The sequence below is a fragment of the Nicotiana tabacum genome, chromosome 6, assembly GCF_000715075.1.
Source record: "Nicotiana tabacum cultivar K326 chromosome 6, ASM71507v2, whole genome shotgun sequence".
NCBI lineage: Eukaryota > Viridiplantae > Streptophyta > Magnoliopsida > Solanales > Solanaceae > Nicotiana > Nicotiana tabacum.
The window spans coordinates 193723117-193795205 of NC_134085.1; the positions used below are offsets into that span (position 1 = coordinate 193723117).

The 72089-nt window shown below is 40.5% G+C and overlaps 1 protein-coding gene and 1 non-coding gene across 4 annotated transcripts; both read right to left on the minus strand.

The window, feature by feature from the left end:
• Positions 1-4014: 4014 nt before the first annotated feature.
• On the minus strand, positions 4015-27439 carry LOC107811717 (protein NRT1/ PTR FAMILY 1.1-like). Of its 3 annotated transcripts, XM_075256290.1 has the most exons (4): positions 27309-27439; positions 27024-27212; positions 26709-26926; positions 4015-4342 (listed from the first exon to the last, which is right to left on the minus strand). In XM_075256290.1, exons 2-4 carry the CDS (start codon positions 27184-27186, stop codon positions 4304-4306), a joined length of 420 nt encoding a protein of 139 aa, XP_075112391.1. In that variant the 5' UTR covers positions 27187-27212; positions 27309-27439; the 3' UTR covers positions 4015-4303. The 3 variants fall into 3 exon arrangements, with proteins under 3 accessions (XP_075112391.1, XP_075112390.1, XP_075112392.1); XM_075256289.1 differs by having other exon boundaries at positions 27024-27408; XM_075256291.1 differs by lacking the exon at positions 4015-4342 and adding an exon at positions 11336-11702 and having other exon boundaries at positions 27024-27410.
• LOC142182406 (small nucleolar RNA R71) lies at positions 14337-14443 on the minus strand. The gene has a single exon (XR_012711241.1). It is a non-coding gene; the product is annotated as a small nucleolar RNA R71 (small nucleolar RNA).
• Positions 27440-72089: the final 44650 nt, after the last annotated feature.

The following is a 72089-nucleotide window of genomic DNA, read 5'->3' on the forward strand; positions in this document are numbered from 1 at the left end:
GATTTCTCCAAACCATCTTGCCATTCCCTGATTTCACTTTTTAACCTTTTTATCAGCTGCTCGTCTGATCGACGCCTTGGATGCTTATCTGCATCCACCCTTATCTGTTTGATCTGGGCTCTGAGCATTTCGTTTTCCTGAATTAACCTGTTCCGCTCTCCCAGATTGGTAGCAGCTTGCACGTTGTGCTCATATTTCAAGCCTTCTACTTGTTGCTTTAACCTGCTGATTTCGGCGCAATAGCCTCTTTCCTTTGCTAACCAATCCCACTGCCTTTGCGATGATTCGGTGAAATTCCGGATGTGGAGTATCTTAGCCGGCCTTTCATGCTCAAATTCCCTTCTATACCATGCAAGGTAACCTGGCGCTGTCTCTCCTTTGGCTCGATCCCGCACGCAAGTATCTGATTTCAAATATTGACACTCACTCCAGATTTGGCGAATCTTTGCTTCTGGGAATTGTCCGTTAGGACTTATCTCAATTGCTTGAGTGCTAAGATCTTCCTCATGAGGTACTGTCTGGCATCTTCTGAACTGTCTCAAAACTCGGCAGGGTGCGTAAGGTTGAATGCTCTTAAGCCCCATCAGTAAGAAATAAGTTTTAGCTGCCGACATATATAGGATCTCATCAACAGGCAACCATCCTAGCGTCCATTGTATTTGGCTGGCAGTAAGAGCTTGAAAGAACGAGGTCCATGCCAGGACTCCTTTGGGCAAACTGATCTCTTTGGTTCTCGTGTAAGATTCTTCTATGCAAGTCTTTTCCGGGGAACCATGGCTCAAAATCTCGGAATGATGGCAGAGGTGCTCGGTCATCCATATCTGTAGGAGCAAGTTACAACCTTCGAAGAAATTTGCCCCAGCTTTACAAGCTGTAAGAGCTCGAAAGATGTCAGATACCACTATAGGCGCGAGAGTACTGTCACTTTGCGTGAGTAAAGTGCTGACGACCCCGGATATCTTCAAATCAATGTTTCCGTCTTTCCTTGGAAATACCAGAAGGCCCAGGAACATCATCATGAATGCTACCCGTCTGTGCTTGTCCCACTTCTGACGAACTCCTTTGCTGCACAGTTTGTTGATTGGATTATTGAATCCCCTCATGACCGTACCTATCATATATGAAGCATGGAGTACAAAATCCGGCTGCCAGATCCGGGTTGTGGATTGTTCTAGGTATCTTCAATGAATCTAGGAACCTATGTACCGTGACAACTCTTGGGGCGACCAAGTATTTTTGCCTCAAGGGAAGTTCAGTATTCCTGATGTATCCGGCCATTTCTTCCAAAGTCGGGGTGAGTTCAAAATCAGAGAAATGGAAAACATTGTGCGCCGGGTCCCAATAGGTAACCAAAGCTCTTATGATATCTCCCCGAGGCTGGATTTCCAACAAACCCACAAGACCTTTCAGATATTTCTTGACCTCATTTTGTCCTTCAGCACCTAGATCATTCCACCATAGCTGTAACTTGACAGGGATTTTGGTCATTATTGAAAAATGTTCATTTTGCATCGTGCTCATCCTGCACATTTATTAAGGTGATTTCAACAAAAATGACTTTGACTCAAAAATATTTTACAAAGGGGATCAAGTTTTGAACACGGCTTTTAAACACTTTGAGGACGAAGATTTTAAGGCCGTGTGGGTCAACTGGACAAAAATACTAAACAAGACCCAAAGGTGGCTGTTTATGCAAAGTCAGCCTTCCGGCGTCCCTTTTTCGGAAACATTCGGCTATTTATGACAAAACAACATCACCTGACTTATTTATGACTCTTTTAAAAATTGACACATATTCTTTTTTTTTTCTTTTTTTTCTTTTATTTATTTATTGATTTTGGCTATTTTAGCGAAATGGGGTTGAACCCGACGAGGGTTGCCTACGTATCTCACATCCGGTGAGAATCAAACGGGCGTAGTTCTGGAATTTCGTAAATAGAAAAAATCAAATAAACCTAGAAATCAAGAATACGTATTTTATTATATTTTTTCTTTTGCAAAGAGATAAAGACTAAAGAAAATATTAATTTTTTTTTAGGAAATATTTGGACTATTAGTCTGAATTTATAAAAGGGGTACTACGAAAGAGACAACATTTTTTTTTGAATTATGAATTTCCGTTTTTTTTTACTTTTAAATAAATACCTTCTCTTTTTTTTTTTTGATTTTGGAAGTGATAAAAAAAAAGAAAAATTTTTATATTTTTTTTTAATAACTCAAACTAAGAAGACAAATTTTGTTTTTATTCTCTTTTTTTTTAGAAAAATTCCGGCGAGGTTTCGACACTACTTGGACATTGGTTTTATTTTTCCAAAATAAGTAATTATCTCTCTACGCTGCTATTTTTCTTTTTTTAGAAACCGGTCAGCATGCGGAACTGAAGCAAATAAATGCGCAAAACAGGTAGGAATGCAGCAGGATGGTCTTCTCATTTCAGGTTGCCTGTCCTAGACGGACCCAACCCCTGTGTTGAGCCCCCTAAGTAAAATGCAACATGATGCAAATAAACGTTCCTACTAGGGATCCGGCATGAAGTTTACGTTATACTAGGTTTATAACCTGGGTATTTGTTCTAGACTGTGTACCCGAGCGGACAACTCGAGTCGAGGAGGGGGCTACGTACCGGGGACCCGCGAGATCGTCCGGCTTTGTAACTTGTCCGACCTCTTTCTTATTTCAGGTATTGACACTAACAAAATAGGGATTCTCGACCAGCGAGCTTCTCCCCGGAGGTAAGAAGAGAAGGGTTTCGGCACAGTTTATATACAGTTCAGATAATATCAAAGCGGTAAAAGACAACATTTAGCATGTTATGCAAAAACATGTAATAAAGATCAGATAATAAAGCCAAATATAACAATTATTCTAAGCTCGAATTCTTGAACCCTGAACCAGTGGTTCTGGGTAAATCGTCCCCAGCAGAGTCGCCAGAGCTGTCACACCTCCTTTTTGCGCGCCCGCCCCGAAGGATAAATGCGCGAGGGGAGTTTTTCCAATTTAAGTGACAATATTCGAAATGAGATTATTTATTTAATTCAGAGTCGCCACTTGGGAAAGGATTGGCTTTTGGTGTCCCAAGTCACCGGTTTATCTTGAATCCCAAATCGAGGAAATTTTTGACTTTTCCAAATGAAGTCTGCGAACCAGAAATTCTAAGTAAGGAATTCTGTTGACCCGAGGGAAGGTGTTAGGCACCCTCGAATCCCGTGGTTCTAGCACGGTCGCTTAAATTGTTATAATGGCTAAATATCTGATTTAAATACATGTTATGACTTACGTGCTTTTATTAAGTTTAAACCGCTTTTATCATTATCACTTATTTTTATAGAATTGCAACGTCGTGAAAATGCATCTCGAACCACGTCACAATCAATGCGCCCGTGATCGTCAACACATTTTGACTTCGTTGAGATTTGGATTTAAGTCACATCAATGTGCACCCGAATTTAAGAATATGATTTAATTAAGCCGCGCCTAAAGAGTCTAACACGTTATTATTTTTTGAGAAGGCCATGAGATTCACTAAACGTCCTAGCCTGAATTCTAAATATTATGATTAGTTGTTGAGGGCCCCGCAATTTGCATTTTTTATTTAGCGAGGCTCGTTTCATTATTTTAGAAGAGGATATCCTAAAGTGACTACATTTCTATTATTTTGTTTCCAGAAATAGAAGAAAGAAAGATGTATGCTAATCGAAGTATATGCTTTGGCCTAAACCGGACTCCTATCAATTTCTGATTAATTACTTATAAAGTGAAAAGACGTCATACCTTACGAAAATGCTTTGGTTGAACAAAGAAATTACATATGAGATTGATGAAATGCAATACTTAATCCGACAACATCCTTAAGTCGAATCTAAATCAAATTGCTTAAACAGGATTAATAGAGTTCCTTATTAAAAGATGTTACTGATGATGTTCAAAACTAGTCCTATAAATTGCCTAAAGAAATCGAAACTGGATGATTCAAAACTGTATTATATTTGGCTAGATTTAACAGCCATTTGCCCCTACCTATTCAAACATGCTAAAAGAATGAGTTTAAGTTTAACAATTGTATAAATAGTGTCACATTCCATGGATCGTATTTACATCCTGTATGCTAACTAAACGAATCAAATACCGCAGTTTCAGATTAACATAAACTTTACTTAAGTACAAACTTACCAATGTATTCTCTATTAGCTATAAACTAAAATTTACACAACTTAACAACATTTATGAAGAGGCAGTCAGTAAATAACAGGTGATTGTAACTCCTTCAAATCTTTCTATTCATGCTTTTCAATGTTACAATCAGCTACACCAATGTGAGACTCGAGATGTGTACCTGGAAATACTGAAAATGCAAAGGAGAAGAGGAAGAAGACAGGGAAATCAGTAGCAGCAAGAAATGGAATTAGCAGTAGCAGCAGGACACAGAATAGCAGCAGCAACAGGAAATAGAATAGCAGCAGCAACAACTCACGAAACAATTGGAGTGGGATCAAGACCCCAACTAGACCAAGTTCCCGAGTAAAACAACAACAACCAAGCAGACTCAGTTGGGATTTGAGAGGAATCAGTGTTTCACAAACAGGTCAAGATTTAGTGAAATCAAAACAGCAAATCAAAAATTGTAATTTCTAATTCTGCCTGTCTGTGTTATCAAAGAGAATTCTTTTCCAGTTTTCTGTCTTTCAGAACTTAGTTCTCCAAAATGTCCAGTTCCCTCTCTCTGATGGAAGTTCTTCCTTTTATAAGCCTAAGGTCTGCCCTTTAACAGCCTGTTCATCAATCAACCAAACACCCTCCCATGTGCTCTCTTTTTTTTTCCAGTTTCCACTCAAACTTTTAAGTATATAAACCCCCATGATATTCCCTGGCAGACTTACCTTTTAAGTGAGGATTAATATTTCTAAACTAAAGCAGGATATGGGCAGCAGAGTATAATCTGACAGCATATGCTGTCAAACTATTTTAAATGTAACAAAGGCCTTTATGCACATGTTGTGCACAAGTGCACATGCCCTCCAATTCTGATTGTAACTAAACAAAACCAATCCTTTTATATTTCTGATTCAGTTTAACAACTATAAGTAGCTAAATTCAATTCCTAACTGATTCATACTTTGATTCAAACAAAGTTGCAGCAGGCAACAGGTTCAATTGTTAACATTTGAACTACTGAAATTCATTGACGACATTTGTCGACTCGACTATATTAGTTATAACACATACAACCAAAATCAGACATTTAACAGTATAGGACACATGATTCGAATTGTATTGACTAAGCAGAATTGTACCCGAGGAATCAGTTAATCAGTTCAATTTTGAAATTCAACCAATTGCACAACAAATACATACATACACATTATCAGAACAAGTAGAAGAATAAACTCAATCAAACAACAAAGGTTCAGGCAAGGTGGACAGGACACAGTTGATAAAACTCAAAACACAGATTTCACGAAACATGAACAACCTTTAGAACAATCACATGGACTAAAACAAATAAAGAAAAGAAAGCAAAACTCACTTTAAAATCCGAAAAATCAAAAGACCCTAGCTTGGACTCGAACAGACCTTTCTTAAGGCTGAACGGACTTTAATCGAAGTGTTTCTCAGATGAGAAACACTTCGATTAAGGTCCATTAGACCTTAATCTCTTCGGCTTGAACAAGACACGGACCATCGACGAGGAACCCTATGGTTCCAAAAATCAGATCTGGGATTCATGCTTCCCTGGTCAGATTCGGACCAAACCAAGCACGGTTTGGTCACGAGGGGGGTCTGGGGAGTGTCTGGTGTGAAACTGGGGTCAAACGGTGTAAGTCAGGTTCCGACTCGAATCTTCAAATGAAGATTCGAGAAGGTGGGAAGGGATTCGAGCTAGGTGGTTAACAGATCCAAGTTCAGGATGGCAAGGGGGTTCTATGGTGTTAAGGGGAAGGTCATCGACGTTCATGCTGCCGGGTTTCTGGTGAAGGGAGATGGGGGCGGATAGGGTTTGAAGGGGAATGGTCTGTGAAGACGAAGGCCGGGGTATTGGATAAGGGGGGCAGGGTATGGTTGGAAGATTATATATGGGATGGGTGGGTTGATCTCGGCCGTTGGATGAGGTAAGATGGAAGGCCCAGATCTTTCATCTGATGGGGAAACGGTGTCGTTTCATCCTAAAGGGGTTTGGGTCGGTCCGGGTGGAAACGGGTCGGGTTCCTCAGTGGGTTATGGGGAATTGATCTTGGTCGTTGATCAATTTGAGATCAACGGCCCAGATCAGACTGGATTAACACGGCGTCGTTTGGACGCTCTGGGTGTTAGCTGGTGTGGACCGGGTTTCACAGGGGTTTTGGGCTGAGTTTGTTTGGGCCAATTTGTTTAAAATTGGCCCAAGTCCGAAAAGATTTTTTTTTTCTTCTTTATTTTAAAAACAAAACCTAAGTAAATCAAATTAAAATTAAATAAACACTTAATACAATTATTTGCACACACCTTAAAATATTTTAAAACAGGTAAAATCAAGCAAAAACAAAATCACGGACAAAGATGCCTATTTATGATTTTCTATTTAACAACCGGATTACGGTTCAAATTATGCATGACACATACATTTTTTGTATTTTGTTTTAATAAAATAAAATGGGCAAAAAATCATAAATAATTAACAAAGTGCCATGTAAAAATCCAAAAATTGTACAGCAGGACCAATTGTTATTATTTTTTATTTCTTTTGGAGCGATTGTCGCGCGAAACAAAAATCACGTGCTCACAGCTGCCCCTCTTTGTTCGGAAACACGAAGAGTTTTCGTGCAAAGATAAAGTGAGCGTGTATGAGCGATTTTTGCCTATGGACTACTCCGTGTGAAGCATGTTTTTGATAGATCTGACCGAATCTTGCTTCAAAGATTTCCTACATATCCTGGGCTAAACAGGAATCAGGTCAATGTAGTTCGGGAAAATTTTGGTAGCTGGGACTACCATGGGATTGCAATGCTTGCTGTTACTGCTGTTGCTGTTGTCACTGCTGCATCACTGACCGCCTTATTACAACCAAAGGAAAATTGGAACTGAACTAACTACTTATATGCATGTCAACTGCGAGTTACAAGATTCCTATCTATGATTCTTTTGCGACTTGATCTTGGGTCTTAGCTGATTGTGCTTGGAGACTTTGATCCGAATCTTGATGCTTGCGAGTTGCGGCGACTTGTTCAATCTTTGGGATACTGAGTAAAATGCGACTGGCAGAGTTCAGGACCTTAGTCAAATGTTGGAGTCGATCCGCCTTCCATTCACTCTGATATCTCGGGATATCTTCTTTTTGTCTTTTTCTTCTTTGATTCTGAGTTGAGACTCATCTCGTGGGTCATTTCGATCCGTGTACCTCATAACTCTTAAGGATGCTTCCCAACGACTTCTCTTAGGCTGCTGCATGAATTGACTATGGGTCCGAACAACAAAGGCTATATCTAGTCTGGTTAATGTCAAGTACAACAGTTTCCCAATAAGTCTCTGATATTTCCCTTTGTTTTCCAATGCATCATCATCTTGCACCCCTGTAATGTCATCTAGTTCTTTGTTAGTAAACTTCTGGTTGTATTCAAGTGGAGTCCAAGTAGTCTTTGCAGCACTCAATCCCAATTCACCAATTAACGCTAAGGCATATTTCTTCTGGTTCATCAGAATACCTTTGGTGGATCTACTGAATTCAATTCCTGGAAAGTATTTTAACTCTCCAAGATCCTCATTTTGAATGTTTTGTTCAGCTGTTCCTTAGTGGCTTCTATCAGCTTCAGACTATTCCTAGTTATCAGCATGTCATCCACATAAACCAGAATGACAACAATGTTGTTATCCTGTTTCTGAGTAAACAAGGAATGATCCAGACTGCTTTGAGTAAACCCCTGAGCCATTAAAGCTTCAGTCAACTTGACATTCCATTGCCTTCTTGCTTGCTTCAATCCATAAAAGGGATTTGACAAGCCTACATACAAGATGCTCCCTCTTGCTTGCAAAGCCCTCAGGTAATTGCATATATATTTCATCATGAAGATCCCCTAGTAAAAAAAGCATTGTACACATCCATCTGATGGATGTGACAACCTTCTGCTGCAGCGATAGAAACCACTGATCTCACAGTTGCTATTTTAACCACTGGTGAGAATGTTTTAGTGTAATCAAGACCTTCCTGTGGGTTGTAGCCTCTGGCAACCAATTGTGCTTTAAATCTCTCTATATCACCATTGGCTTTATACTTCACCTTTGAATACCATTTGCAACCAATGGGAATCTTTCCTTTAGGTAATGGTACTAATTCCTATGTTTTGTTCTCCTCCAAGGCTGAAATTTCAGTCTTCATAGACTCTACCCATCTGGGGTCTGCAAAAGCTTCTTTGAAGGATCTTGGTTCAGCTACAGAAGTAAGGGTAGTGAGGAAATATTTGTAGGCAGGACTGGTGTTAGTATAGTTAGCTGAATTCTGAATAGGATATGATATATGTGAAGCACAATTTGTAACTGGTGTGACAAAATCCTTTAAGCAACCCGAAGTCTTTTTTGTTCGAACTGACTTTCTTAATTCTACTAACTCAGTCGATGGCATGGCATCTGAAAAGAAAATTTCCTCATGTGCAGATTCACTCACAGGTAAATCTTCCATTACTGCTTCTGTATCTGGTTCAGGAACAGGTGGAATATCTGTAGTGGTAGGTATATCTGCTTCATGATCAACTCCAGCTGATTGAACTGGTGAAGTAACATTCTCCAATTGATAAATCTCTAGATCATCTATAACAGCTTCTCCTTCTATGTTATCCATAGCAGGATCAGACAATATAGGACAATTCAAACCACCATCAGAAAACAGTGGTAAAGGTCGACATTTCTTGAACTTGAAGGGAAATAGAGTTTCTCTAAAGCTAACATCTCGGTTGATGAAGAAGGTGTGAGAAGCTAAATCATACAAGACATATCCTTTAGTAAATTCTGAATATCCCAGCATGATAGCTGCAATTCCTCTAGCAACAAATTTATCATGGTTGTTCAGCTTCTTTGCAAAACATAAGCACCCTATTATCGTCAGATGCTGCAGATTAGGTCTCATTTTGTGAAAAACTTCATAAGGTGACTTCCCTTGTAATGCAACAGATGGCATTCTGTTTATCAAGTAAACTGCTGCTATGACATAATGCCCCCAAAATTTTAAGGGAATTGCTCCCTGGCTATCTCCAGAATATGTTTGTGCTTTCTTTCAGCCACCCCATTTTGCTGCGGGGTGTGCATACAAGTTCTTTGATATATGATTCCCAAAATCTGAAAGATTTGAGAACAATTTGCATTAACAAACTCTCCACTATTGTCTGATCTAATCATTTTCACAGATTTCCCAAATTGTGTTTGTATCATTTTGAAGTTCCTTAAAATCATAACTATATCTATCTATACTATATTAAAAGTACGAAGGCCCTTAGTAAAATGTCGTTCGCCTTTTTTACCCTTTAAAAATAGAGCTCACACTAAGACAAAATAGTCATTTTATTATTTTTTCTAAAATTTAGGAATCTAAAATCAACTAAAATTATTGTTATTAATTATTTCCTTATATAAACAATGTAAAAAATTCTAATATTTAGGACTTTAAAAAAATATAATTTAGTACTTACATAGGTGTGCAAGCGTTTACATATTTAAGGAAAATTACTAACGAAGCATTAAAATACTAAACTTCTTTTTGAAAACTTTGAGCAAATAAAATTTATTTCCTTAAGACTATAAGAACATAATATAGTTACGTAATATTTGACAAGTCAGTATATTATTTTATTCTATTTGATCTATTAAAGCAAATGCACAACTTATATATCGAAGTTATGTAAAGGCATTAGAATACCTTTGCAAAATATAATTATTTTCTTTATTAAGTTAGCTAAATTGGATCAATAGTCTTTATTGGGCTTTTATTTTATAACTCATCACATAGTTTAATAATTTTTGTGCAATTTTTTCAAATTATATATTTGTTAATATAAAAAACACGCACTAGATAAAATAGTCATTTAATTCTTTCCCTAATATTTAGGACCTAGAAATTCATTAATATTTGGTTATTATATCTTTCTTTATTTAAACTAGATACCTAAAATTTAGGACTCTAAAATCAATTAAAAATTTACCTTAAATAAATATTTAAAAAGTCAATTTGGAACAGTAGTACAAAATCTAGAGATGCTCGTCTGAAGTCGGTTATACATGGCAAGTGACAAATGACATCCTAATGGTACTCAATATTCACGGTAAACAAAATATTTTTTTAACATCAATAATTATTTTTTTTTGTTGAAGAATTTACTTTATTTAGTATTTGCAATAAATTACATTAATGTATTTTAATTATGTGGTAAATAGTGTGAGACTAAATTGAAAACTACTAAATATATAGGAAAATAATGTTTCGGTTTTTATTTTATCTTCTTCAATCAATCTAGACTATTATAAAAGCTCGAAACTTTAACGCGAAATTGATCAAATTTTTTTCATTTAAAAATAAATTTTATATTTGACAAAATTATTGTTTAATTAATATTTTTTAATAGTTAGGACGTTGAAATTAACTAAAACTTTGACTATTAAATATTTTACTTATTTGAACTATATAGGAGCTCCTAATATTTAGAAATGTCATCCCAGTAAGATTACTTAAATAAATTGAGTAAGTCCATTTTTCACAAGAAGTCATAATTTTCGGATTTGTTATTTCACCCCGAACAATAATATTATAGGTGACATTAGAAGTGTTCTACTTTAAGATACCAAGAGACTAAAATTTAAAACAAATTGCACAAAAATCATACTCAGAAACTCACGATTATTTTCAGATTACTAAAATTTTAAAGATTTAAGGTTGATAATGTTAGAAATATTAGCTATTTCAAGCTATTCTCTTTTAAGAAAATATTAATAAAATATTTTTCAAAAGTGTTGTCATAGAGTTTCGTAGTTTCTCATGGTGTTGATACGTGGCTACTGATATTATCCATCACTATTGAGCTAAAGGAAGTAACAATGTTTATTAGCATGTATAATCCCTTTATCATCATAATGATCGAATTTTTATAGAAAAGATGGCGTGAGAACCCAAATCTAACGAAAGTCCAAAGATCAACATTTATCTCTTTTTTTTCTTCAGCGGTATATATATATGTATATGTGTGTGTATGTGTGTAATTTTTATAAAATTTACATTCATTGATATGAGATACACGCGCAACGCGCGTACTCTTAAACTAGTCATTTTTAAACTTGAGCAGATACAACCAAGTAATTCTAGAATGATCATCTACGATTGTTAGAAAAAAATTATTCCCATTGTAAGTTTTGACACTGTAGGGCCCCATACATCAATATGTAACAAGTGAAAAACTTCAGAAGCTCTACTTGTATTAGTACTGAATGACAATCTAACATGTCTTGCTAATGGATAGATTATACAATTTTCAATTGTTTTTCTACACTGTTCTTGAGATAGTCCCAACATTTGTTTTATTGCTCCAACTGATGCATGCCCCAACCTTCTATGCCAAAGATCAATATCTACCTTCTCCTTCACTGCAGCCAAGCCTTTATTTTCAACAGTGGTCCTTTTAGTATAAATCTGAGGAAACAGATAGAGATCACCTCTTTCTCTACCAATCCCCCTGACCTTCACTGTAAAGGTCCTGGAACATGCAAAAATTTGGAAAGAAGGTGAATGAGCATTGTAATGCTTTTGTGAGCTTAGAAACAGACAACAAATTGTACTTGAAGTCTGGTACATATAGAACATTGTCTAAAGTGTCTATGCCATTGAAGCTACATGAACCAATGTGTGTTACAGCAATTGTTCCTCCATTTTTAGGTTTGAGATCATATGGTTTGTAGCTCCTAAGTCAACAATCCAATCTTTCTTCTGTGAATCTACTAAAAAAACATTATCATTACCTGCCATATTTGTTGAGATTTCATCAATACCTGCCATGTTGGCTGATAATTCACCAGTGTTGTCCTGTTTGACCAGCTTCAGAATCTGAGAGTACTGTTTAGGGGTGAAATAAGGGCCTAGCAATTGTTCTGCACCACTGTCATTACCATGGTTTTGTCTTCCCTCCTTTGCATCATGTTTTCTACCATCTCCAGCATAGACATTATGAGCTGCAATGATATTCTGCTTCTTCTTATGCTTGAAATCAGCTGGGTACCCTATGAGTTTGTAACAACCTTCGCGAGTGTGACCTTTTAGTTTGTAGTAGTCACAACACACATTATAGTTCTTCTTAGGCTTCTGAGCAAAACCTCCCTTTGCCATCATAAGTGCTTGATAATAGGCTAGATTTATGTAATTTGGCGACTGTTTATGCCCCAGCTTGACTATGTTTGACTGTTGTAGGATAGTTAAGTGATGGTAAATTAGCTCTAATTATGAATTTCATGTTTTGCAGGAGCGAATTACGCGTGTGAGGACTTAGAACTGTAATTGGAGCTAGATTGAAGCAAGGGAAGCCCCTCGAAACTGAGTATGTGGAAAGAAGAGAGAAAGAAGGGCTGAAATGAGGACCCAGACTAGCGCGACCGCGCTAGCCCAGGAATTTGAGGCAGAATGGTAGGCCATATGCGCAGTCATTAGCGCGCCCACTAGCGCGACCGCGCTAGTCCAACTCCGAAAAAATGAATTTCAGGGGTAAACTTGGAAGTTTGGGGGCAATTCCACAAAACCTAAAAGAGGTCCAGCTCGCCTAAAAGAGGATTATCAAGATTTGGATAGCTGATTTCAAGGAAGGAGAAACAAGAGGCAAGGAGGACACTTCAACATATAGTTCTTCATTTCTCCCTTTTGTATTTTACCATTTGTGATGAATTTGGCTATTGTTATGATGAACACTAATACGAGTAGCTAAATATTTAGTCCAAGGTTTTGATGGACCCTATTGAAGGATGAACTTCTTGTTATATTAATATAGGTTGCTTGGTTTAATCTCTATTTGTGTCAACTACGTTCTTGTTGTAGTTAATTGATAGGATCCTCAATTAGTTGTGCCTATTTAGTATGCGTAACTCAGGAGAGAGTACATATTTAGGTAATTGTTAAACAACACCACTCCCAGAGTATATGAGGGATCAATAACCGAGGGTTTAAAGGCGGGATTAGGGATAAAGAAGCCTTGGGTGCAATCTAAAGTGAGCTGTAATAAACAAAGCCAGCTAGCGTAACTCGGGAGAGTGCGTCTAGTAAATTGTCGTGATTACTCGAGAGAGATTTACGGTAATAAGAGTGCTCATGATTGATAGAGGCTGTTAGGGGAATCTATGTGAAACATAACCGGAAGGGATTCCATCAATAGGGGAAATCATAACCTTAGATCCTTCTCTTAATTGTTTACAACTTAATCATAGTTAGTCTTTATTTACTTAATTGCAGTCTTTCATAGTTAGTAAAAATATCCTCAATTGTTATTCAAAATGTTTGGGAAGTTGATTACGTAGAATTAAGTGAGTCTGACAAGAGTAATTGATAGGTTAATTCCTTGTGGGTTCTACTCTAGGCGAAATACTCAGATTATATTTGCAACATCCGTTTGTCCTTTTTAATAAGACGTAGTTGGGCGTGATCAAATTTTGGCGTCGTTGTTGGGGAATTTAACGGTGATATCAATTACAATTGAAAGAAGTACAAAAATTCTTAGTGTAGTCAGTTTTCTCTATATCCAATCTATACATTGATATTTTAGCGTTTGTTGACTTGGTTGTACAGGTGCATGCCTAGAAACTTATCGAGAACTAGTGAAGTATTTGAAGCATTATCAAATCCCGAGAAAGTTTTCAAGGCCTTGAATCGGGCCAATCGGAAAAACAAACAACAACAAACAACTGAACAATTCGAACTAGACATGGGGGATCACGTAGTAAGCCCATCTGCACCAGTAGCGCCAGTGGCACCTCTTGTGCCAGAGGCTGCGCTATATGACTGGGCACAACCCACAGTAGAGAACTTGGCCACAACGATTTTAGTCACGCAGATACAGGCTGAATAGTTTCAAATCACGAACAATATGCTGCACTTGTTGCAAAATAAGGGACTATTTTTGGGGTCACAAATCGAAGATCCTCAATAGTACTTGAAGAACTTCCTGTTAATATACAAAACTCAAAGGCATCCAAACGTAACTCAGAAAGCAATCAAGCTGTTATTGTTTCCATTCTCAATGACATGAGCTGCCCAGACCTAGCTAAACTCACTCCCCATTAATTTCATAACAACTTGGGAGGAGTTAGTCAAGCAGTTTCTTAACAAGTTTTATCCACCCAACAAGACTACTCAACAAATTGATGAAATTTTGAGTTTCAAACAGAGACTAATGGAGACACTCCAAGAAACATGGGAACGATTCAAAGGAATGTTGGTTATATGTCCGCACCACGGTATGATCAGATGTTGGGGCAATGGTTCTACATGGGTTTGGCAGATGACGTGAAGGGTAATGTTGATGCTTCAGCTGGTGGAACATTTTTGAGTAAAACACGGAGAGAAAGCCAGAGTCTACTTGATAAGATGGCACAAAATTCGGGGTGGACAACCAGGAATGCACCTATCACGCCAGTAGTTTACTCAGTGCCCTTAGATCCATCCAACACTCTTGCTGAAAACATGGCCACATTAATGACACATATGAGCATACTCACCAAAAGGGTGGAAGAGTCAGGGCAGAAGCAACAGGTACACATTGTAGATACTACTAATGGAGGCTTATGCACATCTTGCATTAGTCAGCCAATTGGTAACTAGTGGAATGCAGAAAGTGATCATCATCACTACTATGAGGACATGAATTATGTGTCTAATTATGGAGGCCAGCGATAGGGTGGTCAAAATTAGGGCCAACAAAATCTTCCGTGCAGGCCAGTCCAGCCGCAACTCAATAATGAAAACATGGGAGGTATGAGACCTCACAATAATGTGGCACCTTACCAAAGGCCACAGGGATATAATATCAGAATCAATAGCAGGGGTATCATCCTCCTCAGCAGCAGCATGGTGGAAGGCAGGAAGATGGGTTTGCTAGACTCGAGGCAATGATGCAACATGTTATTGGGTCAAATGCAAAAATCAATGAAAGAGTAGATGCACATGAGTCAACAATTAAGAATATTGACGTGTAGATGGGCCAGATTTTGATGTTTTTGAATAGTCGTCCTCATGGGACACTACCTGCAGACAAGCAGATAAATCCAAAAGATCAAGGCCCAAAGCAGCTGATGGCAGTGAGTCTACATTATGGCAGAGAGTTAGACTTGGAGCAAGTGAGGATTCGAGAAAGCAGACAGGCTGAGACACTTGTACCATTGCCTATTGAGTTAGGTAAGTCAACGAGACTAACAAAGGTGACAGTACAACCTGCCCAGGAAGAACATGACACCCAGATTGGGGCTGAGAAAGAAGCTGAGACAGCCCAGGAACGGGTAGTTGAGGTGGTAGCTAACAAAGAAAATATCCACATCATTGGAAAAAAGAGACCCCCCCGCACCATTCCCATAGAGGCTGGCCAAATATAAAAAAGAAGAGCAATACAAGAAATTCATGGAGATGCTGAAACAAATCCAAGTAAACATTCCATTGATTGATGCTTTGAAGGAGATGCCTGGTTATGCAAAAATGATGAAAGACTTGATGTCCCGAAAATTCGATTTCTAATACTTGGCCACGGTGACTTTTACGTAGACCTGTAGTGCAGTGGTGACTAAACCAATTGCTGAGAAGCTATCTGACCCAGGGAGTTTCACAATTCCATGCACCATTGGAAACTTTGCTTTCACCAAAGCACTTTGTAATTTGAGGGCTAGTATAAATCTCATGCCCCTGGCAATCTATAAGAGGTTAGGGATTGGAAGAGCTAGACCCACTTCTATGTTGTTGCAGCTGGCTGATAGGACCGTGAAAAGACCCTATGGTGTCCTGGATGATGTATTGATCCAAGTAAGGAAATTTGTGTTCCCTGTAGATTTTGTGATTCTAGATTGCAAGGTGGATGAAGAAATTCCCATAATTTTGGGAAGGTCGTTTTTAGACACCGGGAAAGCTCTCATTGATTGTGAGACTGGGGAGCTTAAGATAAGGTTGAATGATGAGGAGATAACATTCAATGTGCAGAAATTTATGAGGCGACCAAGTGAATTCGCCAATTGTTCTCTTATTGATGCCGTGGATGTAATCGTAGAGGCTGATGATGAGACGCTAACTATTGAGGACCCCCTTGCTGCATGTCTGGTTAATTTGGATGAGGTGAATGGGGAAGAACTGGCAGAATGGGTATTGGCTTTAGAGGGTAGAGGGTTTTGGGATAGAACTCTGGAATTCGAACCCCTACATTTAGAAAATAGAGAAATTCCTCCAGCCAAGCCATCCATAGAAGAACCACCAAAGCTGGAATTAAAGCCACTGCCTGACCATCTCAGGTAGGAGTTTCTAGGACCTAACTCCATATTACCTGTTATTATCTCAGCTAGTTTGTTAGATGTGCAGGCACAACAACTTTTGCAGGTGCTCAAGGAGTGTAAGACTGCCATTGGGTGGACCATGACAGACATTAAGGGGATCAACCCGGCCTATTGTATGCATAAAATTCTGCTGGAAGAGGGATACAAACCATCCAGGGATCATCAAAGAAGGCTGAACCCCAACATGAAGGAAGTGGTGAAGAAAGAAGTGATAAAGTGGTTGGAAGCGGGAATCATTTTCCCAACCTCTGATAGCAACTGGGTTAGCCCGGTGTAATGTGTGCCTAAGAAGGGTGGCATAACAGTGGTCAAAAACGATAACAATGAGCTGATCTCTACAAGAACCATCACGGGCTAGAGAATTTGCATGGACTACAGAAAATTAAATCTAGATACCCGGAAAGACCACTTCCCACTTCCCTTTATTGATCAGATGCTAGACAAATTGGTAGGGAGGTCTCACTTCTATTTTCTGGATGGGTACTCAGGGTACAATCAACTCTCCATTGTACCAGAGGACAGAGAGAAGACCTCTTTCACTTGCTCGTATGACATTTATGCTTTTCGGAGGATGCCCTTTGGCCTATGCAATGCACCCACCACATTCCAAAGGTGCATGATGGCCATATTCACTGATATGGTAGAAGACATAATGGAGGTATTCATGGATGATTTATCAGTAGTGGGAAACTCATTCGATGAGTGCCTTATAAATCTGACCCGTGTACTGAAACGATGTATCGAAACTAACCTGGTTCTTAATTGGGAGAAATGCCATTTCATGGTACAAGAGGGCATAGTCTTAGGACATCGGGTATCAAGTAAAGGAATCGAGGTGGATCGTGCCAAAGTTGATGTGATAGCAAAGCTACCTCCCCCACTTCAGTCAAGGCAATCAGGAGCTTCCTCCGGCATGCCGGTTTCTACCGGAGATTCATAAGAGACTTCTCAAATATTGCAAACCCTCTCTGTAAGTTGTTAGAAAAAGATCACCCTTTCTTGTTTTTTGATGATTGCAGAGTAGCATTCGAGGAGTTAAAAAAGAGGCTAGTCACATCACCCATCATTATTGCCCCCCACTGGGAGCAACCATTCGAACTTATGTATGACGCTAGTGACAATACAGTGGGGGCAGTGCTGGGACAGCGGAATGACAAGATAATGCACCCGATCTACTATGCTAGTAGAACACTGAGTGGAGCCCAACTAAACTACACTGTGACTGAAAAGGAGATACTGGCTGTGGTGTTTGCATTTGACAAGTTCAGGTCATACGTGATTGGCTCTAAGGTAATAGTATATACTGATCATGCAGCTCTCAGGTATTTGATTGAGAAGGAGTCTAAACCACGCCTGATTCGTTGGGTGCTGTTACTGTAAGGGTTCGACCACGAAATTCGTGATCGTAAGGGCACAGAAAACCAAGTCGATGATCATCTATCACGACTTGAGGGAGCTGAAAACGTAGTTGAGGTTGAGGATATTCTGGAGGCCTTTCCAGATGAGCAACTGCTCGCTATAAGTCTTGAGGAAGTGCCATGGTATGCAGACTTCGCAAATTACTTGGCAAGTGGTATAGTGCCTTATGACCTTTCCTTTGTACAAAAGAAAAAGTTTTTTACGTGACTGCCGCATATATTATTGGGATGAACCTTATCTGTTTCAAAAATGTGTTGACAATATGATCCGGAGGTGTGTCCCCGAGATAGACCAATCTTCAGTTTTGTAGGCATGTCACGCATCGGCTTATGGAGACATTTTGGAGAAGTCAAGAGGGTCGCGAAAGTGCTAGAGGCCGGATTCTATTGGCCAACAGTGTTCAACGATGCTTATCAATGAGTGAAGGGCTGTAATAAATGTCAACAAACTGGGAACATCACCTGTCGCCATGAGATGCCCATGAACCCAATTCAAGAGGTTGAAGTGTTCGATGTTTGGGGGATTGATTTCATGGGCCCCTTTGTCAGCTCCTTTGGCAATAAGTACATACTTGTTGCTGTAGATTACGTGTCCAAGTGGGTGAAAGCTGTAGCACTTCCCACCAATGATGCAAGAGTGGTGGTAAGGTTTTTGAAGAAGAACATATTCACTCGTTTTGGGACCCCAAGAGCTATTATCAGTGACGGAGGCAATCACTTCTGTAATCGAGCTTTTGAAAAGTTGCTGGAAAAGTACGATGTACGCCACAAGGTGGAAACACCATATCATCCTCAGACCAGTGGACAGGTCAAAGTGTCTAATAGAGAGATCAATAGTGTATTGACCAAGACTGTAAATGCCACAAGAACTGATTGGGCGAAAAAGCTAGATGATGCACTCTGGGCCTATAGAACTGCTTTTAAAACATCGATTGTTATGTCACCATATAAGTTGGTGTTCAGGAAGGCTTGCCACTTACCAGTGGAACTTGAAAATAGAGCTTGGTGGGCACTGAAACAGCTGAGTCTAGACATTGAGGCTACGAGCGCAACGAGAATCACAGAACTGCATGAGCTCGACGAGTTCCGATATCTGGCTTTTGAAAGCACAAAGTTGTACAAGGAAATGATGAAGAGGTTGCATGACCAGAATATTGTTGAGCGACATTTCAACCCTGGGGACATGGTATTGCTTTATAACTCAAGATTAAGGCTATTCCCGGGTAAGCTCAAGTCACGATAGTCTCACCCATTTCGAGTGGTCGAAGTATCCCCTTCAGGGGCTGTAGAGATTGCCTCAGATAAAGACTCTCATACATTTATAGTCAATGGGCAGAGATTGAAACTATATGTAGACATGAATGAACCAAAGGAAGCGTCAAAGATCCACCTGACCGAACCTCAGAGGTCGAGCGAGCCTTTTAATGTGCTTGTCTGCGTCGTGCCACGACGTTAAATCAGGCGCTGCATGGGAGGCAACCCATTGATGGTAGTATTTGTAATTTTGAGTTTAGGGAAATACTAACCAATGCAGGTGAGCTTGGGCAAGTGACAAGTCCATCGACATCGGAAAGAACATGTGAAAAATATAAAATAAATCGTTTCTAGGAGCGCGCCCGCGCTAGCGCATATGGGTAAGTATTCTACCTCAGCTCCAACAACTAGCGCGGTCATGCTACAGACCACGCATGTGACTGCGCTAGAAGCACGGCCGTGCTAGAGGCCGTGCATATAGGCAAGTGTTCTGCCTGGACTAGCGCGACCGCGCTCGTACCTCTAGAGACCGCGCTAGTCCAGCGTAACTGACGCATCTTTTTATTAACTTGCAATAAGTTTCTTTTGTTATTTTAGTATATTAGTTAGTCTAAATCCCCCCTCCTATGTAATTCCCAATTCCTCTTCATTCCCAAATCCTCCCAACACTTAACAAAAACAAACGACCCTAAAAATCCTAACCCCCCCTTCTTCAAGAACTCAATCTTCTTCATCTCCCATCTTCTTCAGATTTCCAACCCACCTTCCCCAAACTTCAAGTCACGTTCTCCCCTACTCTTTTTCAATTCTCCTCATATTCTCACTACAGGTATGTTTTCTTTGTGCCATTTTTATTATATATATATATATATATTTTAGATTTCGTTTTCTTTTCTTTTTGTGTTTCTTTTCGCTTCTTAGTAGAAATTTTAGCATATGTTGTAGTGATTGTGGGTGGTAAGGTTGGTGGAGTTGTAGCTTGATGTAGTTTGTGATTTTGGGAACATTGTGGTGGTTGTGGGGTGGTAACATGTTTGAAATGGGGTGTGCGTGCATAATGCCCATAAGGTATTTGTGTAAATGCCTCAGTGAATGTAATTGTGTAATTGTAACCCATTGTGCATGTGAAGTTTGAGTAACCGCATTGCGTCACAATTTTGTTTTGGGCTGTGCTAATGATGTTCCGTTTTCCAAGTACTATGGCTCTACCTAAGAAACGCCGCACCACAGCTACCTGTTTTAGCAGTCAAGCTAGATCGTCCAGGGCGTGCGGGTCAGCGCCTACTCATCCCTTCGATAGTAGCAGGTTTGTATCTACCAAGGCTCAAGACCGCTTTACGGATAAGGCCCCTAAAAAGCTGATCTCAGAAATGGGCATTGATATAGGATCGGTCCAGCTGGGCTGCCCTCATATGTATATAGAGCTGGTGAGGCGAGGGTTACAAACTTTCATCGATGAGCCGGCCGAGGGGAATGTGATGGTCGTCCGAGAGTTTTACGCCAATGTGAAAGAGCATGTCAATGGCGTGGTCACTGTGCGCCGAAAGGCGGTGGATGCCTTTGTTGAGGCTATACGGATGATGTACCAGCTGCCCCCTCCTCTAGATCCTTATGATGACTATTATGAGGGGTATGGTCGATCACACACGTAGTGGGCGAGGTTCTTTGAAACAATTTGTGTACCCGAAAAAGAGATTGTTTGGACGAAGTATGGTCGGAAGTTTCATTCCTCGTCGCTAACCTTTGAAGGGAAGTGCTGGTTGTATCTTACCAACAACCATCTAATCCCGTCCTCCAACACTACGGAGGTGAATGGCCCTCGAGCGACTCTGATTTGGTGCTTCATTAATGGTCACAACTTTGATGTGGCCAAAGTAATTCATGAGGAGATGTTCACCTATTGTCCAATAAAAAGGTATGGGTTCTTTTTTCCTTCGTTGGTTACTAAACTTTGCCGGGCGGCTCGGGTGCCAGAAAATTTGGATGTTGATGGGAGAGTGCCAAAAGACCACAAGTTCCGAGCTGACAAGGTCACTACTGGTAAGGAGCCGATGGCAGCATGTGGTGATGCTAGTGGTGATTCTGATGACTCTGAGGAAGCGGAGGCTGAGCAGGAGGATGCGGAGGCCAAGCCACAAACCCATGAGCAAATTGCAGCAGCTGCAACACAATTTGGGACTACAACACCATCTGGGGCAGCTCAGGTTACCCGGTTCACAGCTTTGGAGCAGGAGGTGGCTGGATTGCGTACCTCGGTCACTGACTTGGGTACCCATGTTGACGCGGCGACTGACAGGCAGGTGAAGTCGGAGAAAACAAATATTGGGCTAGTTGAGAGCTCTGGGTCGTGCTTGCAATTTGAACCTAGACATTGTCTCCGATCAAGAGTGATCTTTCAGGGAAGTTCCTTTACCTCACTGTTTGTTATTTTGTATGCCATGGGGACACGACTTCACTTTGAGTGTGGGGTGAGGGTTACTTCAATGTATATATGTATATGTAACAATTTGACTGATTAGTGTTTCTTCGTTTCTTCTTGATTGTTTTTGGTGTTTTGAGTAATAGTACATTAGGTACGCTTAAGGTAGGTAAGTTAACTTGAAAAAAAAAGAGGAATATGAGGACTCTTCCTGATGACGGATCTTTTAGACAGTCTTCTTGAGGGAAGTAAGTCTAAAGAAAATACCAAAAAGATTTCATATTTTTCTTGTTTTGCTTTAGGTAGTGTAGTAACTCCCCCCTGGTTTTTCTTTGAGCCACGGTTCTTTTCCAAGGGTTTATCTTGAACCAGGTGTAGTTAGTTTTTGTTTATTTTGATTTTAGTTTTTAGTTAGTATTGATGGGCTATGAGCTGAAATAGAAAGAGAAACCCTTGGCGTTGATACACCTAAACACAGTAGACACTAGAGTGTAATGCTTAGTCTCAGTAGTTGATTCTTGCTAAAGTGCCTTAAATTATATGTTTGTAACTGACTTAAATACTTAAAAGAGAGTGTCTAGATAAGCCAATCTGGAGTGAGTCATATGCCATGTGTGTATGAGTTGTACTGTATTCTATGCTTTACATTCGATGCCCAGAACTTGCCCCGTGTGTTTGCAAAGCGAAATAGTAGTTTCATTCAATCCTAGAAGTGATATAGGCATTTCTTTGTTGAGCCAGATATATAAAGTATACCCACCTAAATATAATACATCGTAGTCAACCCCGTTGAGTCTTTAAGCCTGTTTCTTTGGCAACCACATTGCAAACCCTACCCAATTATTTGAATGGACATCTGTTTGAACCCCGTTACCTCTTGTAAGCACTTGAATGGTAGTAAAATATTCAAAAGCTAAAGTGTGGGGTGGTGGTTTAGTTTTTGAGTGGAACCGATGAAATAGAGGAAAGATGCAGTTGTTTGGAAAAGTAAAAGAATAAGCACCACTAAAGAGTAAATGTAATAGTTGATAAGTGGTGATTTGATACAATTGCACCTAATGAAATGAGATGTTATAAATAAAAATCTGGTGGAATGTCTGGACTCTGGTTGACATAAGTAGGTTTTGAAGGTTAATGCGATTGTATTAAAAGTGCTTAGGGAGGTTAGTCACTATATCCAAATATATCCTACAAGTCCCCTAGTCTACATTACAACCAAGTAAAGTCCTAATTGATCTTCGACTGAATGGGCTCGATTAGTAGAGTAGTACACTACGGGCAAGCCTATGGTGCGTCTTTGTGGCATGTGAATGTTCTTTTTGATAGTGAGCGGATTTTCTTCATCGAAGTTCCTAATTGTTCTTAATATTAATATTTGCGGAACTACTCTCTTGTGTGATGTGAGGGCATGTGATTCACGAAGGAAAGGTAAGTCTTGACTGATGTATAGAGTAATTTGAGTAAGTACGAATATTTCACGGCACATGAGAGTCGATTTTTGAGGCAAAGATTGTTCACTACTAGGCGTAACTTTGATGATTTGTTCTTGGTGTGATACGTTAGGGGAAAAGACTTAGCGAAGGGACCTTTGTAGAGTGTGATGGATTGCTCGAGGACAAGCAATGATTTAAGTGTGGGGTGTTGATAATAGGCTAGATTTATGTAATTTGGCGAATGTTTATGCCCCAGCTTGACTAGGTTTAACTGTTGTAGGATAGTTAAATGATGGTAAACTGGCTCTAATTGTGAATTTCATGTTTTGCAGGAGCGAGTTACACGTGTGAGGACTTAGAACTGTAATTGGAGCTAGATTGAAGCAAGGGAAGCCCCTCGAAACTGAGTACATGGGAAGAAGAGAGAAAGAAGGGCTGAAATGAGGACCCAGACTAGTGCGACCGCGCTAGCCCAGGAATTTGAGGCAGAATGGTAGGCCATATGCGCAGTCATTAGCGCGCCCACTAGCGCGACCGCGCTAGTCCAACTCCGGAAAAATGAATTTCAGGGGTAAACTTGGAAGTTTGGGGGCAATTCCACAAAACCTAAAAGAGGTCCAGCTCGCCTAAAGGAGGATTATCAAGATTTGGATAGCTGAGTTCAAGGAAGGAGAAGCAAGAGGCAAGAAGGACACTTCAACATATAGTTCTTTATTTCTCCCTTTTGTATTTTACCATTTGTGATGAATTTGGCTATTGTTATGATGAACACTAATACGAGTAGCTAAATATTTAGTCCAAGGTTTTGATGGACCCTATTGAAGGATGAACTTCTTGTTATGTTAATATAGATTGCTTGGTTTAATCTCTATTTGTGTCAACTGCGTTCTTGTTGTAGTTAATTGATAGGATCCTCAATTAGCTGTGCCTATTTAGTATGCATAACTCAGGAGAGAGTGCATATTTAGGTAATTGTTGAACAACACCACTCCCGAAGTATATGAGGGATCAATAACCGAGGGTTTAAAGGCATGATTAGGGATACCGAAGCCTTGGGTGCAATCTAAAGTGAGCTGTAATAAACAAAGCCAGCTAGCGTAACGTGGGAGAGTGCGTCTAGTAAATTGTCGTAATTACTCAGGAGAGATTTACGATAATAAGAGTGCTCATGATTGATATAGCGATTAGGCGAATCTATGTGAAACATAACCGAAAGGGATTCCATCAATAGGGAAAATCACAACCTTAGATCCTTCTCTTAATTGTTTACAACTTAATCATAGTTAGTCTTTATTTACTTAATTGCAGTCTGTCATAGTTAGTAAAAATATCCTCAATTGTTATTCAAAACGTTTTGGAAGTTGATTACGTAGAATTAAGTGAGTCTGACAAGAGTAATTGATAGGTTAATTCCTTATGGGTTCGACTCTGGGCGAAATACTCAGATTATATTTGCAACGACCGTTTGTCCTTTTTAATAAGGCGTAGTTGGCGTGATCAGTGCTGTAATATCTGCATTATCAGTTGTAGATATAGTGTTTGTCATGTTCCTTTGGCTCTCCCTTTGAGAAATAAGTTGAAATTGAGCTAGTGCCCTGCCTATCAGTGGTAATTTCTCTGTGGATCTGAAATATCCTAGAACAATCCACCTTATCAAAACGCTCCTTCAGATCATCCTATACCGCACTAGCATTTGAGGAATACACCATGCCACTCAATAATTTTGGTGAAACACAGTTCATCAACCAAGACAATACAATCGCATTACAACACTCCCAGAGATCAACGAGATTCGTACTATAATTCTCCCTTTTGCATGTGCCGTCAATGAAACCTAGCTTATTTCAACCTAGGATTGCAATCCTCATTGCCCGACTCCACATGGAGTAATTTTCCGATCCTCTCAATTGCAACGAAATCAATATAGCTCCTGAATTATCATTTGAATTCAGGAAAGTGGATGATTGTGACCTAATTTCTCTAGTTCGGTGTTATCGAGAGTCGCCATTGTTGATCTTCCAAATTAGTTTTGAGAGAACAGAATTGAGGACGATGAGACTACATTAATGGCCGTGTGGCTCTGATACCATGTTAAAATTAGTGGATTGTGTCTGTGTAGTTAGTGAATTAAGATTGAGCATTTATCAATGGAGGTTTGGATACAGAAGAACAGAGACGAGAGAAGAAGACTTAGAGAAGAAGAGGGAAATGAACGCTTAGCTTCTCATTCCACTTGCACATGCTTATATACAATTACAATCTAAAATCCAGCTAAGTGACAGCTGTCATTCCTTAACTAACCTACTAACTCTTTTAGCAATAATTAACCACCTTGCTAACTACCTAGCTAAGTGACAACTGTCATTTCTTAACTAACCTACTAACTCTTTTAGCAATAATTAACCACCTTGCTAACTGCCTAACTACAGTATAACTAACAATTGCAACTATAGTTAGTTAACTCACGTTACTCCTATTTCATCAGTAGGCTCGCAATCTTTTCAGCTACTAATGTGGTACTTTGTTCGCACAATCAATACAATAATTAATAGGAATACTATTTAATTTAGTTCAAAAATGTCATTTGCAGTATTTTGATTCTTTTGGCCTGGGGGTGGTAAAATGTGCAATAAACTAATTCAGAATTGTGCAAGCTTGTCTTTGATTTCCTAGTGCATTTATAGGACGATCCAAAACTAGGGATATTGCATAAGAGATGAAGCTTCTTTAGACAAAAACTAAAATATTTGTAGCAGCAAATAGGATAGTAATGTCAGTAGTTTTCAAAGTAATGTCAGCAGCAAATTGGATCGTCCGACTGTGTATATTATTTTGACAGGATAATTGAATAAGAGACGTACTGCAGTAGTAGTAAGAACCAGTGGCACTTTCTTCAAGAAAATTTAATTTCATTAACTTGGAATGTCTGTGTAACGGACAAACGTTTCGCATATTCGGAAAATTTTAATTAAACACACGGTGTGGTGTCATAAATATACAGATATTTATCAAATGTAATATAGCTCGAAAAAATGACATTGTATAGTCACTAAAGATGAATATATATACATTCTGAATATTATATATAAAAATTATACAAATTTTATACATTTTTCGACTATCAAATATAAATAGTTTATGACGTAGGCTAAAAGTGATAATAGCCCAAATAGCTCTCATCAATTTGACCTCCCAGGCCCGCACTGCCCTCCATTTATCAGGAAAACAAAGCAAAGATTTTCCAATTAAGGCTAAACCAAAAGGAAGGAATAAGGGTCTTAAACGAAGAGATAAACTATTAAAGACAGGCGGATTCAGGATTTGATTTATGGGTTCAGTCTTATAGATTGCCAGCAATGAATTTATTATATTTTAAAATTATAGGTTCATATTTATTACTATAATTTTAGTGTATCTTTACAAATAAATTTTGTGTAACGATTAGAGTATTGGTTTAGTTGAACGTCGTAGTGTATCGTGGGATTCGCCGAACGATGTAACCTAGTAGTCAATGAGGTGTATGAAGAACATTGAGATCTCAGGTTCAAATCTTAGTGGAGACAAAAATATTAGATTATTTCTTCTCATGTGTCGACGCAAATCGAAACATTAATAAATGATATAGTACTAATTCGAAAACATTGATAAATGATAGTAGTAAATGATACTTACCAGTAAACTGAAGATGCAACCGAGGCCAATGGTAACGAAACGACCCAGATATGAATCAGCAACAAAAGCACCAATTAAAGGCAAGAAATTAGTAGCTGCTGACCAGAAAAATAGTAAATTTTGAGCAGTAGTGATCCCCATCCTGTAATCTTTCATGAGATACTTGGTCATATTGGGTAAAAGCCCATAGCTTGCAGTGCTCTCCAATGCCTCATTTGCTGTTAAAAAAAGCCCAAAATTAACTAAATCTATACCCAGAAACAAAGAAGTAAAACAAAAAAAGATGACCAGAATTTGGTTGGAAATGAATAGTACCGATAATAAAAGGCATAGTTATAATGCCACCCTTTTTTCTTCTATTAATTGGAACATTTAAAGAAATATCATGTGGATATTTTTGCTGCTGCTGATGATGATCTTCCATTTTAATAATTGTTTGATGTAAAGGAATCAGCTCTTTCATCTCCCGCTGCTCCATATCTTCCACAATTACTTAAGATTAAGCTGCTGATGAGGAAAGTAATTAAACTCAAAGCAAAAGGAAATTGTGAATTCAAGTGATTGGATATATCTAAAATCAGACAACTGAAGGTTGCATACAGTTACTTTTTTGCAAATACAACAAAAGCCATGACTATCTTCCTTTTCCCTCTCTCTAGTCTCCCTCAATCATATATTTATAGGCATATAAAAGTTACCGATTAGAATAATTTCGCCTTCTGTAGGAGTTTATGGTCCAAAAAAGCAGCTTCTGCCCTCTGTATGTTACGTAGCATTTATTTTGTTTTTTTAACCTCCGGTACCTATACTGTGGTCCTATTAAATTTAGTTTTCCCCATAATATATTGGTAGTGTTTCGTAACAAAGGACGACTTCATATCTAAGATTCAAACTTGAAATCTCTAATTAAAAATGAAGGAGTACTTATCGCTCTATCATAAACCTTGTTGGTGGTACGTTAGAGGTGACAGTGGACTTGAAAACGGAATGATGTGATGTCTTTAATAAATTTAGATTTGCGTCGGAAAGTCTCACATTTAAGAGTAAAACGTTCCTTAATTAAGACAATTTCATATTCAAAATTCAAATCTAAAATCTCTAATTAAGAATGAACGAGTATTAATCATACTATCACAACCTTGGTGAAATGGAAACTCTTTGACTCATGAGCTCAGCTTCCACCCTTAAGTAATCATATTAGAAAATTATATATATATATATATATATATATATATATATATATATATATATATATATATATAAATTCCTTTCTGATATTTTAATCACGAATTGACGGTTTAGAAAGATATTAAAAAACTATTTATTATTTTTTGGGAAACTTATTTTTAATAACTTCATTAGGAGAGTGTTATTTAAGTAAATATTTAAGGAGAAACTAAGAATAATTATACGGATACTTATATAACATCAACATCGTACTCAGTGTTTTAAAAGGCGTTTTCGGGACGAGGCGCATTAAAAATGCCCCGAGGCGATGGTGTGGGACGAAAGTCTCAAGAGGCGTATGCTATGCTCGGGCGTTTGAGGCGCGTTTTTGTACTGAGGCATAAGCTCCAGAGACCTTTTCAAACTAAAACAAAATTTGTTGACTAAGTCCTTCATATAATACCCAAATTCTCAAAAGTCAGCTTGTAATTACTCAAAAATTTTAAAAAGGAACTGAAGTGTATTAAATTTAAAAGTCAAGACCTTTTTATCGATTGAAGCCCTAATTTATGGTCTTTCCCAATTCTTTATCTTATCCGCTAGTTTGCTAATATCTCCCAAAAACAAAGAATATTCAATTTCTTTTTACAAATATAAAGAGAACTCCATTCTCGTTCATAGTAACAAGTTCAAAGTTCAAATTGCAGGTTACTCATCCTTTTTGTTCCTCCATGTAGAAAACTTTATTCTTTTAGACTCAAGTTACTTGTGCTTGTAAGTAATGTATAATAAATTGTTTTGACTAGTTTTTTGTGGGGATGGAGTATGTGTATATATATATTTCACACATTTATAGTTTTCTTTAATTTCTATGCAATTTTACATGTTTATAAATATTTACAGTAATTATATTATTTTATAAAGTATTACTCCCTCTGTTCCAGTTTATGTGAACCTATTTCCATTTTGGTCTGTCCCAAAAACAATGATCGCTTTCTAAATTTGGTAACAATTTAGCTTAAACTTACAATTCTGCCCTTAATGAGAAGCTTTTATAACCACACAAATACTCTGGGGCCTTTTTTGACTTGTTTAGGACCACAAATTCTAAAAGTCTTCATTTTTTCTTAAACTCTGTGCCCAGTCAAACAGGTTCACATAAATTGGAACGGAGAGAGTAAAAATTAAATACCCATGGGGCTTACGCCCCATGCCTCGGGACTTATGCCTTGCTGAGGCATATTATCACGACCTGGATTTTTCACCCTCGGGAGTCGTGATGGCGCCTACTAGTGAGAGCTAGGCAAGCCGACAATTATAAATTTTATTATCCTTTTTCCTTATCTTTTAACAATTTCACTATTTAACATCCGATCAACAGCGAAATAAAAAAATGCGGAAGACGAAATTCAATAATTTAACTAAATACTAGTACGAAATCTAAAATACAACTCCACCCAGATCTGGTGTCACAATGTCACAGACCATCTATGAATACTACAAATAGGGTCTGAACAAAGAAAAATATAAGTCTATCTCTGAAATAAATAAGAACAGAATGGAAAGGATAAAAGGGGACGTTAAGGCCTGCAGACGTCTGGAGGACTACCTTGGGTCTCCGCTGGACTGAAGGTAGCAACCTCGCTATGGTCCAAAAGCTCCAGTACCGGGATCTCCATACAGCGAAGAGTGTAGTATCAGCACAACCGACCCCATGTGCTAGTAAGTGTTGAGCCTAACCTAGGCGAAGTAGTGACGAGGCTAGGACAAGACAACCAAATAAACCTGTGCAGTTAAATCATATACGACAAATAATGATAATAGAAACTAGTTGTTAAAGATGGGAAGGGGGAACATGCTGCGGGGAATATAAGTACTAACAGAATTTCAGTAGAGAAGCACCAAGAACACCATAATTTCATATCAGCAAGAATAAGGAAAACAGTAAAAAGTGCACGGCATCACCCTTAGTGCTTTTACTCTCGTTATTACCATAAGAATCAATATTCACTATTATTCTTTCTTGTTGTGGCATTCAACCCGATCCCAATCATTTAATACTGTTGCGGCGTGCAACCCGATCCCAATCACATAATGATGTTACGGCGTGCAACCCGACCCCACCTGTCTACCCTTATTACTCCTTGTTGCGGCGTGCAACCCGATCCCATATAATATTGTTGCGGGCTGCAACCCGATCCCAATATACAAATCAATACCAATCACAAAAGAATCCCGACAAGGGAACAATAGTATAACGACAATATCCCGACAAGGAAAAAATAATATCATAAGCGATAACATCCCTGTAAGGGAAACAATATCATAAACAATAACATCCTGACAAGGGAATCAACAATATATCTCACCTCGTTTCCACAATCACTTCACGACATAAGTCTCAACTTGAGCCAATGCTCAACAATGGTCAATTACCAAGAATACTTTCATAAGCCTTGTTCAACATTTATAATCATCATATTAAGCATGGACAATACATAACAGATTCACCACAATCATAGTATAAGACTCACAGGCATGCTTGACACCAACGTATAGATACTCGTCACCACACCTATACGTCGTACTCAATGTGAGCACGTGATTTTTGTATTACACGACAATCACTCCAAAAGAAACAAAAAATAGCGATCGGTCTTGCTGTACAATTTTCGGATCTTTCACGTGGCATTTTGTTAATTATCTATGATTTTGTCCATTTTTATTATTATTGAAACAAAATACAAAAATGTGTGTGTCATGTGCAGTTTGAACCGTAACCCGTCTATTAAAGAGAAAAATCATAAATAGGCATCTTTGTCCGTGATTTTTTGTTTTGTTTGATTTTACCTGCTTTAAATATTTTAATATATGTGTGCAAATAATTGTATTAAGTGTTTATTTAATTTTAATTTGATTTACTTAGGTTTTGTTTTAAAATAAAAAAAATAATAATAAGAGAGTGCAGAATTGGGTTGAAAATCAGTATTGGGCTTATTTTCATTTTAATTCGAGGCCCAAACTCAAACCTAAAACCCCATGTGTAACCCGGTCCACACCAGCTGACACCCAGGGCATCCAAACGACGTCGTAGTGACCTAGTCTGATCTAGGCCGTTGATCTCAGATTGATCAACGGCCAAGATCACTTCCCTATTAACCCATGAACAAACCCGATCCATTCCGCTCGGACCGACCCAACCCCCTTAGGTCTAAAACGACACCGTTTCCCGTTAGTTGAAGGATCCTGGCCCTTCAACGTGCCTCATCCAACGGCTGAGATCAATCCACCCATTCCATATATAAGCCTCCTACCATACCCTGCCCCCCTATCCAATACCCCAGCCTTCGTCCTCATCCCTTTCCCCACGAAACCCTAGCCGCCCCTGTATACCTTCACCATGAAAGCCGGCGGCATGGACGCCGGTGACCCCTTCTTAACACCATAGATGCTCCTCACCGTCCTGAACCCAAATCCACCAACTACACATTTCGAATCCCCTCCCACCTTCTCGAATCTTCATTTGAAGATTCGAGTCGGAACCTGACCTACCCCGATCTACCCTAGCTTCGCACCAGACAGTCCCCGAACCTCCTTCGTGACCAAACCATGTTTGGTTTGGTCCGAATCTAACCAGGGAAACACGAATCCCAGATCTGATTTTTTGAACCCTAGGTTTCCTCGTACCTGTTCCGTGCCTGTTTAAACCAAGAGATTAGGGTCTAATCCAAGCTAAACCAAGGGTCTGTTCCGTGCCTGTTTAAACCAAGAGATTAGGGTCTAATCCAAGCTAAACCAAGGGTCTGTTCCGTGCCTGTTTAAACCAAGAGATTAGGGTCTAATCCAAGCTAAACCAAGGGTCTGTTCCGTGCCTGTTTAAACCAAGAGATTAGGTTTAAACCTCGTGCCTGTTCCGTGCCTGTTTAAACCAAGAGATTAGGGTCTAATCCAAGCTAAACCAAGGGTCTGTTCCGTGCCTGTTTAAACCAAGAGATTAGGGTCTAATCCAAGCTAAACCAAGGGTCTGTTCCGTGCCTGTTTAAACCAAGAGATTAGGTTTAAACCTTGTGCCTATTCCGTGCCTGTTTAAACCAAGAGATTAGGGTCTAATGGACTTTAATTGAAGTGTTTCTCCTTTGAGAAACACTTCGATTAAAGCCCGTTCAACCTTGAGAAGGGTCTGTTCAAACACAAGTTGATTTTTCTGTTTCTTCTTTCAAAGTTTTTAAGGTAAGTTTGTTTTCTCTTTGTTATTCAGTACGTGTGTGTTTTAAAGGTCTGTTCGTATGGCCGAATGTTTTGTGTAATTTGTGTTTTGAATTTTACCAACTGTTTTCTCACACCTTGCCTGGACCTCTGTATTTGATCAAGTGCGTCCTTATTCACTGATAATGTGTGTGTATGTGAACTGCATAATTGATTGATTTGAAATTGTTTGAGTAATCAATCCCCAAGTTAACCTCTGTATTGACATGTGCAATCTGACCCCTTGTTGATACTGTTTGATTCTAAACCTTGGCTTTGATTGTACATGTTATGATTAGTATAGTCGAGTCGACATATGTCGTCAATTAGTTTCAATTGTCCGAACAATAACCAATTGACCTGCTTCTGTTAAGCATTGCCTGAATCAATTAGGAACTGAGTTTAGTTACTTATAGTTGTTTAATTTGATTTCAGAAATCTAAGGTTTGGTCTGTAATTGCAATCTGAATTGATGGCATGTGCACTTGTGCACAACATGTGCATAAAGGCCCTTTTTGAATTAAAATAGTTTGACAGCATATGCTGTCAGATTACATTCTGCTGCCCATACTCTGCTTTAGTTTCGGAAATAATAAACCTTACTCAAAAGTAAGTCTGCCAGGGAATATCATGGGGGTGTTTTTTTTAATACTAAGTGGAAACTGAAAAGAAAATAGCACATGGGAGGGGTGTTCTAATTGTCTAACAGGCTGTTAAAGGGCTGAATTTAGGTTTATAAAAGGGAGAACTTCCATCAGTTGAGGGAGGAGAACATAGATAGAGAGAGAGAACTAAGAAGAGGGAGAGCTGAAGTTTTGAGAAAGAGATACACACATACAGAAAGAGAGGGACACACATAGGGAGATAAAACATTGAGAGCTGAGTTCTAAAAAAAACAGAAAACTGGAAAAGAATTCTTTTGATAATACAGACAGACAAAACTAGAGATTGTATTCTTCATTGCTGTCTTGATTTCACTGGTCTTGACCTGTTTGTTCAATACTGATTTCGTCTAAATCCCAACTGAGTCTGTTGGCTGTTTGTTGGTTTACTCTGGGACTTGGTCTAGTTGGGATCTTGATTCTACTCCAATTGTTTCGCTTGTTGCTGCTGCTGCTATTCTATTTTTTGCTGCTGCTGATTTCCCTATCTTCTTCCTCTTCTCCTTTGCATTTTTCAGTATTTCCAGATACACATTTCGAGTCTCACATTGGTGTAGCTGATTGTAACATTGAAAAGCATGAATTGAAAGATCTGAAGGAGTTATAATCATCCGCTGTTTACTGACTGCCTTTTCATAAATGTTGTTAAGTTGTGTAAATTTTAGTTTGTAGTTCAATAGAGAAGTACATTAGTAAGTTTGTATTTGATTGAAGCTTATGCTGATTTTAAATCACAATATGCAATTGATTTAATGGTATATAGGATGTAACTACAATTCATGGAATATGCAACCATTAGTATAGTTGTTAATTCAAACTCGTTCTTCAGCATGTTTCGAATATATAGGTTGGACGATTCCTTTTAATCTCGCAAAAATACAATACAGTTTTTTTAGACTCTTGGGTTGCAATTTCATTAGGCATGTTTAAGATAAGTTTTTTTTACACCATAGTTAGCATCCTTTAATAAGGAATTCCGTTAATCCTGTTTAAGTGAGTTAATTTAGATTTAGCTTAAGGAGTGTTTGGAGTAAGCGTAGCATTTCATCAATCCTGTGTAATTCCTTTTATCAAATTAAAAGCATGTTCCACGAGAGGTTAGGATTAGCTAAGCATGCCATTTAATCAACATATATTTTTCATTCTTTTATTGTTAGAGACGAACATAATAGAAATGTAGTCACTTTAGGGTATCCCTTCTAAAATAGAGACGAGCCTCGACAAACAAAAAATGCACAAGCTGCGGGGCCCTCTAAATGTATATATTAAAATATTTAGAATTCGGGACAGGCCGTTTAGCGAATTTCATGGCCTTCCCCAAAATAATAATGCGTTAAACTCTTTAGGCGCGGCTTAATTAAATTACATTCTTAAACTCGGGTGCACATTGATGTGACCCGAATCCACATCTCAACAGAGTCGAAATGTGTCAACAACTACGGGTGCATTGATTGTGACGTGGTTCGAGATGCATTTTCACGACGTTGCAATTCTATAAAAATAAATGATAATAATAAAAGTGGTCTAAACTTAATAACATGTATTTAAATCAGATATTTAGCCATTATAACAATTTAAGCGACCGTGCTAGAACCACGGGATTCGAGGGTGCCTAACACCTTCCCTCGGGTCAACAGAATTCCTTATTTAGAATTTCTGGTTCGCAGACTTCATTTGGAAAAGTCGAAAATTTCCTCGATTTGGGATTCAAGATAAACCGGTGACTTGGGACACCAAAAGCCAAACCTTTCCCAAGTGGCGACTCTGAATTAAATAAATAATCCCATTTCGAATATTGTCACTTAAATTGGAAAAACTCCCTCGCGCATTTAACCCTTCGGGGCGGGCGCGCAAAAAGGAGGTGTGACAGCTCTGGCGACTCCGCTGGGGATTTGTATTTAACCCAGAACCACTGGTTCAGGGTTCAAGAATTCGAGCTTAGAATAATTGTTATATTTGGCTTTATTATCTGATCTTTATTACATGTTTTGGCATAACGTGCTAAATGTTGTCTTTTACCGCTTTGATATTATCTGAACTGTATATAAACTGTGCCGAAACCTTTCTCTTCTTACCTCCGGGGAGAAGCTCGCTGGTTGAGACTCCCTATTCTGTTAGTGTCAATACCTGAAATAAGAAAGAGGTCGGACAAGTTACAAAGCCGGACGATCTCGCGGGTCCCCGGTACGTAGCCCCCTCCTCGACTCGAGTTGCCCGCTCGGGTACACAGTCTAGAACAAATACCCAGGTTATAAACCTAGTATAACGAAACTTCATGCCGGATCCCTAGTAGGAACGCTTATTTGCATCATGTTGCATTTGACTTAGGAGACTCAACACAGGGGTTGGGTCTGTCTAGGACAGGCAACCTGAAATGAAAAGACCATCCTGCTGCATCCTATTTGTTTTGCGCATTTATTTGCTTCAGTTCCGCATGCTGACCGGTTTCTAAAAAAGGGGAAAAATAGCAGCGTAGGGAAATAATTACTTATTTTGGAAAAATAAAACCAATGTCCAAGTAGTATCAAAACCTCGCCGGAATTTTTCTAAAAAAGGGGATTTGTTTTCTAGTTCGATTTATTAAAAAAAATATAAAATTTTCTTTTTAATCACTTTCAAAAGGGTATTTATTTAAAAAAAATGGAAAATTCATAATTCAAAAAAAAATTTTTAAAAAAAATGGAAAATTCATAATTCAAAAAAAATGTTGTTTCTTTTGTAGTACCTCTTTTTCAGACTAATATTCCAAATATTTCCTTAAAAAAAAATTCTTTGGTCTTTATCTCTTTTCAAAAGAAAATAATGAAAAAATATTCTTGCTTTCTGGGTTCAATTGATTTCCTCTATTCACGATTTGCCGAACTACGCCGGTTTGATCCTCACCGGATGTGAGATACGTAGGCAACCCCCATCGGGTTCAACCCCACCTTTTACTAAAAAAAAACGAACAAATAGTAATAATAATAATAATAAAAATGTGTCAAAATTTTAATTCTGTCACGAATAAATCAGGTGATGTTGTTTTGTCATAAATAGCCGAATGTTCCCGAAAGGGACGCCGGAAGGCTGACTTTGCATAAATAACCACCTTCGGGTCATTTTTTAGGATTTTCATCCAATTGACCCACACAGCCTCAAAATCTTCGTCCCCGAAGTGCTGAAAGGCCGTGTTCGAAACTTGATCATCCTTGTAAAATATTTTGAGTCAAGTTATTTTTGTTAAAGAACACTTTAATAAATGTGCAGGATGAGCACAATGCAAAATGAACATTTTTCAATAATGACCAAAATCCCTGTCAAGTTACGGCTATGGTGGAATGATCTAGGCGCTGAAGGACAAAATGAGGTCAAGAAATATCTGAAAGGTCTCGTGGGTTTGCTGGAAATCCAGCCTCGGGGAGATATCATAAGAGCTTTGGTTACCTACTGGGACCCGGCGCACAATGTTTTCCATTTTTCTGATTTTGACTTTGGAAGAAATGGCTGGGTACATCGGAATTGCTGAACTTCCGTGAAAGCAAAAATACTTGGTCTCCCCAAGAGCTGTCACGGTGCATCGGTTCCTAGATTCACTAAAGATACCCAGAACGGTCCACAACCCGAATTTGGCTGCCGGTTTTTGCACTCCATGCTTCATATATGATAGGTACGGTCATGAAGAGGGATTCAATAATCCAATCAACAAACTGTGCAGCAAAGGTATACGTCAGAAGTGGGACAAACACAGACGGGTAGCCTTCATGATGATGTTCCTGGGCCTTCTGGTATTTCCAAGGAAAGACGGAAACATTGATTTGAAGATATCCGTGGTCGTCAGCACCCTACTCACGCAAAGTGACAGTACTCTCGTGCCTATGGTGGTATCTGACTTCTTCCGAGCTCTCACAGCTTGTAAAGCTGGGGGAAATTTCTTCGAAGGTTGTAACTTGCTCCTACAAATGTGGATGACCGAGCACCTCTGCCATCGTTCCGAGATTTTGAGCCATGGTTCCCCGGAAAAGACTTGCATAGAAGAATTTTACACGAGAACCAAAGAGATCAGTTTGCCCAAAGGAGTCCTGGCATGGACCTCGTTCTTTCAAGCTCTTACTGCCAGCCAAATACAATGGACGCTGGGATGGTTGCCTGTTGATGAGGTCATATATATGCCGGCAGCTAAAACTCATTTCTTACTGATGGGGCTTAAGAGCATTCAACCTTACGCGCCCTGCCGAGTTTTGAGACAGCTCGGAAGATGCCAGACAGTACCTCATGAGGAAGATCTTAGCACTCAAGCAGTCGAGATAAGTCCTAACGGACAGTTTCCAGAAGCAAAAATTCGCCAAATCTGGAGTGAGTGTCAATATTTGAAAGCAGATACTTGCGTGCGGGATCGAGCCAAAGGTTAGACGGCGCGAGGTTACCTTGCATGGTATAGAAGGGAACTTGAGCATGAAAGGCCGGCTAAGAGACCCCACATCCTGAATTTTGCCGAATCGTCGCAAAAGCAGTGGGATTGGCTAGCAAAAGAAAGAGGCTATTGCGCCGAAATCAGCAGGTTGAAGCAACAAGTGGAAAGCCTGAAATATGATCACAACGTGCAAGTTGCTACCAATCTGGGAGAATGGAACAGGTTGATTCAGGAAAACGAAATGCTCAGAACCCAGATCAAACAGATAAGGATGGATGCGGATAAACAGCCAAGGCGTCGATCAGATGAGCAGTTGATAAAAAGGCTAAAAAGCAGGGAATGGAAAGAGGATTTAGAGAAATAGAAAAACGTCATAGCAGAGCTCAGGGCACAGTGGGATACAAGAGCAGATAAGCATCACCGATACTTGAATCAATTGGAAGGCGACCACGAGAAAACTGTTGCTAAAATGAAGAGAAAGATGGCTACACTTGAGATCAAAGCAGCTAATCAGGCCAAGGATTTCCAAATTGAGAGCAGATACTGGTACGACTTGTTGGCCCAGATGAAGTCAGAAGTACGGCAACTGAAGCATCAGCATATACAGGATGCTCAGGTATTCAAGATATGTAGCGATCAGATAAAACGCCTACTGATAGAGAAGAAACAAACTAGAGATAGGATCAAGGCCATTGCCCATGCCATCACCAGACGATGTCTACGATGTGAGAACATGACCAGCATTACCGTCCTCTCGGCAGTGATGAGTTATGTCAAGCAGACCATGCATGAGCTGGAGCAACTTGAGAGGGATCTCGCACCTAGGACCGCGGCGAGGCCGAACGATGCCCCGCGGACACCAATTTTCAAAACCATAATGTACTCATAAGTCAAGTCTGTATCTTAGCATCTTCTGCCTGTTTTTCCCATCAGGATGATTTTTAGTCTATTTTTTGAGTCTAGGTTTATTTTCAAAGTTTGCTCTTTCTTTTGCAAAATGTAGTTTGTAATAGACCGTTTCAACAATAAAAGGTTGTTTCTTTTATGCTCATTTGTGTTTTGAACTACGTAATGATCTGATTCACGTGGTGTCGTGATACGTAGGCAATCCTCATCGGATCCGGTCGCATTTTTACCGCAAAATAAAAACATAAAAAAAAAATTAAAAAAAAACAAAGAGAAGAAAAAAAAATGATAAGAAAAGGGAAGCCTGAAAAGAATGCCGGAATGACGCATGCTTTCGTCGCAAACATGTAGAATTCACTTAACTGTATAGGTGCATCATGCTCAACGTGAGGTTGCCTACCTGTTATTTATTTCGAATTAACCGCTCGTTTGTCGATTGAGTTCTCATCAGGTTTTTGGAAAAGACGATTGGTTTGGTGAAAGTCTGGCCTCGCACTCATACTTCACGAGGTCAAAGAGAGGTGTTCAACTACCTGTTGTTAAGACCGGAAGCAGTACTCACACTTACTTCACCAGGTCAAAAGGAAGTGTGGAAATGTCTTCAGAAATTCCGTTGCAAACAATCCCTGTTTCCGAGGAGAGCTCGATCTCAGCCGTCCTCACACCTGAATCCGCAACTGCGGAAGAAAATAGAATCTTACGACTCCGTATGTTGGAAATGCTGGACGATTGGAATAACGGAAAAGAACCGCCAAGTGTCGTCCCTGGATTCCCTGAGTTATTCTCCAGGTCAAGCGGGACTTCTAATGTCCCCATAAATTATCCCACTACCCCATTCGGGTACCCAACCACTTCAGCCTTCTCTGCTGGATTGCCTTCTGAGCCTCATCCCCAAATGTCAGCCACCGATGCAAGCATGAACATCTTTACTGCACTGCCCTGCCCGATTACGGCACAGCCTGCTACGTACAAGCCAAGCTTTGACTCATCCTCTTTTACATTCCAGGCACCCTCGTTCTCAATGGAACCAACTAGGTTCGCTACCAACACTAATCCTCCACCGCCTCAGTGCGAGCTTGCACCCGGGAAGGATCAGAACCCCAGAATTGCAGAACAGAATGAGATGGCCAAAAGAATGAGAAGCCTTAAACAAAGTTTGAAGAATATGCAAGGTTTGAGCGGACAGAAGAGTGTCTCTTACGCCGACCTATGTATGTTCCCTCACGTACACCTGCCAGTGGGTTTCAAGACCCCAAAGTTTGAGAAATACGATGGGCACGGTGACCCCATTGCACATCTTAAGAAATATTGCAACCAATTGCGGGGAGCCGGCGGAAAAGAAGAACTGATAATGGCATATTTTGGGGAAAGTCTAGTAGGGATAGCCTCGGAATGGTATATGGACCAGGAAATGTCCTGATGGCATATATGGGATGATCTCGCCAGAGATTTTGTGAAACAATTCCAGTATAACATCGACATTGCACCAGACTGAAATTCTCTATCGAATTTGAAGAAGAAACCTTCAGAAAGCTTCAGAGAATACGCTATTAAGTGGCGTGAGCAGGCGTCGAGGGTGAAGCCTCCCATGGATGAGGTAGAAATGGTCACTACTTTTCTCCAGGCTCAAGAGTCTGACTATTTCCAAAACATGATGTCAGCCATGGGAAAGCCGTTTGCAGAAGCAATTAAGATTGGAGAGATGGTGGAAAATGGTCTGAAAACAGGTAGGATTCTGAGTCAAGCAACCATAAGGGCGACCTCCCAAGCCGTCCAAAGCGTGTCCGGGGGAATGGCAAGAGGGAAGAAGAAGGAAGAAACGACCATGGCAGCCTCAGAAGCAAGAGAATATCGTAATCCCAGGCCCCGTTTTCCGGAAAGAACCCCACAACACTACTATCCCCACTCAAATCTGGCATATGCTCATCAACCCTATATGGTCATGAATGCCCAACCTTATGCCCATCCACCGCAACAAGCCAACCGAGGCCAAGCTCCACCTCCCAGAAATCAGCCTCCTTACCGCAACCACTATAACCCACCACCTCCGCAGAATAACTTCCGCCCTCAGGAACCAACTAGAAGGCGGACTTTCACGCCCATCGGTGAGCCATACTCTACTTTGTTCCCGAAGCTAGTCCAGTTGGGTTTCTTGCAACCAATCCCTCAAAAGAGGCAAAATCCGACGTCACCTTCTTACAAAGTTGGAGTCAGATGCGCCTATCATTCAGGGGCCGAGGGACACGATACGAATGACTGTTGGTCGTTGAAAAGAGTGGTCGAGAATTTGATAGAGCAAGGGAAAATAGTGCTAAGGGACGAGGAGGTCCCGAATGTGACTGCTAATCCATTGCCTGCTCACAATAATGGGCCGCTGATCGGAATGATTTGCGAAGACAAAGAGTTCGACCCTGCTTTGAAAGCTATAATCGCCATTTTTGACGCAAGGGAAAAGCCCGAAATAGCACAGAAACCAGGAAAAGGGGAAAAGGCCAATGCTGTAAAGAACGAGCCTGAAAAGAAGGTGGAGAAGAAAGTGGTACCGGTAAAGGATGGAGTTCTTTACATACCACGAGGTCGAGCAGAGAAGACGCAGAACTTCGGGATCAAAAAGGCAAAACCTATGTACGTGCCGAAAGGGGCCTATGTGGTCCGGGGGACGATTCAACCACCTCGGCTGAATGAGCCGGTGGTTATCGGACGCGTGCCACAAAAGCCAATGACAAACCTGTCCACAGTACCATGGAACTATCAGAGGACGTTAGTAACGTACAAAGGTAAAGAAATCACGGGGGAACTCCCGGAAAATATCTTCATTGGAAGGCGTTCAAATACTCAAGAGCTGAACAACGCCACACAAAGGCGCTTCCCACCAAAAAAGCCTGTAAGCGTTGAAGAAGCGGAAGTGTTCTTCCAACAAATGAAAATGCCGGATTACGAAGTGATAGATCAACTGCGCAACTGCCCCGAGCAAGTGTCCATGCTATCGTTGTTGATGAGGTCGGCCGAGCATCAAAAGATCTTACTAATGACCCTGAATGAAGCATACGTGCCAGTTGAAACCTCAGTTGAACAACTAGAGCGGATGACGGAAAGATTCTTCACCATCAACCAAATCTCTTTCAGCAAGAACGATTTACCCCCGGAAGGAGCAGCACACAACAAGGCCTTGCATCTAACAGTTAAATGCAAGGACTACTATGTCAAGCGGGTAATGTTGGATGGGGGATAAGGTGTTGACATTTGCCCGCTCTCCACACTACAAAGAATGGAAATTGGGACCGGAAGAGTCCGACCCAACAATGTCTGCGTAAGGGCTTTCGACGGCATCAAGAGAGATACCATGGGGGAAATAGACTTGTTGTTGGTCATAGGGCCAGTCGAATTTGAAGTAACCTTCCAGGTGCTCGACATGGATACATCCTACAATTTTCTCCTTGGCAGACCTTGGATCCATGCGGCAGGAGCCGTGCCTTCCACTCTTCACCAGATGATGAAGTTCGAGTACGAAGACCGAGAGATCGTGGTCCATGGAGAAGACGAGCATGCTATCTATCGGGACCCATCCATCCCATATCTTGAACCGAGAGAAGGAAGCGAACATACGGTCTATCAAGCTTTCGAGATTGTACTGGTAGAGCAGCACGAAGAGGGAATACTTTGCCCCCAGCCTTTCTTGTCTAACGCCTTGGTTATGGTGGCCAAAGAGATGATCTGGCACGGATTTAGGCCAGGAAAAGGGCTTGGACGAACCCTTCAGGGAATAACAGAACCCATCACCTTGCCAGTCACCAAGAAACCTTTTGGACTAGGTTTCAAACCCACTCCAGGAGACGAAGAGTGGGCAAAGAAAATAAGAAATGAGGGTTGGAATTTGCCTCAACCATTGCCGGATTTGTATGAAACCTTCATCAGGCCAAGATACACCGAAGAAGAGGACGACGAGGTCTTCACGGCTGAGGAAATCGAGGAGATATGTGGGGCAATGAGAGAAATGCTCTACGAGACTCACATGGTTCAACCAGGTGAAGGAACAAGCACTGTTGAGATGCTGTACATGGGGCCGAACGCCAAACTTCGAAACTGGGAGGCCACACCATTCCCGACTAGACGGAAGTCCGGGTAGACCTGTCCTGCCACCTTTCCTGTGTCACAAGTTATCTCCAGGACATAACTGGAACGTTTTCTTCCTTTCAATTGTTGTTTTGAATTCCTAAGTTGTAAACATTGTTGTCTTCCAACTTTCCAAAGAAAATAGAAAAAAAAAATCATCATTGCTTTCCTATTTTGTTTTTTCTTTTTGTTCTGATTTTTGTTATTTTTCCTTTTATCTTTCCTTTCAGTTATAATAATGCGGCTTTAAATATGACATGCTTGCGGACTTCACGCCCAGATCGCAACGAGCTATTTAACTGTGAATTAATGAACCCAGAACCAGAATATGATGAAGAAGAAGCTTTTAGGGAAATAAACCGAGAGTTGGAACATTTTGAGAATAAACCTAAGCCAAATCTGAATGACACCGAACTGGTTAATTTAGGAACTCCTGAAGAAATCCGGGAGACCAAAATAAGCATTCACACGGACAAGAAAACGCGAGATGCGATAATTCAACTTCTTTTTGAATTTAAAGACGTGTTTGCTTGGTCATACGATGACATGCCGGGACTAGGTGTTGATCTAGTGGTTCATAAATTGCCAATTCATCCTGATTGTCCTCCAGTTCAACAAAAGCAACGAAAGTTCAAAACTGAGGTCAGTGACAAGATTAAAGAGGAGATCACCAAACAACTGAAAACGGGAGTGATTCGGGTAGTCCAGTATACGACGTGGTTGGCAAATGTGGTTCCAGTACCGAAAAAGGACGGGAAAACTCGGGTATGTGTAGATTACCGAGATCTGAATAGAGCAAGTCCCAAAGATAATTTCCCACTGCCCAACATCCACATCCTCGTTGATAATTGCGCCAAACACGAAATACAGTCTTTCGTAGATTGTTACGCTGGGTATCATCAGGTATTGATGGATGAAGAGGACGCCGAGAAAACTGCCTTCACCACGCCTTGGGGCACCTACTGTTATCGGGTCATGCCGTTTGGTCTGAAGAATGCCGGGGCTACTTACATGAGGGACATGACTGCCATGTTTCATGACATGATGCATCAGGAAATATAGGTGTACGTGGATGACGTGATAGTCAAGTCCAGGACGCAGGATAATCACATCCAAGATTTGAGGAAGTTCTTCGAGAGACTAAGGAAGTATGACTTGAAGCTGAACCCAGCCAAATGTGCTTTCGGAGTTCCATCGGGCAAACTTTTGGGCTTCATCGTAAGCAGGAGAGGTATCGAACTAGATCTAACTAAGATAAAATCTATCAGAGATCTAGCTCCCCCGAGAACAAAGAAAGACGTGATGAGTTTGTTGGGCAGGTTGAACTACATCAGTCGATTTATTGCCCAGCTGACAAGCACGTGTCAGCCCATATTCAAGCTGTTAAGGAAAGATGCGGCAATCCAATGGACAATTGAGTGTCAAGAAGCCTTTGATAAAGTCAAATAATACCTTTCGAATCCCCCGGTTTTGGTCCCTCCAGAGCCAGGGAGACCACTTTTCTTGTATCTGACAGTCTTGGAAAACTCTTTCGGTTGCGTCCTCGGGCAACACGACATAACTGGAAAGAAGGAGCAAGAAATCTACTACTTGAGCAAGAAATTCACCGGCTACGAGGCCAAATACACTCTGCTAGAAAGGACATGTTGCGCTCTGATGTGGGTTGCTCAAAAGCTGAGACATTATCTCCAAGCCCACACAACTTTTCTCATAAGCAGGCTGGATCCTTTGAAGTATATATTTCAGAAACCGATGCCTACTGGGAGACTGGACAAGTGGCAAATCTTTCTTACCGAATTCGACATAGTCTATGTTACTCGCACAACAATGAAAGCCCAGGCACTAGCAGATCATTTGGCCGAAAATCCGGTCGATGAGGAATACCAGCCATTGAGTACTTACTTTCCCGATGAAGAAGTAAACACCGTAGAAGTGGTCTCGGAGGACGCTCATATTTGGAAGATGTTCTTTGATGGAGCCGTGAATGCCAAAGGTGTAGGGATTGGGGCAATTTTGATTTCGCCTTCTGGTCAGCATTATCCCGCCACAGCTAGACTGCGTTTCTTTTGCACAAAAAATACAGCTGAGTATGAAGCCTGCATCATGGGCATGCATATGGCAATCGATCAGGATGTCGAAGATTTACTGATTATGGGAGATTCCGACCTGATTATCCGGCAAGTTCAAGGCGAATGGGAAACTCGGGATGTCAAACTTATCCCTTACCGACAGCATGTGGAGGACCTCGGCAAGCGCTTTACATCAATACAGTTCAGGTATATCCCGAGGTGTCCCAATGAACTGGCAGACGCACTTGCTACTTTGGCTTCAATGCTACCCTACCCGGGCAATGCCCACGTCGATCCTTTAGAAATCCAAATCAAGGAAAGACACGGTTACTGCAATGTAATCGAGGCGGGATCAAATACGCAGCCTTGGTACCATGACATCAAGAGGTTCTTGAAGACGCAAGAATACCCCGAGCATGCTACTGGAGACCAAAAGAGAACCATTAGGCGGCATGCAAGTGGTTTCTTTCTGAGCGGTGAATTGTTGTATAAAAGGACCCCGGACCTCAACCTACTATGATGCGTCGACGCAGAGGAGGCGAGAAAGATCATGCATGAAGTACACGCAGGTGTGTGCGGACCTCACATGAACGGGTATGTCTTAGCGAAGAAAATTCTTCGAGCAGGTTATTACTGGATGACCATGGAAAAGGACTGTTTTAGCTTCGTTCGGAAGTGTCATCAGTGTCAGGTGCACGGTGATTTGATTCATGCACCTCCCACGGAACTGCATCCTATGTCTGCACCTTGGCCATTTGTCGCCTGGGGCATGGACGTCATTGGACCAATCGAGCCAAAGGCTTCGAATGGACACAGGTTTATACTGGTTGCCATTGACTACTTCACAAAATGGGTGGAGGCTGTCACTCTGAAGTCAGTCACCAAAAAAGCCGTAGTGGATTTTGTACACTCAAATCTTATCTGTCGTTTCGGTATTCCTGCAACTATCATCACAGATAACGCAGCAAACCTGAACAGTCACTTGATGGGAGATGTATGCGAGCAATTCAAGATAGTGCATAGGAATTCCACCCCTTATCGGCCCAAGGCCAATGGCGCAGTGGAAGCGGCAAACAAGAACATCAAGAAGATTCTGAGGAAGACGATCCAGAGTTCCCGACAGTGGCATGAACAGCTACCATTTGCATTATTGGGATATCGCACTACGGTACGCACATCAGTAAGGGCAACCCCTTATCTCTTGGTTTATTAGACTGAAGCTGTGATACCAGTAGAGGTAGAAATTCCTTCTCTTCGAACCATTGTTGAAGCAAAAATCGAAGACAGTGAGTGGGTCAAGACTCGATTGGAGCAGTTGACTTTGATCGATGAAAAGCGAATGGCCGCAGTTTGTCACGGACAGTTGTACCAACGAAAAATGGCCCGTGCTTACAACAAGAAAGTCCGACCCAGGAATTTCGAAGTAGGTCAGCTGGTATTGAGGCGTATTCTGCCACATCACCAGGAAGCAAAAGGGAAGTTTGCTCCAAATTGGAAAGGCCCATACATCATAAGGAAGATATTGCCGAGAGGAGCATTGTATCTAGGTGATATCGAAGGAAATGACCCCGAAACAGCAGTAAATGCGGATGCAGTCAAGAGATATTACGTCTGAATTATACTTCAGTGGTCTTGACACATTTGAAATGACGAAGGTTTTATTCCCCACTACTCCCAAACACTACCAATTCTCTCTACAAGCCATTTGAGCCGGTCACATCTCTTCGGCGACCAATAATAATAATTAAAAAAAAACATTGATTGAGGCCTGAACTTCGTTTGACTTGATTCCGAAAGGATACGTAGGCAGCCTCTCCCTGAGGTTCAGTCACACCAACAATAAAATCCCATTCACCCTAAAATTGAAACTGGGGCACGTCGAGCGGTTTAGAAGTTAGTATCATCTACTTCTCTTCGCCAAACACAAGCCTTCCAGATCAATTACCAAAGGTAACAGAGAACCAAAAACGTCACAAATGGAGACCGATACACTGTAAATGGAGAGAAATAAAACGAGAGAGTCTCGTTGGTGAAAACCTTCGGGCACCACGAGGCAACGGGAGTAGAGAAACCAAAATGAGAGAGCTTGTTTAGTAAAAACTCGCAAAGAGTGCTATCAAGCGATGACAGGAAGAGAAATGAGAGAGGTCAGCCAGCGAAAACCCGCAAAGGGTGCTGTTGGCCGAAGGAATGACTCCACCCCAAGGAGGTCTCGGCAAAGTTCCACCAGTTTGGAATCACAGATCCGTTTTGGTTCGGCAGAAAATGCAAGTTCATTGAAGATCAGGCGTCCAGTCCAAAGAGCATGTCATTTAAAGCCAGCATTATCTTCCTCAGATAAGTCTTTCTCGTCCCGAAAGGGACATTCCTTTCTGAAATTTGTTTTATCTTTTCTTTGTTTTTCTTCAAATCTCTTTCATGTTCAACCCCAAGTTCTAGATATACCGGAAAGGACAGGTGGCAGGTTTGTTTGCACGGAATTCCGTTTCATGAAGGAAAACACCTCGTTTCGTTGCTACGTCTGTCTAAACCTGAAGAATCATGATGTTTGACGGCGTTTCGAAGTAAAGAGGAAAGAGAGAAATTTCCCCAGCAAGTCCGCCTCGGACAAATCCCCACAGGGTCTTCCCTTTGTTAATAAAAATGGGGACACAAATCCCCATCACATCCCCCGGCGAGTCCCTTTGTAAAAATTCCCCAACAAGCTTACCCCAACCAATCCTAGAGAGCCCGCTTTGAAACAAATCCCCAGCATGCCCCGTTGTACAAAAATCCACACAAAGAATCCATTTTGTAAATATTCCCCCACAGAGCTTCCTTTTGTACAAATCCCCACAGAATACCTCCAATAAAATCCTCGTTGAGAATCTCCAAGCAAAACGGGACGAAAAAAAAGAAAAAAAAAGAGAAAAAAAAAGAGCCTTACGAGGCAAGTCATCACAGAATCTGGAAATACAAGCCTGAGCAGTCTAAAGGGTTTCGCCATTTGAATCAAATCAATGGCGGGACTTCGCAACAGAAATAAAGATGCAACAAAGCAACTGGGAACGATCAAGGTCACCGAACCGACCGTCATTTCCGAACTAACAATTGTTCTTTGTCTGAAAAGTTGAAACAGGTATAATCCAAGACAACCGTGCAAGAAGCAGGTGTCACCCAAGGAAGAAGGTACATGGGTACAAGAAATATTTTGGCAATAAGGAATTCACTCGAAAGGTAAGTTTCCACGAAACTCCCTTTTATCTTCTAAAACAAGAAAATTCAAAAAGAGAGGTCGGTTAGTATTCTCGAACTTTGTCCCCAGCCAGTCTGCATTAGGGTTTTAAACCCTAAACTGAACTTTTCCATTCAGTCAGCTTTAGGGTTTTAAACCCTAAACTGAACTTTTTCCTTTAATCAGCATTAGGGTTCTAAACCCTAAACTGAACTTTTTCTTTTAATCAGCATTAGGGTTTTAAACCCTAAACTGAACTTTTTCCTTTAGTCAGCATTAGGGTTTTAAACCCTAAACTGAACTTTTCCTTTCAGTCAGCATTAGGGTTTTAAACCCTAAACTGAACTTTTTCCTTCCAGTCAGCATTAGGGTTTTAAACTTTAAACTGAACTTTTTCCAGTCAGTCAGCATTAGGGTTTTAAACCCTAAACTGAACTTTGCCATTCAGTAAGCTTTAGGGTTTTAAACCCTAAACGGAACTTTTTCCTTTAATCAGCATTAGGGTTTTAAACCCTAAACTGAACTTTTTCTTTTAATCAGCATTAGGGTTTTAAACCCTAAACTGAACTTTTCCTTTCAGTCAGCATTAGGATTTTAAACCCTAAACTGAACTTTTTCCTTCCAGTCAGCATTAGGGTTTTAAACCTTAAACTGAACTTTTTCCAGTCAGTCATCATTAGGGTTTTAAACCCTAAACTGAACTCTTTTCCTTTCAGTCAGCATTAGGGTTTTAAACCCTAAACTGAACTTTTCCATTTAGTCAGCATTAGGGTTTTAAACCCTAAACTGAACTTTTTCCTTTCAATTAGCATTAGGGTTTTAAATCCTAAACTGAGCATTAGGGTTTTAAACCCTAAACTGAACTCTTTCCTTTAGTCAGCATTAGGGTTTTAAACCCTAAACTGAACTTTTTCCATTTAGTCAGCATTAGGGTTTTTAAACCCTAAACTGAATTTTTCCTTTCAGTCAGCATTAGGGTTTTAAACCCTAAACTGAACTTTTCCTTTTAGTCAGCATTAGGGTTTTAAACCCTAAACTGAACTCTTCCTTTAATCAGCATTAGGGCCCCGACCCTAAACTGAACTTTTCCCCAGTTGGTCAGTGTTAGAGTTTCAACTCTAAAACTGAATTTCTCCCCAGCTAGTCGGTATTAGGGCTCCAACCCTGAACCAAGCATTCATATCTTCTTTCATCAATTTTATGCGCTTCTTGGCGAATAATTCACGAAATTTTCCTAGTGAAACTGGGGCAGAAAATTTCGTTCGTTTGTTTTTCCCGCAGGTCTAACCTCGAGCCACACAGATCGAAATGACCCACGAGATGAGTCTCAACTCAGAATCTAAGAAGAAAAAGACAAAAAGAAGATGTCCCGAGATACCGGAGAAAATGGAAGGCGGACCGCTCCAAGATTTGATTGAGGTCCAGAACTCTGCCAGTCACTGAGTATCCTAGAGATTAAACAAGCACCTACAACTCGCAAGCATCAAGATTCGGATCTAAGTCTCCAAGCAAAATCAGCTAAGACCTATGATCAAGTCACAAAAGAATCATAGATAGGAATCTTGTGACTAGCAGTTGACATGCATATTAAGTATTTAGTTCAGTTTCAATTTTCCTTTGGTTGTATTAAGGCGGTCAGTAAAGCAATGGTGACAACAACAACAGCAGTAACAGCAAGCATTGCAATACCATGGTAGTCCCAGCTACCAAAACTTCCCGAACTACATTGACCTGATTCCTGTGTAGCCCAGGATACGTAGGAAATCTTTGAAGCGAAGATTCGGTCAAATCTTTCAAAACACGCTTCACACGGAGTTAGTCCATAGGCAAAAATCGCTCATATCCGCTCACTTTATCTTTGCACGAAAACTCTTCGTGTTTCCGAACAAAGAGGGGCAGCTGTGAGCACGTGATTTTTGTTTTATGCGACAATCACTCCAAAAGAAACAAAAAATAGCGATCGGTCTTGCTGTACAATTTTCGGATCTTTCATGTGGCATTTTGTTAATTATCTATGATTTTGTCCATTTTTATTATTATTGAAACAAAATACAAAAATGTGTGTGTCATGTGCAGTTTGAACCGTAACCCGGCTATTAAAGAGAAAAATCATAAATAGGCATCTTTGTCCGTGATTTTTTGTTTTGTTTGATTTTACCTGCTTTAAATATTTTAATATATGTGTGCAAATAATTGTATTAAGTGTTTATTTAATTTTAATTTGATTTACTTAGGTTTTGTTTTAAAATAAAAAAAAATAATAAAAGAGAGTGCAGAATTGGGTTGAAAATCAGTATTGGGCTTATTTTCATTTTAATTCGAGGCCCAAACTCAAACCCAAAACCCCATGTGTAACCCGGTCCACACCAGCTGACACCCAGGGCATCCAAACGACGTCGTAGTGAACTAGTCTGATCTAGGCCATTGATCTCAGATTGATCAACGGCCAAGATCACTTCCCTATTAACCCATGAACAAACCCGATCCATTCCGCCCGGACCGACCCAACCCCCTTAGGTCTAAAACGACACCGTTTCCCGTTAGTTGAAGGATCCTAGCCCTTCATCGTGCCTCATCCAACGGCTGAGATCAACCCACCCATTCCATATATAAGCTTCCTACCATACCCTGCCCCCCTATCCAATACCCCAGCCTTCGTCCTCATCCCCTTCCCCACGAAACCCTAGCCGCCCCTGTATACCTTCACCATGAAAGCCGGCGGCATGGACGCCGGTGACCCCCTCCCTAACACCATAGATGCTCCTCACCGTCCTGAACCCAAATCCACCAACTACACATTTCGAATCCCCTCCCACCTTCTCGAATCTTCATTTGAAAATTCGAGTCGGAACCTGACCTACCCCGATCTACCCTAGCTTCGCACCAGACAGTCCCCGAACCTCCCTCGTGACCAAACCATGTTTGGTTTGGTCCGAATCTAACCAGGGAAACACGAATCCCAGATCTGATTTTTTGAACCCTAGGTTTCCTCGTGCCTGTTCCGTGCCTGTTTAAACCAAGAGATTAGGGTCTAATCCAAGCTAAACCAAGGGTCTGTTCCGTGCCTGTTTAAACCAAGAGATTAGGTTTAAACCTCGTGCATGTTCCGAGCCTGTTTAAACCAAGAGATTAGGGTCTAATCCAAGCTAAACCAAGGGTCTGTTCTGTGCCTGTTTAAACCAAGAGATTAGGTTTAAACCTCGTGCCTGTTCCGTGCCTATTTAAACCAAGAGATTAGGGTCTAATCCAAGCTAAACTAAGGGTCTGTTCCGTGCCTGTTTAAACCAAGAGATTAGGGTCTAATGGACTTTAATTGAAGTGTTTCTCCTTTGAGAAACACTTCGATTAAAGCCCGTTCAACCTTGAGAAGGGTCTGTTCAAACACAAGTTGATTTTTCTGTTTCTTCTTTCAAAGTTTTTAAGGTAAGTTTGTTTTCTCTTTGTTATTCAGTACGTGTGTGTTTTAAAGGTCTGTTCGTATGACCGAATGTTTTGTGTAATTTGTGTTTTGAATTTTACCAACTGTTTTCTCACACCTTGCCTGGACCTCTGTATTTGATCAAATGCGTCCTCATTCACTGATAATGTGTGTGTATGTGAACTACATAATTGAGTGATTTGAAATTGTTTGAGTAATCAATCCCCAAGTTAACCTCTGTATTGACATGTGCAATCTGACCCCTTGTTGATACTGTTTGATTCTAAACCTTGGCTTTGATTGTACATGTTATGATTAGTATAGTCGAGTCGACATATGTCGTCAATTAGTTTCAATTGTCCGAACAATAACCAATTGACCTGCTTCTGTTAAGCATTGCCTGAATCAATTAGGAACTGAGTTTAGTTACTTATAGTTGTTTAATTTGATTTCAGAAATCTAAGGTTTGGTCTGTAATTGCAATCTGAATTGATGGCATGTGCACTTGTGCAAAACATGTGCATAAAGGCCCTTTTTGAATTAAAATAGTTTGACAGCATATGCTGTCAGATTACATTCTGCTGCCCATACTCTGCTTTAGTTTCGGAAATAATAAACCTTACTCAAAAGTAAGTCTTCCAGGGAATATCATGGGGTTTTTTTTTTAATAGTAAGTGGAAACTGAAAAGAAAATAGTACATGGGAGGGGTGTTCTGATTGTCTAACAGGCTATTAAAGGGCTGAATTTAGGTTTATAAAAGGGAGAACTTCCATAAGTTGAGGGAGGAGAACACAGATAGAGAGAGAGAACTAAGAAGAGGGAGAGCTGAAGTTCTGAGAAAGAGATACACACATACAGAAAGAGAGGGACACACATAGGGAGATAAAACTTTGAGAGCTGAGTTCTGAAAAAAACAGAAAACTGGAAAAGAATTCTTTTGATAACACAGACAGACAAAACTAGAGATTGTATTCTTCATTGCTGTCTTGATTTCACTGGTCTTGACCTGTTTGTTCAATACTGATTTCGTCTAAATCCCAACTGAGTCTGTTGGCTGTTTGTTGGTTTAATCTGGGACTTGGTCTAGTTGGGATCTTGATTCTACTCCAATTGTTTCGCTTGTTGCTGCTGCTGCTATTCTGTTTTTTGCTGCTGCTGATTTCCCTATCTTCTTCCTCTTCTCCTTTGCATTTTTCAGTATTTCCAGGTACACATTTCGAGTCTCACATTGGTGTAGCTGATTGTAACATTGAAAAGCATGAATTGAAAGATCTGAAGGAGTTATAATCATCCGCTGTTTACTGACTGCCTTTTCATAAATGTTGTTAAGTTGTGTAAATTTTAGTTTGTAGTTCAATAGAGAAGTACATTAGTAAGTTTGTATTTGATTGAAGCTTATGCTGATTTTAAATCACAATATGCAATTGATTTAATGGTATATAGGATGTAACTACAATTCATGGAATATGCAACCATTAGTATAGTTGTTAATTCAAACTCGTTCTTCAGCATGTTTCGAATATATAGGTTGGACGATTCCTTTTAATCTCGCAAAAATACAATACAGTTTTTTTAGACTCTTGGGTTGCAATTTCATTAGGCATGTTTAAGATAAGTTTTTTTTACACCATAGTTAGCATCCTTTAATAAGGAATTCCGTTAATCCTGTTTAAGTGAGTTAATTCAGATTTAGCTTAAGGAGTGTTTGGAGTAAGCGTAGCATTTCATCAATCCTGTGTAATTCCTTTTATCAAATTAAAAGCATGTTCCACGAGATATAGCATTCTTCACCTTGTAATCAGAAAATTAATAAGAGGTCAGGATTAGCTAAGCAGGCCATTTAATCAACATATATTTTTCATTCTTTTATTGTTAGAGACGAACATAATAGAAATGTAGTCACTTTAGGGTATCCCTTCTAAAATTGAGACGAGCCTCGACAAACAAAAAATGCACAAGCTGCGGGGCCCTCTAAATGTATATATTAAAATATTTAGAATTCGGGACATGCCGTTTAGCGAATTTCATGGCCTTCCCCAAAATAATAATGCGTTAAACTCTTTAGGCGCGACTTAATTAAATTACATTCTTAAACTCGGGTGCACATTGATGTGACCCGAATCCAAATCTCAACGGAGTCGAAATGTGTCAACAACTACGGGTGCATTGATTGTGACGTGGTTCGAGATGCATTTTCACGACGTTGCAATTCTATAAAAATAAATGATAATAATAAAAGTGGTCTAAACTTAATAACATGTATTTAAATCAGATATTTAGCCATTATAACAATTTAAGCGACCGTGCTAGAACCACGGGATTCGAGGGTGCCTAACACCTTCCCTCAGGTCAACAGAATTCCTTACTTAGAATTTCTGGTTCGCAGACTTCATTTGGAAAAGTCGAAAATTTCCTCGATTTGGGATTCAAGATAAACCGGTGACTTGGGACACCAAAAGCCAAACCTTTCCCAAGTGGCGACTCTGAATTAAATAAATAATCCCATTTCGAATATTGTCACTTAAATTGGAAAAACTCCCTCGCGCATTTAACCCTTCGGGGCGGGCGCGCAAAATGGAGGTGTGACACTCAACACTTAACACATAGCAAACAAGATCACAACTCCTATTCCCTCAAGCTAAGGTTAGACCAAACCCTTACCTCAATGCCACGAACACAATCAAGCCTCAACTACCGCTTTACCTATCGAGTCCACTTCCAATTCGCTTGTATCTAGTCACAATTTACTTAACGATATCAATAAATGCTAAATAAACCAATTTTAATGTATGAAAATAGGGTTTCCAATGATTTTCCCAAAAAGTCAAAAATCGACCTCGGGCCCGCTTGGTCAAAACCCGAGGTTCGAACCCAATCACCCATTCACCCGCGAACTAAAATATATAATTTATTTTGAAATTGGACCTCAATTCGAGGTCCAAATTCCCAAAATTTAAAAATCCTAAGTTCTACCCAAAATCACTCAATTTCCCATGAAAACTCCTTGATTTTGAAATGAAATTATGTAAAAAAAATGGATTAGATTGAAAGAAATGAGTTAAAAATGACTTACTAATAATTTGAAGAAGAACTTTTCTTTGGAATATCTCCCAAGAGAGCTTAAGGTTTGAGAGAGTTTGAAAAATGAAGAAAATTTAGTCTAAGTTAGAATTTACACATGTGCAGTTATCGCATTTGCGATGTCAGGTTCGCAAATGCGAAGGTAGGCCTGCCCTGTTAAATTCGCAAATGCGAACATTTGTTTGAAATTGTGACTACTGCTCTTGTTGCATTTACGACTCTGAATTTCGCAAATGCGAAGGTCCCCATCCAGCCCAGTATTCGCAAATGCGATGGATGTACGCAATTGCGAAGCCTGCATGCCTACAACACACCATCAATTTTTCGTAAGTTCAAAACACTCCGCGGCCTATCCAAAACTCACCTGAGCCCTCGGGGCTCCAAACCAAACATGCGTGCAAGTCTAAAAACATCATACAGACTTGCTTGTCTGATCAAATCATCAAAATAACATCAACAACTACGAATTCAACCTCAAATTCATAAAATTACTCAAGAACATCAAAATTTCTATTTTCTCAACTATATGTCCGATTTATACCAAACCAATTCCGATCTTTACCAAATTTTACAAATTTAACTTAATTATTATTTTAAACCTACCGGGCTCCGGAAACAAAATACGGGGCCGATACCATCAAATTCAATTATCTCTAAATTTCCAAAAATTCTTATAATTTTAGTTAAACAATTTCTTTCAAAAATTCATTTCTCGGGCTTGGGACCTCGGAATTTAATTCCGGGCATACGCCCAAGTTCCATATTTTACCACGAACCCTACGAGACCGTCCGATTATGGGTCCGGGTCCGTTTACCATGAATGTTGACCACACTCAACTTTAATCAATTTTAACGGCAAATTTCCTTATTTTACTTAGATTTTACATAAAAGATTTCCGGAAATGTTGTTAGACTATGCACACAAATCGAGGTGAGACAAAAAGAGATATTTAAGGTCTCGGAACACATAATTTACTTTCAAAACGAGTGAGTTCATCATATCCTCCACCTCTAAACTACCGTTCGTCCTCGAACGAACATAAGAAAAGTACCTAAGTCGGTAAAAAGATGAGGATAAGGCTCCACATATCGGACTCGGACTCCCAGGTCGCTACCTCAATAGGCTGACCTCTTCACTGCACACAAACTGAAGGGAAATTCTTCGATCTCAACTGACGAACCTGCCGGTTTAGAATATCTACCGGCTCCTCCTCATAGGTCAAGTACTTGTCCAACTGGACAGTGCTAAAGTCTAACACGTGGGATGGATTTTCGTGATACTTCCGAAGCATGGATACATGAAATATTGGGTGCACAACTGATAAAATCAGCGGCAACGCAAGTCTGTAAGCCACCTCTTCCACTCGATCAAGAATCTCAAAAGGACCAATGAATCTAGGGCTTAGCTTGCCCTTCTTCCCAAATCTCATCACGCCCTTCATGGGCGACACCCAAAGCAACACCCGCTCTCCGACAATGAATGACACATCACGAACCTTGCAGTCGGCATAACTCTTTTGCCAGGACTGAGCTGTACGAAGCCTATCCTGAATGATCTTTGTCACACCTCCTTTTTACCTACACCCCGTAAAGGGCATAAATTCAAGGGAGTTTTTCCAATTAAAGGACAATCGAATCGGGATCATTTATTAAAAATCAGAGTCACCACTTGGGAGGTTTATGGTGTCCCAAGTCACCAGTTAAAATCCCAAATCGAGGAAGTTGACTCTGTTCTATAGCCTGCAAACACAAAAATCTGGGTAAGGAATTCTGTTAACCCGGGAGAAGGTGTTAGGCATTCCCGAGTTCCGTGGTTCTAGCACGGTCTCTTTGATCATACTTGGCTTATTAAAATTGTTTAATTACTGACTTTAGATCCTATGTTCATTTACCCTTTACCGCTTTTAAATCACTTGATTACTCGTAGTTAAAGAATTGAGTTACGCGTAAGTATACTCTTTTCCTTTGGCGCGTCAAAAATCATGTCACGCGAACGTGTCCACGATTAATGACGCTTTGTTAATTATTAGGAGGATTTGGCCGAAGTTGCGCATGTCTAAAGCAAACTACAAACATTTGTCGCTTTGTATGATCAAATGGTAGATGACGCACCTCGGGCTATATGAGCTAATTTATTCAATAACCTACGAAAAACCCATTTTTATTATTAAGAAGATTTGCTCGGAGTTGCGCGAACGCATACTCCGAATTTAGTTTTTAGAATTGTAATCATGCCACGCGAACGTGTGCACAATCACAATTGTATTTTAAACGGCCCTAAAGGTTTCTCTACGAATATTCAACAATTATTCCTAAAATCGAGTTAGGATTCCTAAGGTCGCAAGTTAAAGGCCAGCTACACTGTGAAAAGCAAACGGGCTAACTCAAGGCACATGGATTTGCAGCCTAGAAGTGTTAATGTGGAGAAGGTCCTGTCAGCTCATTTGCTAGGCCCATATTCTTTTGGTTGAAATTACATCCTTTAAATTTGGTCACATGACCAATTCGAAGATCCAGGCGAGCTGGACATAATCCCCAAGAATCAGCACAAACTATTGTCCAAAACCTGATTTATTAAAGCTCAAAGCTATTTCTCTAATAATTCATTTGAAACGCCCTCGCAAAGAATCATACCACCGGGCATGTATTAAAACTAACGATTGAATCATGAAGACTAACAGTTAAGCTACGATCCGAATCCGGCAAACTTTAGCGAAATAAAACAAATTTCGATATAAGAACGGACAAAGACAACAAAACTACAACTTCTGAAAATAAACCTTACGATGAACACATTAAAACAAATGCATATTTCCTAAAAAATGCATGTAGGTCTTGGGCAAATTCTCCTCAGTAACCAAACCTATATCACGAGGAGCATGGACTGAACCACACTTTCATATTTTTGAAAGGTTAAACAAGCGCTAGAAATCAGATCCAATGGAACTAACCAGCAAATCAAACCAATGAGAGCCACAATCAGAATTTGCACCTAGAATAATGAATCGATGCACTGCTTGCACAGTGCGAAATAGGGCAAATTTTCAGCTAAACAATTAAAGGTAAACATGATACAGGGAAGGTCAAACTACTCTACACATTCTAACAGTTTCCCAAAGACATGATTGACATTTATGAACAAGACATAGGTGTGGCTGAGCTTAGCACTGACTTACAGCACTGTAATAGTCCAATAGTCTAACATTATTTATAACACATTGGTGCAAATCCCAAGTCTAAAAAGGAGATAGACTATAAACTATATGACTAACTACTCATAATGATTAACGAGAGAAATGTGCAGAAATCTCAAGAAAACCCATAGCCTCTACTTGAAAGAACAAAACAACCATTTCAGCTCGATTTCATAGGCTTCTGGTCTAGATTTACTCAAGGTTCAAATGTCCTTACATACCTGAAAATGTGAAGAAAGCAACAGCGAGATAATCAGAAAACCCAGCAGCAGTAACAAGCAGCAAAGTGGACCTCAAATCTAGTGGAACAGTGTACCAAAACAGCTCAAAATCCCAGAAAATGCAATTCAGCAGACCAGATTGCAGTGTCAAACACACTTTCACACAAGAAAACACCCAACACCTAGCACTAATGACTAAGTCTCAAGCCATCTTAGCCCTCGATTGTTCAGAGATCATTTCAGAAGTGAGAGCCTCAAGAATTACAAAAAAACTTTCAATGGAACAGTGACTTTTTTTAGTTGTTCTGATCTCTCCTGTATTTTAGCCTTTTCAGTCTCTCTAAGGTGTAAAAATTGACTTAAATGAGAAGAAAGCTTTCTTTTTAAAAGGCTGAGGGTCTGCTGTGTGCCTTCCAAGGCAAGGCAGTCAGATTTTTCCAAAATACCCTCATAGGGCATCTTTTAAAATTGATTTTTGGACAGCTGTCCATTCCCTTCAGGTATTTTCAATTTACAGCCTGTTTTCCCTAACCATTTTGGGCAGCTATCCATTTAGGAAGCTTCCCATCAGTTATTAAGATTCTTTAAGTTGAAACAATTTCCAAATTACCCCCTAAAGTTCCCCATTATTCACTTACCTCCCCCCCTTAAATTCTAAATGCTCACAATCTCAATAACAGTAAACAAACGGGCTGACACTTTCAAACAAATTGAAATCCAAAACAACTATTGAAATTATGAGAAACTAGCTTGAATACCCTTCACACATAAACATGAATTCAGAAAATGTTCTTGAAACAAGAATTAATGCGAACGATGAACTATACTTGACTCAGTTCCAAAATTAATTCACAAAATGTGAAATGAAATCCAGCGGAAAAAAGAAAATCTCGTGAATTGAAACCAAATTAAACTCAAACCTTACGAAGCCGATTGTCATTGACAACCACACAAACAAACTAACTAACAAACTTGCAATCAGAACATAATGCAATTAATCAAGATACGGAAATTCTGAAAAGTTGTAAAACAAAGAACCAAGCAAACAAACAGAAGAGATCAACAGAAACCAATCGATGCAAAGGGAAATTATCCCAAACCTGCTTCGGCAAGAACCGCATGAACTCGAACAACCTTGGAGGAGACAGTGAACCTTTGACGGTCATTAATCGGTTGTCCTTAACAAAAGACAAATGATTAATGATGGTATTAGGTTCACTTGACCTTGCTAAGCGAGAAAAGAATCCCAAGGAGAGACTTGGCTATCCGGACCTCTGCTCTACCACTAACGGACCATTTTGAGACGAAACTAACATGTATTTGAGGCAGGAAGGAGATGAGGAGTTGCATGGTGTGATTTTGGGTGGATCTGGGAATTTTAGGGTTTCTGGTGCTAACCTCAGATCTGAGATTTGAGGCGATGAAAGGGGATTCGAGAGGAACTATGTGGAGATTTATGATGGGGAGGTGGAAAGGAGTTCAGGGAGTTAATTTGGTGGCGATTGGACGCCGGCGCCGCCACCGGACGGTGGGGAATTCTGGGGCGGCTACTAGGGTTTAGGGGTAGGGTTATGAAGTTGGGGATGTTTGGGACGATGAACTGAGGGGGGGGGGTGCATGTTTGGACATATATATACTCCCCCAGCTTTAGTTCCGAGCCGTTCGATCAAGTGAGGATCGACGGCTCAGATTAGCACTGGTTGAAATGGCGTCGTTTCGCCTGAAAGGGGGATCCGGACCGGGTATAGGTGGGTTTGGGCTAGAATTGGGCGGGTACGAGGAGGGCAATTGGGCTGATGGGGGGGTGTTTACATAAATGGCCCAAATCGAATTTCCCTTTGTTTTTTGAGTCTTTCTTCTTTTTCAATTTCCAAATTTCTTTTCTTTTCAAAATTAGAAATAAATCCTAATTTAATTATTAAAACTAATACTATCCTATCAAATTAAACTAATTAACCTCTAAAAATAATTACCATACTAATTAAATACCAACTTAAAGAAAGCTAACAAAATTCGAGAAATTAAAATTAAAATGCAAAAATGAACTATTTTTTGTGATTTTCCAGTTTTATAAACACTAAATTACTAATTATTTCAAACATGCAAAAATTAAATCCTAAATGCAAATGCAACATATTTTGTATTTTTCATTAATTAACAAACGAAATGCACAGACAAAAAATGCAAATAATTAACAGCAAATGCCACAAAATCCACAAAATTGCAAATAATGAAACGAAATTACTTTATTTTGAATTTATGGGAGTATTTAATGTATGGCAAAAATCACGTGCTCACAGCTGCCCCTCTTTGCTCGGAAACACAAAAAGTTTTCGTGCAAAGATAAGTGAGCGGATACGAGCAATTTTTGACCGTTTGAATACTCGGTGGAAAGCATTTTTGAAAGATTTGACCGCACCCTGCTTCTGAGGTTGCCTACATATCCTTGGCTAAAAAGGAATCAGGTCAGTGTAGTTCAGGAAGTTTGGGTAGCTGAGACTACCATGAAGCTGTGATTTCTCTGTTGCTGCTACTACTGCTTACTGAACCTCCTTATTACACCATGTCAAAATAAAACAAAAGCTATACTAGACTATGATCTATGGATTAAAAAAGTCCTATCTATATCTTCAAACTTGATTTTGTGCTTCTTGTTGCCTTGTTGTTCTCCATTCTTTCGGAGACATCCGTTTGTTGCCATCTTGAATTGTAAACTGAGATGTTTTCCCCTTCTTCAGGTGGGTGCATGACTGCTGAACGTGATATGTGTTCCCTGCTCTCCAGGCAGGCTCCTAACTGCTGACTTGAAAGTATTCCCTGCTTTCCAGGAGGGCTCCTGACTCCAACTTGAAATGTATTCCCTGCTCTTCAGGCGGGCTCCTGACTTCAAAATAAACAAAACAAAAAATTTGAAAACTAAAACTTTAAATTGTACTCCCTTGTTCTCCAGGCGGGTTCCTGATTGCTGAACTTGAAATGTATTCCGTGCTCTCCATGCGGCCTCCTGACTTTAGAATAAACAAAGCAAAGAATTTGAAAACTAAAACTTTAAATTGTACTCCCTTGTTTTTCAGGCGGGCTCCTGACTGCTACGCTTGAAAGTATTCCCTGCTCTCCATGCGGGCTCCTGACTTCAACTTGAAATGTATTCCCTGCTTTCTAGGCAGGATCCTGACTTCAACATAGACAAAACAAAGAGTTTGAAAGCTAAAACTTAAATTGTACTCCCTTGTTCTCCAGGCGGGCTCCTGACTGCTACGCTTGAATGTATTCTCTGCTCTCCAGGCGGGCTCCTGACTTCAACTTGAAATATATTCCTTGCTCTCCAGGCGGGATCTTGACTTCAACTTGAAATGTATTCCCTGCTTTCCAGGCGGGTTCCTGACTTCAAAAAATAGACAAACAAATTTTTTTTTCCTGCCCCAGTTTGGTGGCTGGGCACAGATGTGAGTGTAAAACTAAATCGTATTACCAAGTATTACTAAGAATTGACAGCTAGGTCCCATTATCTAGGAGGGTCCTGAAATTCCTAGTTAAACGACAATTGAAAATCTAAGTTATATCTTCTAAAGTGTGACTTCTACTAAACCTTGTTATCTAAAAGAATCTTTGAACTACTCCCCATTATCCATGAGGGTCCTGAAAATCAAAGATCAAATTTTATCTTAAGGGTGACAACTTTCATGGCTGAACTATACTACCCTACAACAGAGTTTACGCTAAATGTTGTTATCTAATCGAAATCCTAAAGCTAAGTCCCATTATTCAGGAGGGTCCTGAAAACTCCTAATTGAATCCTATCTCGAACATGCAAACTTCTAAGCTAACTTATATTCTTTTGGGATACATTTATGCTGGATTATGCTATTTCTGAACTTTAAACTAGGTCCTATTTTCCAGGAGGGTCCTGAAAATAAAATAAAATAAATCAAACCTGTTTGGTGACTGCCTTTCTCCACGGAGAGCTTCTCCGAATCCAACGAATTTTCTGCCCCTGTTTCAATCAAAGAAAATTTTGTTAGTTTAAAGTGGTGGCTAGCTGATGGCATTCTTGTTGAAGATCTTTCTGCTGCAATGTTCTGTTCTGACCGGCTTCTCCGAACTGGCCCTAAACCGCTTTGACTTTCTGACTGACTCTCACACCCCATGACCTTTGACGAACCGAGTGTTCTATACATATGCTGTTGTTTTACCTCTGACCTTTTATCTGAACCTTTGCATCTCCCATGACATTACCAATCCATTCCACCGATGAAACTTTCGGTGATTCCTTGTGCCCCTCTCTTGCATCATGTTATCCCTAGTATGCTTTGACCATTCCGTACTTTGCAATTTTGGAAGTTGGCAGTGAGCTTTGAAATCCTTTTCACTTGATTTGGACAAGACTAACATTGAAACATCTTTAGATAAATACCCAAAAGAAAATGAAATGCAATGACTTTGCGGGTTAAGGATAAGAAGAATCCAAATCCAGATGACTGCTACAAAGGGAAAAAGAAAAAGAAACTTATCTGAGTGGAACAGCTAGTACCAATGATCATGACATGCATTTCGGATTAATCGGCCCAATCTATCCAACCAATCAACTTTCAGTTGCCGTACTTCGTTGCCCCCAGAATTTCCATGACCTGATTACTTTAACCAAACCTTGACCTTGTTCATCCTATGGTGCCTTGAAAGGTTTTCACCGGCATACCTCTTTCATTCGTTCATCTCCCGACTCACTTTTGCCTTACGGTGCCCGTGAGGGTTTTTACCAATAAGGCTCTCTCATTTTTATTTCTCTCAACTCCTGTCGCCTTACGGTGCCTGTGAAGGTTTTCACCAATAAGACTCTCATTTTTATTTCTCTCAGCTCCCATTGCCTTACGGTGCCCGTGAGGGTTTTCACCAATAAGACTGTCTCATTTTTAATTTCTCTCCTTGCTTGAACCAGAGTGTTGCCCTTGACATGAATTACCTTTACCTGCTTGACTTGGCATTTCTCAAAGAATGATCAGAAGGTCTTTCTTTGGACCGTAATGTGGGCTTTTGGACAGGGTTAGAAGAAAAGGGTATAAAAAGGCTCAAAGCAATTCACATGGGTTCAAAATTACAACTTTCGGAATTAGATTTCTTACCACAACCACAACTTCTACCCCCGTTTCTTGCTTGGGGACTTTTGGATTTTTATTTTGATGAGACTGAACTGTGAGGCTGCCTACGTATCCTTAAAAGGAATCAGGTCGAACGTAGTTCATGTCATCGAAACTACTTTGTTGTCGCAATTTTTCTTTTCTCTCTTTCTTTTCTTCCTCTTTTTTTCTTCTGTTATTCTTCTTTTTTCTCTTTTCCTTTTTTTTTTCTTTTTGCTTTTCTCTTTTCCCTTTTATTGTTTTTCTTCTTCTTTTTCTCTTTTCTTTTTTTCTTTCTCTTTTTTCTTTCTTTCTTTCTTTCTCTTTCCTTTTCTTTCATGCTTATGTTTCTGATATTCGCTACTGATTCCGAAAGAGGGGTATGGAAGAAAATAAATAAGGCTAAAAAAGGGTGACAAAGGATAAAGTGTTTAGATAGCAGAATGAAACGCCTTCGTCATTTCAATCTTCAAAATATGCCAAATACAAACAAGTACAATCAAAGAAATAAATCATACATAGTATCTCTTGACTGCGTCGGAATTGACAGCTATTTCTACACATTTCCCTTCTACATCTGTCAAATATAACGCGTCATTGGACAACACTCTAGTTACAACAAATGGCCCCTGCCACTTTGGGGCGAACTTTCCTTTTGCTTCAGCCTGATGAGGCAAGATACGTCGCAACACTAGTTGACCTACTTCGAACTTCTGTGGATGTACCTTCTTGTTATATGCTCTTTCCATTCTCTGTTGGTACAATTGGCCATGGCATACTGCCGCTAATCTCTTTTCATCAATCAGACTTAACTGCTCCAAGCGGGTTTTTGACTCATTCAACTTCATCAATCTCTGCCTCAGCAATAATTCGAAAGGATGAGATTTCAATTTCTGCGGGTATTATTGCCTCCGTTCCATACACCAACAAATAAGGAGTAGCCCCTACTAAAGTGCGGACAGTAGTGTGGTAACCCAACAACGCAAATGGCAGCTTTTCATGCCACTGCCTAGAACCTTCCACCATTTTTCGAAGTATCTTCTTTATATTCTTGTTAGCTACCTCGACTGCTCCATTCGCCTTAGGGCGATATGGGGTGGAATTGCGATGTATAATCTTAAACTGCTGACATGTCTCTGTCATCAGATGACTATTGAGATTGGCACCATTGTCCGTGATGATTACCTTCAGAATCCCAAACCGACAGATGATATTTGAATGCACAAAATCGACCACTGCTTTCTTGGTCACAGATTTGAAAGTCTTCGCTTCGACCTACTTGGTGAAATAATCAATGGCTACCAGAATAAACCTGTGTCCATTTGATGTTGTTGGCTCGATTGGTCCAATGACATCCATGCCTCAAGCAACAAAGGGACATGGTGCCGACATTGTATGCAATTCAGATGGTGGAGAATGAATCAAATCTCTGTGCACCTGGCACTGATGACACTTGCGCACAAAACTGATGCAATCTCGCTCCATAGTGAGCCAGTAATATCCTGCTTGGAGAGTCTTCTTTTCCAGAACGTACCCACTCATATGCGGTCCACAAACTCTAGAGTGTACCTCAGTCATGACTACTGTGGCCTGTCTTGCATCTATGCATCTTAACAATCCAAGGTCTGGAGTTCTTTTGTATAACACCCCTCCGCTGAAGAAAAATCCGCTTGCCAATTGTCGAATTGTTCTTTTCTGATCACCTGTGGCCTGTACCGGATATACCCCCATCCGGAGGTATTCTTTGATATCATGGAACCATGGATCCCCATCAAGTTCTTCTTCTACCATATTACAGTAAGCATGCTGATCACGGACCTGAATCTGCAAAGGGTCCATATAAGCCTTATTTGGATGATGTAACATTGACGCCAGGGTGGCCAAAGCATCGGCGACTTCATTATGGATCCTCGGGATATGCCTGAATTCTATCGACTGAAACCGCTGGCAAAGATCATGCAAACATTGTCTGTACGGTATGAGTTTCAAATCTCGTGTTTCTCATTCTCCCTGAATCTGGTGCACCAGGAGGTCCGAGTCACCCAAGACCAAGACTTCCTGGATACCCATATCCACAGGTAGCCTCAAACCCAGAATACATGCCTCATACTCAGCCATGTTGTTGGTACAGTAAAAAACGAAGCTGAGCCGTAACAGGGTAGTGCTGCCCTGTTTCAGAAATAAGTACTGCTCCTATCCCCACTCCTTTCATATTTGCGGCTCCGTCAAAGAAAAGCTTCCATCCAGGCTTCTTTCCTTGTTCTAACTCATCAATGTGCATCACATATTCATCAGAGAAATAAGTTTTCAAAGGGTCATAATCTTCATCAACCAGGTTCTCGGCCAAATGGTCCGCCAAGGCCTGCGTTTTCATTGCGGTTCGGGTTACGTAGACAATGTCAAACTCTGTGAGCAGGATCTGCCACTTTGCAAGACTCCATGTGGGCATAGGCTTCTAAAAGATATACTTCAATGGATCCAAGCAAGATATGAGGTAAGTAGTATAAGATGACAAATAATGTTTCAACTTCTGCGCCACCCAAGTTAGGGCGCAACATGTCCTCTCAAGCTGGGTGTACTTAACCTCGTACGGTGTGAATTTCTTGTTGAGATAATATATGGCCTGCTCCTTCCTGTCAATGATATCATGTTGACCCAATACACAGCCGAATGAATTGTCCAATACCGTTAAATATAGAATTAAAGGTCGCCCTGGTTCTGGCGCGACCAACACGGGTGGATTTGACAAATACCCCTTTATCCAATCAAACGCCTCCTGACATTCATCTGTCCACCTGACCGCAGGGTCTTTCTTTAACAGCTTGAAGATGGGCTCACAAGTTGTCGTGAGCTGAGCGATGAACCTGCTGATATAATTCAATCTTCCCAACAAACTCATCACCCCAGTCTTGTTCCTCGGAGGTGGCAATTCCTGAATGGCCTTGACTTTTGATGGGTCCAATTCAATACCATGGCGGCTGACTACGAACCCCAGCAACTTTCCAGACGGCACCCTAAAAGCACACTTTGCAGGATTAAGCTTGAGATTGTACCTGCGAAGCCTTTGGAGGAACTTCTTCAGATCCCTGACATGGTCAGACTACTTCCTAGACTTCACGATCATATCATCCACGTACACCTCGATTTCCTGGTGTATCATATCATGGAATATTGTTGTCATTGCCCTCATGTAGGTTGCCCCAGCATTTTTCAAACCGAATGGCATGACCCGATAGCAGTACGTTCCCGGCGTGATGAATGCCGTCTTTTCAGCATCTTCCTCGTCCATTAAGATCTGATGATAACCCGCATAACAATCCACAAAAGAACCAATCTCATGTTTGGCGCAATTGTCAATCAAGATGTGGATGTTCGGCAACAGGAAATTGTCTTTCGGACTTGCTTTGTTGAGATCCCAATAATCAACGCACACCCTGGTCTTGCTATCCTTTTTTGGCACAGGCAAAATATTGGCTAACCAGGTGGGATACCGCGTGACCCGAATAACTTTCGCATCGAACTGCTTGGTGACCTCTTCTTTGATTTTTACACTCATATCCGTTTTGAACTTTCTCAGCTTCTGTTTGCCAGGAGGGAATGTCGGGTCAGTGGGCAATTTGTGAACCACTAAATCAGTGCTTAGACCTGGCATGTCGTCATAGGACCATGCAAAAACGTCTTTGTATTCGAACAATGCTTTGATTATCTCCTCCCTGAGTTGAGGTTCCAGATGGACACTTATTTTAGTTTCACGAACATTTTCTTGGTCTCCTAAATTAACTGCTTCTGTATCATTCAAATTAGGTTTGGGCTTTTCCTCAAACTGACTTAGTTTCTTACTAATTTCTTCACAGGCCTCCTCATCATCAAATTCCAACTCGTCATCACACTCAATTTCTTGTATTATTACTTCAGAGTTAGATTGGCTTTTAAAACTGGGCCGTAGATTCCTCATGCATGTCATGTCATTGATATCAGCATAAAAAGAACTGTAGAAAAGAAGAAAACAAAAATAAAATTAGAAGAAATGAAGGAAAAGGAACAATTGCATTTCATTGAATATAAAGATAACAAGGTTTTAACACATCCAACTGGACGAAACATAATATCTGAATTACAGACCCTGGAATAATCCAGACAACTAAAGGAAAATCAAAACCCACTACCAAGACTCCCTCCGTATAGGAAGAGGAGTAGCTTCCCAATTGTTGACTTTTGCACGTGGTCCCACAAATTGCATACCTGCCTTGCTGGACCCTTCCCCATCATGAACCATATTGACCTCGGCGAATAACCTTTTGAACCCCTTCTCCAAATCTCCATCGTCTCTAATCAGTGGTTTAGGGACCCTTGACAACAATTGCTTTCTGGTACCCTCCCTGACGAATGACCTAGACAGACGCGGGACTGACTTTGGCAATGCCCATATTTTCCTTTTCATTTTCCTAGCTCTTCTCACGTCTGCAATGGTAGGGTTGAACCCCAGATCAAAAGTATCTAGATTCCTTGGAAGGGAGACTGGCTACACAATACCTTGCAGAGATGTACCCAAACCCTTGCCCGGTACGAAACCGTTTTCAACATTTCGACAACTACCATGACTGACGCCGCAACCATCTTTGGAGTTGACATGCACTTGCCTTCCGGAATTTTCTCTACTAATACTGTGTCGAAAACCTGATAAACCCATGGTCCCTTGCCATCGTCGACCTCTATGAATGGCATAATAGCACCATTGGGCACACACAAACTATCTTCGCCATGTACAACAATTTCTTGTCGATCCCATTCAAACTTGACCATTTGATGTAGAGTAGACGGGACTGCTTTGGCAGCATGGATCCAGGGTCGTCCCAACAACAGATTGTACGAAACAACCACATCGAGCACCTGGAACTCCATAGTAAATTCAACTGGCCCTATTGTGAGCTCAAGCACTATGTCCCCGACTGAATCCTTCCCTCCACCATCGAATCCCCGAACTCAAATACTGTTCTTGTGAATCCTTTCATCCTTCACTTGCAATTTGTCCAATGTGGAGAGAGGACAGATGTTCGCACTAGATCCATTATCAACCATCACCCGAGTAACCATGAAATCTTTGCATTTCACCGTCAGATAGAGGGCTCTATTGTGCTCGGTACCCTCCATGGGTAACTCATCATTAGAAAAAGTGTCTCGGTTTACCTCAAATATCTTGTTAGCTATCTTTTCCAGGTGGTTTACTGAGATTTTGTCAGGAACATGGGCTTCGTTCAAGATCTGCATCAAAGCACAACGATGTTCGTTTGAATGGATCAGTAATGACAAGAGCGAGATCTGAGCTGGTGTCTTCCTTAACTGCTCGACAATGGAATAGTCCTGTACTTTCATCTTTTTCAAAAATTCCTCTGCTTCTTCCTCGGACACAACTTTCTTCACCGACACTGGATTGTCTTTGGAAGTTTTAGCTCTTCTCAACTCTTCGGGGGCAAAGCATCTCCCTGATCGAGTCAAACAATGGGTCTCACACACTTCTTCTCTAACCTCTTTCCCCTGGTAAGTTACTGTCACTCGTTCATAATTCCACGGGACCGCCTTGCTGCTGATCACTGGACGCTGAGTTATTGGTTTTAAAATAACAGGCTCTGTGTGAGCAGCCTTCATGACCACGATAGGTTTACTTGTAACCCCTGGTACCACCACTTTAGCTTTCTCTGGTTTCACTACAACAGAACTTGACGACCCTTTCTCGGCTACCACAGCTGGCTTATTGTCTACCTCTTTCCGCTGGACCACTGATTTCCCACTGGTTACCCTTTCCTTTGAATTGGTTTCACTAGAGCGGATCATCATCACCGTCTGTGAGGGTTTCTTAGCCTCCCCTCCCTTGTGTATCAACTCAATCATATGGGTTTCATGGTGAGCTGGTAGCGGATTCTGGTTGATGTTTGGTGTTTTTGGGGCTTGAACCTCGATTCGATGAGTATCAATGAGCTCTTGTACAATTGTTTTTAGTTTCTAGCATTTCTCTGTGTCATGGCCCAGGGCCCCTGAACAATACTCGCAATTTACCGAGCGATCAAGATTTCTGGGAAGGGGATTCGGCATTTTAGCCTCAATCGGATTCAACATGCCCAACTGTCTTAATCTGTGGAATAGGCTGGTATATGATTCTCCCAATGGAGTGAAAGTCTTCTGCTTCTACACCCTTTCATTCTTAAAGGCTTGATTGGGTCGAAAACCTGTTCCAGGGGGGTTTTGTAGGCTTTTGGGGGTGGATGGGTATTTTGTGGAGCTTGGTAGGGACTCTGTGGAGCTGGCGCACGCCATTGTGCGTGAGCGGGATGTTGGGTATAGGTTTGTGCATGATAGACCGAAAAATGGGGATCTGGCGGTGGGTAATAATGTTGTGGTGGGCCATATGGAGTGTGGGGGTATGTTTGGGGATAGGGTCGAGGCTGGTTGTAGAATGGTGGAAGGTTCCTGGATCCACCCCAAGCTGCTGACTCGATCGTTGCAACATCCTCTTTCTTCTTCTTTCCGAGTACACCCCAGTACCGTTTTGAATGGCCTGGGTGGTTGCTTTAATTGCTGAGTAACTCATGATCTTATTGGACTTGAGTCCCTCCTTAACCATGCCTCCCATTTTCACAACTTCATTAAAGGACTTGCCTACTGCTGACACCAAATGACCAAAATAAGTGGGCTCCAAAGCCTGCAAGAAATAATAAACCATCTCACTTTCTTTCATCGGGGGGTCAACCCTCGCTGCTTGCTCTCTCCAACAGAACCCATATTCTCAGAAACTCTCACCGAGCTTCTTTTCAATCTTTGTCAATGATAGACGATCTGGGATGATTTTGAGATTGTACTGAAGATGACAGTCAAAGGCTTGGGCCAAATCGTCCAATGTGTACCACCTGCTATGATCTTGTCTGGTGTACCATTCTAGCGCTGACCTACTCAGACTTTGCCTGAAATACGCCATCAGTAATTCATCTCTTCCACCTGCTCCTCTCATCTTGCTACAGAACCCTCTTAAGTGTGCTACCGGGTCTCCATGCCCATCATACAGATCAAACTTGGGCATTTTGAACCCCGCTGGCAACTGAACATCTGGGAACAGACATAAATCCTTATAGGCCACACTTACTTGGCCTCCCAACCCCCTCATATCTCGGAACGATTGCTTTAAGCTTTTGACCTTTCTGATCATCTCTTCATGCTCAGGATTCCTGGGCGGTTTCTCGGTCTCTGCCGGGATATCAAGATGAGGAGTGTAAGGATATGGTTCTGGAACTTTGAAGGTGGGTTCAGGGGAATAGTACTGGTTATCGTGAATTTGGAACAGGGGTTCACTGGAAGATCGGTGTAATGTAGCAGGTGGAGGTGCCACAAAAATAGGTGTAATTGGCGGGGGAGCGTGCGGGACTTGTTTGGGTGGTGGAACTTGAGAAGTATGGGAAGTACTGCCTTGGCATTGTTGGTAGAGGGGAAAGGCTGGAGATGAGTTCACAATGGGAGGTTCTTGAGGTTGGGCTGATGGTGGGATATAAGCAGGATTGGCGGGATAAACCGGTGGTGGATGCCCATTTGCCCAAGCTTGGTACATTTCAGTTATCTGCTGTTTCAGCTTATACATTTCCTCCCTCATTGCATTAACGTCCATTTCTTCCATCTCTTTCGATGGATCGATAACACTTGTTTCCGGTTCCTGGTCGACCATATTTAGCTTGTCTTTCGATCGAGTGTTGTAGGAGTGAGTTGCCAGAATGCCAGTCAACTAACCACCTGCCTGAACTTAATACATCAAACAAACAACCTTGTTAGCGATTAGGCTTTAACAGATTGGCAACCGCACATTGGGCATGAATGCACCTAGACAATTAACCGTCTCTATTATGTATTTGATCGGTTACATGCGTCATCCCGACCTTTTCTTTCTTTTAATTGCAAACATCCCCTTTTCTTTTCTTTTCTTTCCTTTCATTCTGGCCTATGTTCTCTCTTTGTTTTTACTCTCTCTTATTTTCTCTTTTTCTTTCTTGTTTTTCCGCTCTTTCCTTTTCTTTACCCTCTTGTTTTTCCTCTTATTTCTTTCCCCTTTTTTCTTTCTTTTTCTTTCTTTTCTTTCTTTTGGTTATGGTCGAATCCTATGGAGATTGCCTACGTATCATGACCCCGCATGAATCAGACCGAGCGTAGTTCTAGTGGATAAGTGTAAAATAAAGTAAAAACATTTGGGATTTTCAATTTTCATATAAAAATGCTATTACGAAGACTGAAACTAACAGACTCGAAAGAAACTAATAGACTCGAGATACAGACTCAAAAACAAACAACCTGCATGCTCTAATAACAGAAATACAGACTCCAAAACAACTGGCAGACTTAAACGGAAAGAAAACACAGACTCAAGAAATCACGAATACATCAATGTCTTAACTGTCCCTGGGACCCGCGGGGCCGACTTTCTAAATCCTCCTGAAGGTGGTAGAGATCTTCCATTACCCGGCGAACAAAAATCATCACAGTGGCGAAGAACATGGATCTCGTCATATCCTCACATCTACTGCACTTCATTGCGATATAGTTGGCAACCCTTTTGACTCGCTCTCTTATGACTCCCTTCTCTTGCAACAAACGCCCAATTTGTTCGGTTCTAGCTTCCAAAGTTCGTTCGGCTACTTAGTTCTGCTCTTGGAGTTGTTGCAAGTCCCTTTCTAGCCGTGCCATTAAGGCGTAACAATGTTCTCTTTCAGCCTTAAAATTTTTGGCTTGTTTAGCCATTTCCCCCTCGAGGTTGCCGACTGCCTTTTCCCAACCTGTGATTCCTCTTTCATATCTTTCTTTCATCTGTTGAACGAAAGTTGCATGCCGCTTAGCGCTTTTGGCCAACCTTGCACGTGCTTTTGCTAGTTCAGACTCAGCTTTCTGCAGGTCATCTTCGTAGTCACATACCTTTTGAGTGAGGTTGTAAATGAGACTCTCATCTTTCCTACTTCGGCCTAGGTTCTCGGCTTCAATTTTCAACTGTCGAACTTGAGCTCTGAGGGCCTCGTTTTCTCGCACCTATCTTCTCCTTTCACCTTCGGCCTCTTGTGCCTGCAAATCATTGTTGAAGGTGACATTTCTCAATTCTTCTCGCAGACCGTGGATAATGGCCTTATATTCCTTCTCCTTCTCCCCCCAAGCTAACCTCTCTTGAATTTTATTATCAAAGGCTTGAACATGAGGCCTTTTGGCGGGCCTCTCGGGCTTCGGCTCGTTGTTTACATAAGACATTTCCTCAAACCAAGCAGCATAATTTGGATCTACTTCCCCCTTGGCGACGTCTTGTACCTGGGTGCCATTTTTGAGATACCGGCAGCTATTCCAATCCTGCTGAACTATAGCCTCAGGCAATGCGGCTTCTGGATGCAACTCTATGACCTGGATTCTTAGATCTTCATCTTCAGGCATAATCTGATACCTCCCCAATTGCCTCAAGACCCTCTGCGGTGCATATGGCTGAATACTCCTTACGCCCATTATCCTCAGGTATCCTTTGGTAGCAGTCATATAGATGACTTCTGTCCTCGGGAGCCATCCTATAGTCCACTCA

Excerpts from the sequence above, each read along its gene's own strand:
- LOC107811717 (XM_075256290.1), bottom strand. The coding sequence starts at position 27,186 with ATGGAGCAGCGGGAGATGAAAGAGCTGATTCCTTTACATCAAACAATT. Across the intron at positions 26,927-27,023 it reads AACTATGCCTTTTATTATCG|CAAATGAGGCATTGGAGAGC; the intron begins GTACTATTCATT and ends TTTTTTTAACAG. Across the intron at positions 4,343-26,708 it reads GTTGCATCTTCAGTTTACTG|TATTTCCAGGTACACATCTC; the intron begins GTAAGTATCATT and ends TTGCATTTTCAG.